At 46.2% G+C, this 60,948-nt stretch overlaps 1 protein-coding gene across 1 annotated transcript; it reads left to right on the forward strand.

The window, feature by feature from the left end:
* The first annotated feature begins 32,281 nt into the window (after positions 1 to 32,281).
* On the forward strand, positions 32,282 to 59,661 carry LOC121453641 (receptor expression-enhancing protein 5). The gene is made up of 5 exons (XM_041660543.1): positions 32,282 to 32,489; positions 33,143 to 33,236; positions 46,949 to 47,087; positions 56,282 to 56,450; positions 58,254 to 59,661. The coding sequence occupies exons 1-5, from the start codon at positions 32,372 to 32,374 to the stop codon at positions 58,301 to 58,303; spliced, it is 570 nt and encodes a 189-aa protein (XP_041516477.1). The 5' UTR covers positions 32,282 to 32,371; the 3' UTR covers positions 58,304 to 59,661.
* Positions 59,662 to 60,948: the final 1,287 nt, after the last annotated feature.

The following is a 60,948-nucleotide window of genomic DNA, read 5'->3' on the forward strand; positions in this document are numbered from 1 at the left end:
CGGTGTGCTCACAAGTCACTTAAATACCTCTACGTACGGAGACAAACGCTGGGCCGTATCTAGATGTGCAGCTGTGGGTTTGTTTGTGTGGCAGGAGGTGAGGCATGAGTAGGCGAAACTTTAGAAGTTTGTACTGTGTGTATCTGCATTATTGATTATGAAAATGGAGAAATTTAAAGTAGACATAATACAGGGGTCTCCAGAGGAACATAGCTGACAGAATGAAACCTATCTATAAAAAGGGATTTAGTAGAGTGACTTGCAAGCTATGGTCCAGCCCGTCCAACAATGTCTGTCTATGCCCAAGAATCAGCAGTGGTGCAGCCCAAAAGTCTGTGTGTCTCATTTGCTCTTCAGTATGGCCAGAATCCCAGGGATGTAGGCTCGAACGCCGGTGAAGCGAGAGCAGGGGCAGGCAGGCAAAGGGCAACTTCTCCTTTGGATAGGCGGCCACGAGAAGCTGCGCCAGACTTATGGCGGGTCTTTGGAGCCCAAATGATCCAATTAACTAAAAATCCCTCACAGGTGTGCCTAGCGGCTTGAGTTTTTAGTTAATTCTCGGCGTAGTCACAGTGGACAACCAAGAATAGCATCGCACGTCAGAAGCACCCTTTCTAGCAACTCTATGTGACCCATGCTGTGTAAGGGCACGCTGGAGAGCTCACACCTAAGGCCTCACACAATCTACCATTGAGCAGATGGGGTCCCGCTTGTTTTATGCTATGGTTGCATGACTGTACCACAGAACTTAACTGTCTTTGTAAAGGCTTGTTAGCCGGTTCCATGATGGATAGTGTTGTTAGGAGACGCTTTTATGTGTTCTTTGTAATTTTTCTTCAGCCCTGGGAATCATCGATTTCACGACTTGTTTTTCTCCGGTCAGCCCCAAATACTATCTTGTAGTTTTAATTAAAGGCTTTTCCTTATTGCAGGTGAGACAGGGCATTTCTCCCTGCCCCATGCCCTCCCCCTCAAAAAAGACAGTGGAAGTTAAGACAGGGGCATGAGAGGGGAAGGAGCCCTTCAGGTCAGAATCTAGTGCACCCCTTCTTGCTGACCGAGAATCAATGAAATTTAACACAGTTAAACAAGCCAACATTGTCTGCAGAGATCATGTATGTTTCCCTAAAGATATCTCAAATAATGTTATTAAAAAACAACAACAACATATGAACCAGGTGATTCACTCCTGTAATCCAGCACTTGGAACGGAGAGGCAGGGAGATCAGTAGTTTGTTCTTGGCTGCATAGCACATCCAAAGGCAGTCAGAGCTACATGAGACCTCATCGCCAGGGCAGAAAGATGATTGGGCAGATAGTTTAGCTCAAGTGTGGTGTTGAATCTCAATTGTTAACTTATAGTCTGGGGTGTAAGATCCTCGTTCGAGGAACTGACTACACCAATGGCCTGTGGGCATGTCTGTGGGGCATTTTCTTGATTGCTAATTGATGGAGCCCAGCCTACCCCACTGTGGGCAGTGCCACCTTAGGCAGGAATAAGGAAGTAAGCTGAACAGAGCCAGGAAGCAGCATTCCTCCGTGGTCTCTGCTTCAGTGTCTACCGCCAAGTTCCTGCCTTGATGTCCCTTGGGTGATGGATTGTGACCCGGGACTTGTAAGATGAAATCAACCCCTTCCCTTTTAATTTGTTTGTGATCACTGTCTTATCACAACAACAGAAACCAAATTAGGACATCCAGGGCTTACTGCGCAAGTATCAGGACCTGAGTTTGTGCCTCAGACCCCGAGGCAAAAACTCTGGTGAGATGGCACACACTCAGAATCCCAACTCTGAGAAAGTAGGTCCTGAGGCTCACCGGTCAGTCTGCCTAGCCCACTGTGAGCCCCAGGCCAACCGGAGACCATGCCTTGACCAACAAGAAAGATGGTTCCTGGGGAGCTGAACCTGAGTGAGGTTGCTCTCTGGCTTCCACATGCACTGGCACACATGTTTCATGCTCTCTCATACACACATGTGCACACACATGAACACAAGAGTGCAGACACACAAAACAACACAAAAACAACAAACGAACGCTGCTTACCTAAGCCCCGATGTTTGTGACCTGTGTCAGCAGCCATCCCTAAATCTGTGCCCGAGTAGTCTGCCTAATCCCTCCCTAAAATTGTCTAGTTTTAGAAACCATAGATAAATCAACTCAAAAAGGGGATTGAGAATGGTGCACAAACCTGGGTAACCCAGACACAGAAAGACAATTATCACATGCACTCACTCATAGGTGGTTTTTTAAACATAAAGCAAAGAAAACCACAATTCCCGAGAACAAGCAGGTGAGGTAGCACATGCTTGAATATCTGGGCACTTGGGAGGCTGAAGCAGGAAGGTATTGAGTTTGAGGCCACCTTGAGCTACACTTTGAGACTGTGCTGAAGAGGAGGGGGGAGAGGAGGAGGGAAAGAGAGGAAAGAAAGAAGAGGTAACCCGGAACTCTGAGATCTAGGGGCTGAAGCTGCACGGAAGTGTTCAAGGACAGCCCTGACGCGTCTTTCATTGATTCAAATCTCAACCACATGAAAAATACCCTCTGGAGAGGCTTCCTCCTTCCTCAGAGCCCTTTCAAAAGCCCCCAGTTCCTGGCCTCTCCCACAGCAAACATTCTTTGGTCAAGGTGATAGATGCATAGGTCAGGCTAGGACCTCTGGAAAGTCTGTGACAAACGGTGGCAGGCCCTTCCTCGTTAATTCACATCCTATGGCCAGCCATAGGTCATAGGGCAAAAGACACAAAATATATATCCCTGATGACCCTGGAGCCCCCAAACCAGCCCCCGAGTACCTATTTCTTGACTTCTCTTACACACAGAGCAAGACCTCTGTCTTGTCCAAGTCACTATATTTTTTGCTTGTTTATGAAGACAGTAGTCTTAACCAGCATAATCTGTTTTCTCTTCATGTGGAGATAGAGGTTATTCTCAGCCAAGGCTTAAGATAACTTGTTTGGTTTGTAAAACAAAATATTTTTAAAAAGTCCCCAAACTAGTACAAATAGATTAAGCATTAGAAGGTACACAGTTCTGCGGAATGTTACAGAAAAAGACTTAATGTTGGATTGTTTTCTGGATTTACAGCGAAAGGAATGTTTTTTCTTTTCTGCTAACAGTCAAAACAGCCTGCAGAAGCATGAAGCCAAACAGAGCAAAGTAAAAGAAGAAATAAAACAAACAAATTTCGTTTCTTTGTTTTGTTTTCTTGAGACAAGGTTTCTCTGTGTAGCTCTGGCTGTCCTGGAACTCACTCTAGATCAGGCTGGCCTCGAACTCACAGAGATCCATCTGCCTCTGCCTCTCTAGTGCTGAGATTTAAGGCGTGCACCACTATCACCCAGTCTTACTTCATTTCTTTTGCATGCTCATACTGAAAAGTGCGTGTGTGTTATGCGTGTGTGTGTGTGTGTGTGTGTGTGTGTGTGTGTGTGTGTGTGTATACATGCACGAGGAGGTCAGAGGACAGTCGGTTTGGGTGTGTCACCCTCCAGAATGGCATCCACTTTCTTTGAGACAGAGCCTCTCATGTCTGGAGTCACCAACTAAGCTAAACTGGCTTGGCAGCCAACCCCAGGGATCATCCTGTCTCAGTCCCCCTAGCTCAGGGATTAAAAGCATACACACCCCATGTCTGCTGTTCTTAAATGGGCTCTGGGGATTAAACTGAGGCCCCCATGTTTGCAAGGCAAGCGCTCTACTGAGTGAGCTATCTCCCCCAGCATAAGGAGCCAATTTGTGGTCATATTGTTCAGTCCCTGGGATTTAACTGAGGTCCGAACTGTATACAATCCTTGAATTTTTAGTTATTTCAAGGAACACATTTCCCTTTGCTGTCAGTCCTTGGCATTCTTCTCTGAGGGGCTAGCCTGATCTTACTGTGCAGTGAGCGCCAAGGGAGAGTGCTACAGAAGAATTTGAGGCTGGGTGGGGGTGCACACCTTTGGTCCCAGCACTCTGGAGGCAGAGGCAGGAGGATCTCTGAGTTCCAGGACAGTCAGGGATACACAGAGAAACTCTGTCTCAACCCTTCCCCCCTCAAATGAGGGTGTGTCACTGCTGTGGTTTGCCTTTCTGGAGTCTGCGTATTAGAAACTAGGTCCTCCCGGTGGTGGTGGTAGATGGTGTGGGACTTTTCGGAGTTAGGGCCCAGTGGGAGGTTCTTGACTAGCTGGGGACAGACTCTCAGAAGGGATTAAAGAATTTCTCAGCACTCCTTCACATTCTTCCAATTGTCACAAACCCCGAGCCTGCCCCACCCAATTCTGCCACTTCCTGTCTGGTGATGTGGCACCTGCTCCCTCCCTCACTCCAACTTGCTTTTTACATGTCTTCATTTTTATTTTTATTTTATTTTATTTTATTTTGGTTTTTCGAGACAGGGTTTCTCTGTGGTTTTGGAGCCTGTCCTGGAACTAGCTCTTGTAGACCAGGCTGGTCTCGAACTCACAGAGATCTGCCTGCCTCTGCCTCCCAAGTGCTGGGATTAAAGGCCTGCGCCACCACCGCCTGGCTGTCTTCATTTTTATTATTTATTATGTGTGCATGCACGCCATGGCATACATGTGGTCAGAGGTCAGCCCATGGGAGTTGGTCTTCTCCCTCCACTATGTGGGTTCCGGTGATGGAACCCAGGCTGTCAGTTTGGGGTACAAGCACCCACTGTGCTTTGCTGCTGGACCCATCTCTCTGACTTTTGCCACCCACCATGATCTGATGTATGAAAAATGGCCCTCACCAGAGCTAAGCTGATGCCAGCCTTATGTGGTACCCTTGCACTTCAAGATTACAAACCAAGTGATTCTTTTTTGTTTATATAGAGCTTGCATCGGTGTATTGTTATATTAACCAAAAGCTAGTTGTGTAATTTTTTTAAAAAGTTAGGACATCACTGTCAGGAGCAGAGCATCAATACACAGCTGAGGACAACCTCAGATGGAAACCAAAACTTGGACCATTTTTTTGGCACTGCATTAGACAAGGGTGACATTCAAGACTTGGAGAGCTCAGAAACACTCCGTTTACAGTAATAAAGTCAGCATATCATAGATGAGATGGGATATCCGCAGAGATCTGTTTCATAGATCCAAGCAGAAGGCGCTCAACTGACTAACCGCGAGTCAATAAGAAAAAGAAGTCAATAAGATACAGAGGTGACGTCCTGAAAGTGTCCTAAGATGCAGGATGTGGTGCGGCCCTGCATCCCACAGGCTGCAGACACTCTGAGCAGTCAGCCTGAGCATCCATCCTCTTGGCAATACTTCCATGCACTGACCTTTATACTTCAAATCGCTCAAGATAGCACCGTTTACACTCAATACTCTTCAAACAAACTGCAGATCACGATTTTATAGCTCGTGTTAGTATGGCTAAGCAATAAGAGAGTCCAGATCAAAGCTCCCATGGAGGGCAGAATGTCAAACTGCAGGCCAGGTACAAACACCAGGTCTAGATGGCAGAGTAGATTCAGAATTTAGGGAACAGCTATGGAACTAGAAGGGACAGTCTCAAAGCCAGAGACAGTAATAAAAGATCAAGTTGGGAATGAAGAAAAAGATTTGGACAACTAGTCAAACTGGGAAGGTCTATGGAAATCAGGAGGGAGCTGGCTGGCCGGCAGAGAGCCAGGTGGGTAGGAACAGGATCCACTTCTCTTGGTCCTAGTTATTTGCATGGTAGAATTCCTGTTGACTGGGGTCCAGGGACTTTCTTCGTTAATGTTGGCAATGCCCTAAAGCTCTTTTGTTCTCACTTTAAAGTGCAAATATCCACAAAGAAAGTGAATGCATTAAACTTTATCTCCCATCCAGCAGCCTAAGCAGCCCTTTCAGACGCAGAATCAAACACCATCTAGAATCAAACACCCTCTAGTTTACTACTTAAAAGAGCCTCATTGTTCAGAGGTGAACGACTTTCTAGAAGTAAATTTTCCTAACTTTGTATATGAAAAATTAATACAAATAAATGTAAGACTTACTCAGAATAAATAATGTAGGCAAAACATATGCATAGCCAAGCCACAATTATTACCGTGCAAAAATAGATGGCTATCATTTCAAACATTTGCTCGCAAATCCAGCATAGCCGTGGCATTACGGTTATATAAGCCATGAGGCTGTAGCTTCCCACATTCTATGAATCTTAAAGTGTTTGTTTAGCTTAGAATATAATTTCTTCATATATATTTTCTTGGGAAAGAGGAACCAATGATGACCAACAGGCAGGTTGCCAGGTCTGAAAAGAGCTGTTGGCTTGGCTTTGTTTCAGTACCTGCATTAGAATGTGTTCACAACATTTTCCGCGGAAGACGATTTGCAGTGCTTGAGCTTGGAGAACACGGCATGTACCTCTTCTTTAGAGAAAATACCCACTCAGCCAGACCCTATAATTAGAAAACAACACCCGAAGCTGTGCAAAAATACACTCAGGCTTTCTCAGATTCAAAGTTTCGTGTGAAAAGCTTCAGCCCACCCTCGATAGGTGCTGCGCTTGTAATGAATTTCTGGGTTATTGCTTACTTCCCCTCTCCTGCATCTGTCTCCTGACTTGCCTGTGACCTGTGCTCTTCCTTTTCCCTTTTAGCCCCATCCCCTCACTCCCAGAAATGTAAACTGGGAGAGATAGCCAGAATTAAGTATGTTTGGAAAAGTCATGTGGAAATCTACTATTTTATAAACTTCATATCTATTTATTATGTGTTATACATGTGTAAGTGGAGTTCCCCTACACAGGGACAAGGCTCTTCCCACAAGCCAAAGGCTGCCAAAGAAAAACCTCAGCACCAGATGTGCAATGTTTCCCCCAGCAAGGATTCCCAAACCAGCATGGGCTGTGGCCATTGCACTTGGTTGCCCAAGAACTTGATGAGAAGACCCTACTGCGGAGACACAACATACTTTCATGGTCACAGGACTTGAAAGAAAATCAAGCTAGCACTGACAGGGAGGCTTCCTCCCAGACGGTTGGTTTTCACAGTGCTGGAAGGTTCTATACAGGCTGCTAGGGGAGCAGCTAGCAACAGTCTTGATCCAGCTGTGAATCCTGCAAGGAACAATAAAGATTGACTTGGTAAGATATACCCATGGGTGCAGTCATGGCAAGAGGGTTACGGGGTTAGCCAGCTGCTCTCTACCAGGGGGAAATGCATGCCTGGTGCTAAAACTCTCATCGCTGACTTACTATTCCTTTGATTATTATCATCTTTGCACCCCCTCTTCCGTGGTATTCTCCGAGCCTTAGACGTGGGAGGTGCACTGTAGATCCACAAATTGTGGCTGGATACCAAGCAATCACTTGCTCTCTGTATTTTGACAGGTTGTGGTTTTCTGTGATGGTTTCTGTCTGTTGTAAAGAGGCGTTTCCTTGATGAGTAGTGAGAACTACACTTATCTGTAGATATAAGGATAAATATTTAGAATGTAGCTAGAAATTATGCTGGCTTAGCAAAGTGGCAACTGTAGACTCTCCTCTAAGATCCACTAAGTCACTAGCCCTAAGTGGTTGGCTAGGTTTCCAGTACCAGGCATGATTTTCCTCTCGGGGAGTAGGCCTTAAGTCCATTGTAGAGTGGTTGGTATGCCAAGGTATGAGTGTCATTACCGCGTCCTTAGGGTCATTGTGACATGCTAGCCATTGTAGTTCATAGGCACCTTAGGTGAGTAGAATTCCTGGTTGCTTTTCTCCCATAGAAGCTTGCATGGCATATTCCAGTGCTGTGAAAGCTGGTTCTCATGCGGGGGTGTGTTTTGCCTACGTGTATGTCGGTGCACCACATGTGTGCCTGGTGCCTACAGAGGCCAAAAAGAGGATGTAGGGTCCTCTGGAACTGGAGTTACAGATGATTGTGAGGTGCCATGTGGGTGCTGTGAATTGAACGTGGTCCCTTAGAAAAGCAACCAGTGCTTTTAACCACTGAGACATCTCTTCAGCTCCACTTTCACCTCTATTAACTAACAGACATATATACATGGAGATATCATCCTTTAAATGATATACAATAAACAGACATATATACATGGAGATATCATCCTTTAAAATTATCTACAATAAATAGACACGTATACAAGGAGATATCATCCTTTAGAAATATACAAATAAAAGGTTATAATGTCTTTGTCTTGCATTTGCCTTATAGAAACTTACAGGGGAAACCCAACTCAAATGAGTTCACTTATTCTTTGGGTAGATGACTGTGGTGGTTTGAATAAGAACAGCCCTTGTAGGCGCACGTATTTGAATGTTTAGTCATCAGGAAGTGGCACTATTTAGGGATTAAGGTATGGCCTTGTGGGAGGTTTCAAAAGCCCGTACCAGGCTCAGTCTTTCTCTCTCAGCCTAGGGATCCAGATGTAGCTCTCAGCTACTTGTCCCACAGCACACCTGCCTCTGTGCTCCCTGCTGTGCTCCCTGCTGTGCTCCCTGCCATGGCGATAATAGACTAAGCCCCGGAAGTTGTAAGCCAACCCCAATTGAATGCTTTCTTTTATAAGAGTTGTCTTGGTCATGGTGTCTCTTCACAGCAATAGAACAGTGATTAAAGTACTGATAGTCTGTGCTGCTTAATATTCTATTGGGTAGATAAATGTGCCTCAAATTATTGATGGACATGCAAATTGATCCCAGTTTTACGTTTTGTCCCCATAAAAAAGGTTGCAGTAACAATTCTTGTATGCCCGTTATTAGGTGCCAGTGTGCTTATTTCTGAGGACTAACAGGTGACTGAGGCAAAGGTTTATGTATTTTGAACTACAAGAGGCACTGAGAGAGGGGGCATTCCTCATGCTCTATATTGGATTCATAACTTCAAATGTCATAGGTGAGCATGTTCCCTTCTGCAGTCACCCATTACCGCCAGCTACAGGGGTTAATATTCTTTTCAACTGTTGAATTTGACAAAAGTGATTGCTGGGCTCTTCATCATTGTCAATTTATTTTTATAATTTTCTTTTATAATTTCACCTTGAATATGCACACAAGAAGTTCTGAGTTGGGAAGACTAGGAGGAGCAGGGTCTTATTGTGTAGCCCAGACTAGCGTGGGGGCTAGGTAGAGACAGATTTATTACTACACAACAGTAAATAAGAATACTGTAGCCAAGTCTGATCCTTGGAAGCCACGTGGTGGAAGGAGAAAAATGGATCCTACAAGCTCTCCTCTGCCCTCCCCAATGCAGTGTTTTGTTGTAGTAATAAGAGCGGTGGGCTGCGTCCCCGGCACCCGGCCGCCCCCATGGCTAGCTTTACCCGAAATAATTACATGGAAACTGTATTCTTTTAAACACCGCTTGGCCCATTTCTATCTAGCCTCTTCTAGGCTAGCTCTCGCACCTGGACTAGCCCATTTCTAATAATCTGCTGTAGCCCACGAGCTGGCTTACCAGGAATGATCTTAACCTGTGTCTGTCTGGAGTGTGAGAATCATGGCGACTCACTGACTCAGCTTCTTTCTCCCAGCCTTCTGTTCTGTTTACTCCACCCACCTAAGGGTGGGCCTATCAAATGGGCCTAGCAGTTTCTTTATTGCTTAACCAATGAAATCAACAGATTGATATATGACACTCCCACATCACTTCCCCTTTTTCTGTTTAAACAAAAAAGAAAGGCTTTAACTTTAACATAGTAAAATTACATATAACAAAAAGTTATCAAGCAAGAATAACAGTTACAATATTTATATCTATTTTATCTTTTATCACAACTAAGGAAAACTATAACTATCTATTCATTCTTCAACTCCATCAAAGACTCCAGAAGGATATAATACTACCTAACAAGAAATAAGAAAACTCTAGAAATGACAGAGACATCTCGCTGCCTTTACAGTCACCCAAAGTTCTTTTGTACCGTTGGGGCATCCATTTTCAGCCTTCAGGCCCAAAGTATCCAGCAGACATTTTCATCAAGCAGGAAATTCCAAAGACAGTTTAGTCATTTTCTGCTGTATCCTGCAGAATGTCTCGCAGACTCTTTCATGAGTCAGGAACCCCGAAAGACCATCTCACCTTTGGCAAGTTCAGCAGTCCTCTCTCTGTGGGTTCTCTTTGTCCAGTTTATGCAACAGTCCAGGCAAGAGCAGTTTCTTGCCCAAATGGCTATCAAACTCCATAAGGATCCTCTTCGATGCCCATCTTCTTCTTGAAGTAGATTGGTGCTGCCAGGAGCAGAGTGTCTCATTGTCATGAAAAGTCCTAAGTTATTAAAACATTTAAAATGCCATATTCTGCAGTCTTTGAAAGATATGAAGAATGCCTATCTGAAATATATCTATATATATCTAGAAAATCTAAGTAACATGACTACAAACTTTACTATCATCGATGATTATCCATTAGCAACCTCTATTTCCTAATTATACATTACATTTTAAAAATGAACTACACAATCACAACACCTTATTCAAGATCAGAAATACATATAACAAAATTGGCCTTAAAATCCACACCAATGCAAATTATTCATACCTATATCATTTCCCCTTTAAATGTAAAAGAACATTTATAAACAATATTTTGGGAACATGGGCGCAGTTTTTTCTCTCCAAACTGTTTCCTGCTGAATGGGGGCGTCATTAATTAAGTCTTTCATGGTATAACCTGTGTGCTAGTTTTATCTCAGTTGGCAGTTGAGCGAAGCAATTTTCTGAAGATGTTCACAACAACCTTTCAGGAGAGCGTGGTCTATCATACCAAATTGGAATAGAAGAAATCCACAGGGTCTGGTCCTCTGTGAAAACAAAAGAAGACCCTCTCCAAAGCATCATATTCTTAGACCCAAATTTTGAAATCGTAATACCTTCATATCCATTCTGGTTTAGCTCGGCAGCCCATGTAATGAAATGTCTCTCTGTACTTAGCTCCTTCACAGTCAAAAATTTTAAAGAAAACACAATGTACATAATCCAGACTCTCTGTGAATTTTTTATTTTTACGTGGCTTATTTTTCTTTATTTCTTTTAATCTATAACTATCTGTACTCTGTCTCTTTAAAGACTTTATTTTTTTTAAAAAAAACATTAACTTTATTCTCTATATTCTTTTTTTCTTCTCTCTCTCAAGCCTACATACATTCATCCAACAGTGTGGTCTTTTATGTCCGAATCTGTTTTATTGTGAATCTGTAACATTTTTTTTTTTACTATCCAGGAGCATTTCTTAAAATGTTAAGCAGTTCTTAAAAACTTAAGTTGCACCATGTACAGGTAATATGGTACCGCCTGTGTCCTGCCCAGTTGAAACCTTAACTGCGCTGTTATTATAGTAATTACGGCAGTTCCTGCCTGAGGTCAGCACAGTTCAGCATGGAGCAGCCGCTCCTGCCTCAGATCCATTTGGTGCCCCTGAGCTGCGCACAGTTCCAGGCACACAGCAAGTCCACATTGGAGCCTCACTCAGCGGTTTAATTCTGAGACTGAGCGTGCAGCACAGAAACTCTTTTTATCCAAGTTACAACCAAATCTGACACGCAGAGCACTGCGCAGTCTGAAAACACGTCTCTTCTGCCATGCTCTTCCGCCTGCCTAAGCCTGATTCTGTAGTCTGCCCAGGTCCAGGCGGGTTAGCGCTGAGCCATCAGCACTCTCAGAGCACTCTCCTTCCAATCCCAAGCAGGAACACAAACATCGAGTCCCATAAAAGCAGTTGAAATGCTTTAAAGCCAGAGTTTGCACTGGGACACAATCCCAAGAAACCGCACTTTAAAATGACGCAGCTTTTTTTTTTTTGTTGCTGTTGCCGAATCAGGAAATCTCTCTACAGCACGCCACCAACAAACAGCAAAAATCTGTGTTAAACTCTCTCTCCCTTATTTTTAAGCCTTCTCAGGTTTTTAAGTGGATTTAGTCCATCACGTCTGGGCGCCATCTGTTGAAATAAGGAGCAGCGGGCTGCGTCCCGGCACCCGGCCGCCCCCACGGCTATCTTTACCCGAAATGATTGCACGGAAACTGTATTCTTTTAAACACCGCTTGGCCCATTTCTATCTAGCCTCTTCTAGGCTAGCTCTCGCACCTGGACTAGCCCATTTCTAATAATCTGCTGTAGCCCATGAGCTGGCTTACCAGGAATGATCTTAACCTGCGTCTGTCTGGAGTGTGAGAATCATGGCGACTCACTGACTCAGCTTCTTTCTCCCAGCCTTCTGTTCTGTTTACTCCACCCACCTAAGGGTAGGCCTATCAAATGGGCCTAGCAGTTTCTTTATTGCTTAACCAATGAAATCAACAGATTGATATATGACACTCCCACATCAGTGTTTCACATACATTCTTGCCCCACAAATGTTTTGTTTTTCTAACTTAAACAATGGATCTTTTCCCAGTTGAGATATTGTCTACCTGTTAGGGCAAAGGAAAGACCTGTGCGGATCCTCAGCAATTTAGAGACTGCCTTGCTGGTGACACAGGCAGCCACTGCATCCGAATCCGAATCAAGGGATTCCTCGGAAGCGGTTCTTTCTCCTCCACCAATGTGTAGGTGACAGGCATTGAACTCTGGAGGCCAGGCACGGCAGAGGAATGACAACCTGAGCTCAATATGCAGAACCCACAAGACAGAAGGAAAGAACTGACTTCCACGAGCCGCCCTCTGATGTGCACACGAATGCACGGCATTGCATGGGCACCCCTGCACATGGATGCACACACAAACAAGTAAATGTCAAAGAAAAACTTTTAAATGTGTAATCTAAAATTTTTCTTGGTCATGGCTAATGCCGATGGACTATGTGCAAGGTGAGTAAACAGAGGTAGCCAACACAGACAGAAATGGAAAAAGACAGGAAAACAAAGGAAAACAGACATGAGAGAGGCAGAAGGAACAGGTGTCAAGACCAGCGTTCCAGTTCACAGGCCCCTGGAGCCCTGTGCACCCACCACCACGCCCCGGGATGCAGTCAGCAGGCTCGTTTTCACTATTGCACATTCGAGTGGGTTTGGGGATTTGCCCCTTATGAAACATGTGACTGAGGAGGGACAGGAAGAAGGACAGCATGATCTTTACTACATTTCAGCCCCGATTGTAAAACTGGGGCAAGGAAGGGTTGGAATATGGAGGTATGCCAGTGTAGTGTAGGGTGTGTATGTTTGTATGTGCAGGTGTCTGCACATAGATGTCCATACACATGTAGAGGCAGGAGGACAACCTTAGATGCCAGTCCTCTGGATCGGCTTGCCTGGAGCTCCCCAAGCATGCCAGGCTGGCCCTGGCGAGCCACCTGTTGGCACCTTTCACACTAAGCTCATAAGAATGTATCTGGCTTCTTCTAGTTTACAGTCTACCATGAAGGAAAACCAAAGCAGGAACCTGGAGGCAGATTCTGAAACACAGACCATGGAGGAATGAGGCTTACTGGTTTGTCCTCCATGGCTTGATTAGCCTACTTTCCTATATCACCCAGGACCTGCAGAGGGATGGCACTGCTCCGTGGCTGGGCTTTTGCTGGACTTTCTTTTTGGGACTGCCAGCTCCCAAATAATGGCATGGAGACTTTATTAATTATAAATCTTGGCCTTGGCTTAGGGTTGTCCACAACTTGCTTTTATGACTTAAATTAACCCATTCATATTAATCTACATTCTGCCACAATGTATATCTGCCTCCCTCTGCATCTAGCTGGCAAATCCACCTCTTTTTTTCCCAGAGTTCCTATCTCTGCCTAGAAGTCCCGCCTATTCTTTCCTGCCTAGCTATTGGCTGTTCAACTCTTTATTAAACCAATCAGAAGGTGCCTTTCAGGCAAGGTAAAACAGTAACAGATTTTCACACAGTGTGATCAAATATTCTACAATACTGGGCCCTGGATTAACCAACCATTAATCAAGAAAATATCCCACAGATTTGCCCATAGGCCAATCTGATGGAGGCATTGTCTCATTTAAGGTCCCCTCTCTCCGAAGCAAGCAAGTCAAAGTGTTTTCAAATCCAGTGATCGTGGGTAATGTAAGAGATCTTCTTCAGATCTAGAACAAGAACTCAGCCTGACGACGGTCTTACTTTTAAATTCCACTTCTGCTCAGAATAAATCCTCCTCATTCTTAAAACCTTCACAAGAGTCATAGACTATCTAACAAAAACTTCAGTCCTAGGCATTAGAAACCCCCTTCTGGCCGGGTGGTGGTGGCGCACGCCTTTAATCCCAGCACTCGGGAGGCAGAGGCAGGCGGATCTCTGTGAGTTTGAGGCCAGCCTGGTCTACAAGAGCTAGTTCCAGGACAGGAACCAAAAACTACGGAGAAACCCTGTCTCGAAAAATCAAAAAAAAAAAAAAAAAAAAGAAACCTCCTTCTGAGTTGCTGGTCAGGAGAGTTGAAGAGACTCCCCAAGCAATACAGACTATTGCTGTTGCCCTGGGCTGCCTCCCAGAAGCTGGAAGTAAGTTCCCAATTCAGAAAACAACCATGCACTTTGGACACAGGACTCAGAGGGGTCTGACCCAAAAGTCTCCTCCCTGAGGACCAGCTTTCCTAATACCAGAAGGTGCTGTGCGGACTGCCAGAGGAGGCGAGCCCTCAGTAGTCCAGCTGTCAATCACAGTGATTATCAGTCCTGCGTTACTGTGATAGGGGCATTTAGATCTTGGGGTTTACCAAAAGTGGCGCTTATATCTTGGGGGGGTTACCAACAGCTGTCTAATTGCACTTAAGGCCTAGTGAACAACAGGGAATTCGTCTCGGGTACTCTCTTTCCTAAACCAGTGTAATTATTCTTAAATGTATTAAAATATTTATCTCACTTTTACTCCCCGTGAGTCTTATCTTTAAAGCTAATATTTGTAAGGTCTTTGACACTAGAGGAGATCTTTCATATACCTCTTGAACAGCCTACAGTTGCGTTGCAGAGATGACCTTCAATAAAGTTGCGACAAGCTTGACTTCTGACTTGGCTGTAGTTACTCATTACAAAATGAAGGCCAACTCCCCTAAAACAAACAGGTGGTTACCAATTGTTAGACTTCCCAAGGGACATGGATTACTGCCTGTTGATAATGGCGGGAATTCTGAAGACCAATAACAGACACATCTGTGTGTGCCAGTCTTGGGCCCACAAGTCATTTTCTTAGACTTGCACAAATGTGCTTCTATCTTGCAAGTATGTTTACAGAATATGGTCACTCCATGAGCATGTATGTCTCACCCATCTGTATTTATTTTTTGAAATGTTAGTAGTAGCCTTTCTTTCTTTCTGGTCCATCATATTCTAAATGCTGTTGTATATTATTCTCATGTATCTTTTTATATTTTGGCCACATATTTATGTACCAATAATTTCATATATTACTACTGTGATTGTTTTAAAAATGGCAATGCTATCTTTTCTCTTTATCATTCTGTAATCTCTATATTCACAATAGAACATTTATTTTGATACCTAAGGTTTAATTTTAGCAAATTTATTTTCTTATTGATGCACATTTAAATAGCTTTCAGGTTTTCCAAGGTTCAAAACATGCTGCAAGAAATCTTGCTCATATCTGCTTATGCAACAGGAGCTCCTCTGTGGTGTGTAGCTACAAAGAACTTCTGGGTAAATATATCCTCAGTTGATAACGCCGACTAGCTCTCCAAAATGGCTATCATAACCAAGTGTGCGAGGGCTCTCATTTCTCCCACATCCTTGTTGGTTAATGCCGATTTTGTTAATGACGGTAGAGAGGCTTCAGTCCCACAGCCTGCACTGCCCACGTCTGACTCACAGGGGTGGACATCCTGTGTCCATTGGCTCGTCTCTGCTCAGTTATATTGGGGCCACCAAGCTTCCTACTTCATATATTCAGACAACTGAAGGAGATCTTCCTTGACTGAGTTTTGAGTTAACTCAGTAATTGTACCATTTTCTCTTGCTATCTTTAAACTGTGATTATTACTGTTGTTTTGTTTTATTGCAATATTCACAATTGTGCCAGACCCTTATGTGTGCTGGGCACAGGCTCTACCATTAAACTGCCTCCAAACGTTTGATTTTTTTTGAGACAGGGCCTTCATATGTAATATTTACTGGCTTCAAATTCAAAATTCTCCTGCCTCAGCTTCCTGACAGCTAGAATTACATGTTCATGTCATCATGCCCAGCCAAAATTATGATCCCTAATTACTATCTTTCCTAGTGATTGTAGGGATCATTCTTTTCAACATTAATTTTTTTTTTTTTTTTTACTTTCAGGGACAGCAAGATGGTTCATCAGGTAAAGGTGCTTGCTTGCTACATGGGCCTGATGGCTGGAGTTTAGTCCCTGGAACTCATGTCAAGGTAGGAGAAACAATTTTACAAACTTGTCCCATGACCTCCACGTGCGTGCCATGGTACAGGCAAGCATACATACACACCATCCATACACACATCGTATACACATAAAATAAAAAGCAAACTTTCTTAAAAGTTTATTTTTATGTTAAACAATGCTTCTTACTTTGTGTATGTGCACCATGTGTGTGCCTGGTATAAGACAGCCAGCTGATCCCCCGAAACTGGAGTTGTGGGTGGTTAATATCATGTGGGTGCTGGGAATTGAACCTGGGTCCTCTGAAAGGACCCAAATGTTCTTAACAGCTGAGCAATCTCTCCAGCTCTGCTTCTCCTTCTAAATTCCACTTCTCAAATGCTGTCAACAGACCTACATATTCTTCATTTTTATATTTGTATTTATATTTGGTATGTATTTATATTTGATTGGTTTGTTTTCAACTTTCTGGATGGTTTTATATGTGCCTCTGAGCCATAATTTTATTGTTTGCTTATGGCATGGGTACTCATGAAATAGATGGTTTTGATCTTTGAGTAAATTATCTATCCAGTTAATGCATAGTGATCTAGATCTAATGGGCTATGGCTTTACTATTCTTTTATTATTATAATTATTCTTTTTCTCTCTTCTTTAGGACATGACAGATGCTCCTCTGAGATCCATGCCTCCACTGGTGCTGCATATGTGACCAGGTCTCTGACAGTCCTGTACCCGACATACTTCCCTCTTCCTGAGTGTATCTGAAGCCCATCAGAGAGCTGCTGGTTACGCCAGGGTACATGTACCACTACTGCATCACCGGGTGACCGTGCCGTACAGGTCATTGCTGTGGTTCATGGGCATCTTAACTGGGTAGCACTGTGGGTTCCTTCCCTCTCTGAGAGACTCGCATGGATCCTTCTGGTACCATGAGAGCTCATCCTCGGGGGAGGGGGGCATTCAGGTCAGCTCCAGCTCACAGTCCTGTTTCCTGTGTCTGAAGCACAGCGTTTTCTACAATATATTCCCCTCATTTGTTGAATATACATTGTGTTTCTTTCCTGTCCTTCCTTTCTTTTAAAACAATAATTATGTGTTGTGTCATTTGTGTGAAGGCCAGAAGACAGCTTAAGGGAGTCAGTTTTCTCCTCCCACCCTGTAGGTCCTGAGGGTTGAACTCAGGTTGTCAGGCTTTGGAGACGAACACCCTCACCTACTCAGCCACCTTGCTAGCTTGAGGTATAATTTTTTAAAAGACAACTTAAGCTGCAGGTGTAGTGAGCCGGACAAGATCGCCATTACAAGATGGCGCCGACATCCTGTCTTGTTGGAAATAAACAACTCCATATTTGGCTAAGCCTTTGAGAGCTGCATGTCCTCCGCTTCCCGCATGCGCAGTGGATAAGGGTCCTTGAGCCTATCCCGATGCGGTCTGGTGTCAGCTGTTGGTGGCAGCCAATCACAGGGCGACCTGTGTGCCAATTCCCTATTTAAGCAGCTGTCTCAGTGCCCTCGGCCCCTCGTTTCCTGCCCCTCGTCTCCTGCCCCTCATTACCTGCCCCCTTCGCTTCATGCTCTCTCTCAACCAAGGGCACCCCAATAAAGCGTGATCTGAGAAGAATCCTCGTGTGGCGGTTGTTCTTTCTCGATGGTCGAGAAGTCCGCCGCATGCAGGGTTTAGAAATAAATTGTATGTGATGGAACTCTGAAGAGAACAAGTGATGGTTGACAGCAAAAGTCAAGATATGCTCACTTTCAAGGGGAAAGAATTGGAATGGGAGCACGGTGAGCAGAGGCCTGTGGGAGCACGATGAGCGGGGGGCCTGTGGGAGTATGGTGAGAGGAGGGCCTGTGGGAGCACAGCGAGTGGAGGGCCTGTGGGAGCACGGCAAGCAGGGGACCTGTGGGAGCAGGGTGAGCAGGGGTCTGTGGGAGCACAGAGAGCAGAGGGCCTGTGGGAGCACGGAGAGCAGAGGGCCTGTGGGAGCACGGAGAGCAGAGGGCCTGTGGGAGCACGGAGAGCAGAGGGCCTGTGGGAGCACGGAGAGCAGAGGGCCTGTGGGAGTACGGTGAGCAGAAGAAAATACCCAATTGAGTTCTAGTAGAGAATAAAACCAAGATCTAGTTCTCAGAATTTACATCCTACCGAGAGATAAACCAACAAGTGAACAATACAGCCTCGGTATCTTGGTTTTCCATGGCTATAAATAACTGAGTGCCACAGACTGGCTCAATACTAAGATGCTAGACGTACTGATACAGCCTGCAATCCTAGCACTTTGCGTGGAGGCAAGAGGACAAGTAGGTCAAGACTAGTCTCAGCTCCATAAGGAGTTTGGGGCCTGGACTTCATGAGACTTGTCTCATAACTAACTGTCTAAATACACAAATGAATTTTCTTAGCTCACAGTTCTGGAGGGTGGTGCTGGCTTCCAAGGAGGGTCTAGTCACCTCAGCAGCAAGAGAAGCAGGACAAGAGGGCATCCAGTAATCCACCAGAACCTGCATCCCTGATAACCTCCCAAAGATGCCCCCTCTCCGTACAGCCGCATGGGGACCAGCTTTCCTGCACACAGTTCTGGGAACATGCACACACTGCAACAGTCAGTGACAAAGACAAGGAAATAGAAAATATAGTTGGCCCCATGCCTCTAATTAAGCAATGCTCACTATAAAATCCACAAAATGTAATTATTTGATATCAATTGGTAACAATTTCTTTTGAATATGTTATTTTGACTTTAACTTTTTTAAAATATTGCTTTTATGTGTATAAATGTTTTTCTTGCATGTATGTATGTGCACCACATGCATGCCTGGTACCCACTGAGGTCAGAAGAAGGGGCCAGGTTCTGTGGAACTGGAGTTATGGATGGTTCTGAGCCTCCATGTAGGTGGCATTAAATTTGGGTCCTCTGGAAGAGCAGTCGGTGCTCTTAACCACTGAGCCCTTACTCCAAACTTCTTTATTGTATTTCTCTTTTAAATCTATTTATTATTTACCATGTATGGGTGTTTGTGCATCACGTATGTGCCTGGTGCCTCAGAGGCCCCGAAACTGAATTACAGATTGTGAATTGCTGTGTGGGTGCTAAGAATTGAACTCAGGTCCTCTGAAGAGCAGCCAGTGCTCTTAACCACTGTGCCATCTCTCGAGCCCCTGCCCTCGCTTCAAAAAGCTAGGCAGTGGTGGCACACACCTTTAATCCCAGCACTCGGGAGGCAGAGGCAGGCGGTTCTCTGTGAGTTCAAGGCCAACCTGATCTACAAGAGCTAGTTCTAGGACAGGCTCCAAAGCTACAGAGAAACCCTGTCTCGAAAAACCAAATCAAACCAAAATAAAACAAAAAACCCTTAACTATTCCCAATACTACAGTCCCTTAAGAGAACAAAGAAAAAGACAGAAACGGACAGAAACAAGTCACAAAAGCAAGGCTGTGTGTAGGGAAGAGAGAGGCCACTGGCATAAAGAAAACCACACCCATGTGCCTAAGTCCCTCACTGCAGTTACACAAGCTCCATGTGGATACAGGTGTGTATTCCTCCTCAGACACATAGTCCACAGCTGGAGACTGTCCCGCGTGTGGTCACTGTAGCTGCTACTTTGCCCCAAGCACCTTCTGTGTGTATAAATACCCTTGGCAGATGTGACAGGTGATGTACAGGTGAAGATTATTTTTTTTTCTGGAAACATATTTCCAGTTATATTGTGAAAATGTTATTTGTATGGATGTGGATGTGCGAATGCAGTGGCACAGGCGTGAAGTTCAGAGAGCTTGTTCTTGGCTTCCATCGTGCGGGTCCTGGGGACTGAACTCAGGTCATTCAGCTTGGCGGCAGATGCCTCCCCCACCCCCAGGTACTTTGCAAGCTGATTTGCAAAGAAAATGAAGGCTAGAGTAGAAGAATGTTTACTGGTCTGCGGAGAAGAATAAAGGGTGGGGGTGCCTGGGCAAGCACCCCACTTCAGCTGGGCGTGAGTCTGCAGCCAGTGGCCCTTGCTTGCAGCACCCAGAGCAAGGGCAGTGATGGCAACTGTTGCTGAAGGACACCATGGAGGTGTTCTCATTCTGTCCACCTTGGAAGGCTTATTTATAGCTCCGTGCTCCGACTGTAAAAGGAAATCAATGTAAAGATGGCCTAAAACGGGAGGTTGTGGTTCACATCTTCCTCTTCCGGCAGCTTCCGTCTGCCCTGCTGTTGCGGGATTTATTAGAAACAACTGAGCAAACCACAAAAACAAGTTCTAACTCATCTAGAAATTCCTTACGTACCCATAATTGACTCTGTATTTTTTTATTTCAATTTTATTGGATGTGTGCAGGTGTTTTGCCAGAAAGCCTGTCTGCCCACCACTTGTGTGCCCACTGTTCTCCCTTATACATTTGTAATTCCTGGTGCAGTTTAGCGCATTTTGTCAAATCTCCACCGTTGAGCCTGTGTTAACACTTATGGACCTATTTGTAGAGAATTAATGTTTCTCTAAATTTCCCTGGGTTTATTGTTTCTCAGCTAGGTTTTATAGTTTTCTTCAAACATATCTACTACATATTTTATCAGTTTGTGTTTATCTATTTTATGTTTTTATGGGCTGGGCTTTGGCAACATGCAGTGTTCAGGAGGCTGAGGCAGGAGAACTGTGGGTTCAAAGTCAGCCTGGGTCATATAGGGAGACACTATCTTTTAAAAATTAAATTATTTCTTGACGTTTTGATTAAAATAAAGTGTATTTTGTGTTTTGTTATCAATGGCTATAGAAAAGAAATTAATGTGTGTACATGTGTGTGCGTGTGTGTATACATTGGTATGAGGTCAGCGGACAACTTGGGTATCATCCTCAGGCATGGCATCCACCTTCTTTGAGACAGTTTCTCTTTACCCTGGAGATCACCAGACTCTCTTGACTGGCCAGCGAGCCCAGGGAGCCGCCCCTCTCCGCCTGTCCAGCACTTGGCTTATAAGTGTACACCATCAGCCCTGGGAACCAGGGGTCAAATTTAGGTCCTGATGCTCGCAAGGCAAGAACTTCACCAGTCCAGGGAGAAAAATGTATTTAACAGTGTGACTAATAATTTGCAAACCCTCAGTTGAATATGCAACAGAGTAAAGGTTGAAAGCCATGAAATCGTCTCTAACTATATTCTAGAAAATAATAAAAAAAATCTTCCCTAAGGCTTGAAAACTTTTGCTGTAATTATACTAAGACCAAAAATTAAAAAAAAAAATGTAATTGGGTTGGTTTGCCAAGTCTGATATCTACAAAGAAACTTTGTATTCAGGACACAAACTCAGGCCTGGCCTTCCCCTTGCCTGGTGCAGCCGGATGAGTTTGGTTCACTGCAAGGGAATGCCTCCACCAAGTCTTCACTGGCGCCCAGACTTCTTAGTTCCTTTGCTTCAAACCAGGGAGTCCCTTCTCTAAAATGCAAATTCTGCTGAAAAAAAAAAAAAACAGACTGCAGGGACAGGGAGTAGAGGCGCACGCCATTAGAACTAGTGCTCAGGAGGTAGGCGGATCTCCATGAGTTCCAGGACATTCTGATCAACACAGCAAGCTCCAGATTTGCCAGGGCTTCATAGTGAGACACTGTCAAACAAAACAAACAAATGTTTAAGCTATTGTCTTCTATAGGACAATGGGAATCGACCATCATTTTCTTCCCAGTTTACAGCTAACTAAAGAGTTTTTAGTAAATGAAATGGACAGAAGGTGGTGGAGTTGGAGACATGGCTTAGAGTTCAAGAGCAGAGGACCCAGGCTCAATTCCCAGCACCACTGTGTAACTCCAGCTCGAGGGGATTCGATGCCCTCTTCTGGCTTCCGTGGGCAGTGCATGCATGCAGTGCACAGACATACATGCAGACAAAACACCCATACACAGAAAATAAAATCTCAATTTGGGGAGGTGGGGTTAGAGACAGGGTTTCTCTGTGTAGTCTTAGCTGTCCTAGAACTTGTCCTGTAGACCTGGCTGTCCTTGAACTCACAGAGATCTGCCTTCTCTGCCTCCCAAGTACTGGAATTCAAGGTGTGCACTGCTACCATGGCTCCCAATTTTCTTTTTGAAGAGAGCAAAGGGCAAGATACTAGCACATGGGCTGTGTGAGTGTGTGTGGGTCTAGAAAGCCAAGAAAAGGGAGCGGAAAAGCTTCAGGAAGAAATCTGCATCCTTAGTACATCACAGCCCTTCCTCAGATGTGTGTCAAACAGCTCGTGGATAACAGATTTGCTCACTTTGTGGCTTTGTCTACAGCCTGGCCTGCCCAAAGCTGCACACCTCGAGTTATTTTGGGGTGGCCACTAAGCTGCTGCTCTGACTTCCTTTCCTCAGAGATACTCACAAGAGTGTGTGCCAGAATCTTCCTGCTAACAGATGTTAGGCCTGGGCCATAACAGCTGCTAACACATTTTGTACTAAAATAGAACAATCAAGTGTCTATTTATACAGTTTTGAGCATCTCCTTGTAAGATAAAAGAGTTTATTGCCATCAGGTGCTGGGTCAGGTCCCTGGTGAGCTCTCTCTCCTAGTCCTCAGGGGCCCGGTCAATTCACAAGGAAGTGTTGTAATAGGAGCGGCAGGCTGTGTTCCTGCCGCCCCAGCTCCTGGTCGCCTGGCTAGCTTATGCCCTGAAATAACAACACACAAATTGTATTCACTTAAACACTGCTTGGCCCATTATATCTAGCCTCTTCTCGGCTAACTCTCGCACCTGGACTATCCCATTTCTAATAATGTGTGTAGCACCCCAAGGTGTGCTTACTGGGAAGATTCTAGCCTACGTCCATCCTGGGTCGGAGCTTTATTGGGTCTGCCAGGGAGAGGGAAGCATGGCCTCTGAGCTCACTTCCTCTTCCTCCCAGCATTTTGTTCTGTTTACTCCACAAACCTATGTTCTAACCTATCAGGGCAAGGCAGTTTCTTTATTTAACCAATGACCTTCCTCCATCAAGGGAGGCCACCAGGGAAGTCCTGGGAGAGCGAGGAATGTGCCCGTGACCCCACACAGTGGGGGTAGGTTCCCCACTCTTGGTATTTATGAATTCATTAGATGCAGAAAAAACAGTAACTCAACCAAAGGTCTCTGCTTTCTCAACTCCCAGGGGCTTGGGGAAGGTGGAAGGGAAAGCTAGCGGAGCTGTAAAGCATCTGCTGCTGGCGGAGCTCAGCGTCACTGAGAGCAAATGGAACCTGACAGTAAGAAGAGCCGAAACGGGGCCCTGGGAGGGGACTCTGTTGGTAAATGTCTGTGGACCCCAGTGTGATCCCCAGAATTCAGGTGTAAAAACGGGTGTAGACAGTTCCTCAGGGCTTATTTGCTAGCCAGCCTAGCCAAGTTCAGCTCTGTCTTCATCACTGTTCTAGTGCTGTGGAGAGATGCTATGACCAAGGCAACTCTTATGAAAGAAAGCATTTAACTGGGTCCTCAAGCAGAGAGAGAGAGAGGGAGGGAGAGAGAGAGAGAGAGAGAGAGAGAGAGAGACTCTGAGACTTGGTATGGGTTTTTGAAACCTCAAAACCCACCCTTACTGACACACTTGCTTCAACAAGGCCACACCTAAGTCTTAGTCCTTTCAATCTTTTCAAACAGTGCCGCTCCCTAGAAACTAAACATTCAAATATATGAGCCTATGGGGGCCGTTCTTATTCAAACCTCTACAAGCTCCAAACCAATGAGAGACCTTGTCTCCAAAAAAGCAAAACAGACAAGCAAGGTAGAAGGCTCTGAGGACTGCCCCTCAAGGTTGCCCCTCTGGCCTCTACGTACACACATTTGCACACGTACACACACACATGAAACAGTTAAATTGGGGGATTTTATCGATAATAGTTTTCTTTCTTAGTGATGAGAAAATTTTTAATATTAAGTGACTGAAGTTTTTTTGAACCTTGCAGTGAGAGCTGCCAAGTGCTGCGGTGGCTATTGCTCATTATGAGCCCCAGAGCTTGGTTCCCACCGCCTGGACTCCCGGGTCTCTTCCGTGCCTGGCAGAAAGTAGGTCCTTAGTAAATAGCGGTTTAATGAGTGAGGAGCAATTGGTGCTCATTGCTTTCAACTACTTCACGTCTCTTCCCTGGCCAAAGTCAAGTACAACTCGTTAGCTTTTTGAAAACAACATAAAGCCTTTAGCAAGTATTTCCAAATAATTGGGTCCTTCAGGGGTGGAGGAGACTTTCTGGAATCAATTTTACAAGTGATAGACCCAGCCTTGCCTAGTCTTTGGTCTCACAATAAGTTGTCCTGAAAAATCCACCCGTGGGGTTGGGGATTTAGCTCAGCGGTAGAGCGCTTCCCTAGCAAGTGCAAGGCCCCGGGTTCGGTCCTCAGCTGCAGGGAGAAAAAAAGACAAAATAACAAAATAAGATAAAAAAAAACCCCAAAGCAAAACATAAAAAAACCAAAAATAAAACAAAACTCACCACGTTAACTGGCACACATAACCTTTTAGCTAGGCAGTGGTGGCACAAGCCTTTAATCCCAGCACTCAGGAGGCAGAGACATGACGGTCTCTGAGTTTGAGGCCAGCCTGGTATATAAAGCGAGTATTAGGACAGCCAGAACTACACAGAGAAACCCTGTCTCGAAAAACCTAAATTATATATATATATATATATATATATATATATATATATATATATATGTATATACCTATGTCCATTTGTCCTCTGGAGGTCATAGCCTGGACTGTCTACACCAAATAATAATTGATGCTTTTACTAGTTAGGGCCCAAGATGGCCTCTTAACTCCACTCAGCTCTGCGAGGCTAGAGCAGTCTCAGGCAAATGCAATCCCATTATATAAACTGCTGCTGGCCTTCAGTCCAAGGTGACTTTAAAAGTTCTTCTTTTAGAGTAGAACAAATTAGAAAATTGATTTAAGGTAACTAAATGATTTGTTTCGGGAAAGTATTACTCTGAGCCAAATGTGGGGCTCACACGTAACCCTAGCACTTAGGAGGGGAGATCAGGAAGACTGCTACAGGCTCAGGACCAGCCTGGGCTACACAGCGAGTTCTAGATCAGGCTAGAGAATGAGAGCATTGCTCAAAAAACTACAGGTTACCCTGAAACCCAGTCGATGTTGGCTTCTGTTTTATTTGATCAACATAATCGTGAGTCTTCTATTTAACGTAAGTCTTTTGAGCTGGGACTAATGATGCATGACTTTAATTCCAGCACTCAGAAGGCAGAGGCAAGTGGTCTGTGAGGTCAATCAAGATTAGCTTGGTCTACAAAGTGAGTTCTAGGATAGTTAGCACTACACAGTGAGATCCTGTCTCAAAAAAATCAAACAAGATAAGTCTTTTGCGACTCATTGAAAATGTTTGCATCTAAAATTCATAGCATTGCTTACTATAAATATGTAAAATAAAAGCCATGAACTTGATAACAAACAACTTAGATGTATGTCTTCCTATAAAGACATGAGTTGTAAGTAATCCCATCATAAAAAACCAACCAACCAACAAAAAAACCCAAAAACAAAAAAAGCAAACAAAAAAACCCCCAAAACCAAAAACAAACAAACAAACAAACCAGAAATGGACCCTATAGTAGGATGTTTTACTCTTTTGGCTTTTTGAGGGGCCCACCACCCAACTCCCAGAAAAATCGTACAGAGGTTTATTCTTAGTTATGGAATGCCTGGCCTTAGCTTGGCTTGTTTCTTGCCAGCTTTTCTTAACCTAAATTAACCCAACTACCTTTTGACTCTGGGCTTTTATCTTTCTCTACTCTGTATACCTTTCTTTGCTTTTTTCTCCGTGGCTTGCCATGTAGTTGGGTGGGAGGACCTCGTTCTTTCTCCTCCCAGAGTTCTCCTTCTGTTTATACTCTCTGCCTGTCAGCCCTGCCCATCCTTGCTCCTGCCTCACTATTGGCCCTTCAGCTCTTTCTTAGGCGCAACAGGCATTTGAGACAGGCACAGTAACACAGCTTCACAGAGTTAAACAAATGCAACGTAAACAAAAGTCACACAGCTGAAAATAATATTGCCCAACAGGACTCCGCTTAACAGCACAATGCTCTATTCATGTGTCTTGAGTCATTCTCATGTCTGATATACATGTGATGGAGATTGAGTATATTGTATTAAATATCAGTTCACTTACTACCGTATGCAATTCGATTTGCCATTATAACTATTGATGTCTTTAAGTACACACAATGTATAAGAATGATCAACAGGTTAGAGGGTCACTTGTAATTTTTATAATATTTTATGAAGGAATTTGTAATGAATACTATAGCTGCCATGGTTTAGAGACAGTAAACATACGTTAAACTAGGGGAAATGGCATGAAGGTTGGTTTGGGAAAAGGTCCGACACAAAATTACCCTTCAGGAGAGAGGGCCTTGTGACCACGAGATCCATGATCTGGCCTCGAGGTGGGAAAGCTTTCAAAAGAAGACAGTGTGGATGGCTTGCTTCCCTTTAACTCCTGAAATGAAACTTCACTAAGAATTAAAGCTAGGGCCGGAGAGATGGCTCAACAGTTAAGAGCACCTGGCTGCTCTTCCTGAGGACCAGGGTCCAATTCCCAGCACCCACATGGCAACTCACAACTGTCTGTATCTTCAATCCCAGGGGAATCCGAAGCCCTTCTTCTGGCCTCTGCTGTGCGTTACACACATGTGTTATACATACATGCAGTCAAAACACCCATACTCATATAAACAAGGAATAAAATGTTAAAGAGAGATAGAGAAACAAAGCAGTTATAGGTAAACAAGAGTAGGAGAGCTGGCGGTCACAGACAGGGTGACGGGAGTGGGCAGACCTGGGAGAGAGCCTTCAGGGAAATCCCCTGAACGAAGGAAAATATGCGGCTTTGATATTATTTCAGGTGATGGTAGGAAATTCCACACCGTGCGATTTAGTCTGGGGTAGCCGACTTGACGAGGAGTGTGGAGGAGCCAGCTTAACTGTGTAGGACAAAAATTAGAGTTTGTGAAGCCACAACACAGCATCACTTCTTAATTCTGTCACGTAGAGAGAGGGAGAAGGAACAAAGGAGAGAAAGAGAGAGAGAGAGAGAGAGAGAGAGAGAGAGAGAGCTAAAGGATCTGGCCACTTAGAGTGTCTTAAACTCACAAACCCACGATCTAACAGGATCATGATTTTTTGGACTTACACTTGATTTGAGACTAATAAGGCCTTGCTTTTTAGCAGGTTTTGTTGCTGTTTTTAATGGATGGGCTCACTCTGTTGGCCCAGGCTGGCCTAGAACAATATGGCTCACGTTAGCTTTAGCTTCATGACAATCCTCCTGCATCAGCTTCCCAAGTGCTAGAATTACAAGTTTGTCTAGTACATGTTTTCCGTTTGTTTGTTTATTTGTTTGCTTTATACAAATTAAAGAGTTGCTAGGTAAAAAAAATATGGGTGGGGGGAATAAAGTTTGTCCTAACAAAACTTATTCTAAAGACTCCCTGTTCTAGCTGGCAGAGAGACCATCAAAGGGAAACGGGGAAAGGCTGTGTGGTGAACTGGTGCTTGCAAAATGGAACTGCATGCCAGCTCTCATCACTGAGCAAACGCTATTTCTGCCTTTAAAAGAAGCCTGTCCTTGAGTCGCCTGGCAAGGTCGTGTGATGATTTACGGCTGAGAGCTGAAGGACCTGTGGGCCAAAACACCTCCCCAAAGGGCTGAAAGTCAGCGAGCAAAGAAGCAGGAAGTCTGGAGACAGCGCAGTGATAAGGAGCCACCCACACCAGTCAGTTCACTGCATGCCAGAGAGCAGCCCGACTTTAACTAATGAACGGCGTTAGGTTCCTTTCTTGCCCACGTCTGGCAAGCCTGGATGATTCATTTCCCTTGGGTACAGGTTAGTCCAAGGGGGTTAAATGGGAGCCCAGCAAGTTGAGCTTACTTCTTTCTAGATGGCTAGTCTTCGCTATCAACTGGAGTTCCTGCCTTGGTTTTGCTAGATAATAGACTGTAACCTATGGGATGAAGCAGGTTGCTCTCTTCCCCTGTTCTTCCAGAGAGAAGCTGGGCTCTTGGAGGGCATGAACTTTCCCAAGAGCACCCAGATAGTAAATGGAGCCAGGTTGTCAGTTCCAAAGTCTACACCACAAGCCTGTGCATGCCCTGGGCTGGTTCTTGATATGAATACATGGTCTCCACCAGCTGTCAGATCTCAACATGTTCCTTCTATCTGGAGAGCTGGAGGCTGCCTACGGTGCCTCATGTAAGGCCACTGTGTAGGCAGAATAGCGAACCTCTTCCCCAGAGGTCAATGTCCTAATAGTCAGAACCTATGAATATATTTCGTTATACAACTGTGAGCTTTCTGTTAGAAAAGTCAACCTACAGGGAGGAAAGCTGGGGCTGTAGAGATGACCCAGCAGTTGAGGACACTTGCGGCTCTTGCAGAGGACACCGGTTCTGTTCTCAGCACCCACACGGTAGCTCACAGCCATCTGTTAACTCCAGTTCCAGGGGATCCAATGCGCTCTTCTGGTCTCCTACAGGCATGAGGCACAGTTCACTGTGGTGCACATGCAGACAAAACACTCATACACATAAAATAAAAACAAATCCCTTTAAAAAGTGGAGGTAAAAAATAGATGGGCCACAGAGACGAGACAGAGGAAAGGGGAAGAGAGATTTGAAGTAGGAAAGGAATCCACCCCACTACTGCTAGCCTCGAAAAAGAGGAAGGAAACGGGCATTGCAGTCTTACAACTCCAGAAACTGAATTCTGTCACCCGCTCAAAGGAGCCAAGAAGCGGGTTTGCCTTGAGTCTCCAGGAGGGAACCAAGCCCTGAAAATGAGACCTTGATTTTAGCCCAGTAAGACGCAGGTCAGACCTCTGACACTAGCTCTAAGATAATGTATTTATGTTGCGTTAAGTAACCACATTTATGATAGGAGATAAAAATGCTGATCGACAGTTTCTTTGTCCACGTGAACTAAATTTCCCTGATGACTAGTCACGAAGAGAAGTGCATGAGACTAACTTCTGGTTTTCCTCGAGATCTGGGTGCCTCTGAGGTGCCGGAGTGGGTAAGGACGCTTGCTGTGCAAGCGGGAAACCCTCCATTCAAATTCTCAGTACCAACATTAAAAAACAAACAAAAACAACTGGGCATGGCCCCACAAGTGTTGTAACCCTAGTGCTGTGGGAGACACAGACAGGAAATTTTCCCAGGCTTGCAGGCCACCAGCCTCACTCCACTCCAGGTTTCCAGGTTAAGTGCGAGCCCCTGCCTCGAAGGAATAAGAGGCGAGTGACAGGAACTAAGACACCTGAGCTCTCCTCCAGCCTCGGCTCAGGCCTTGCAGCGCGTGTACACAGTAACACACACCACACACCCTGGGGGCATGGAGGGAGGCAGTCAAAACTGCAGGCCACCTGTACACTCTTAGGCAAATCCAGACTGTTCTCTGGCGGTGGGACACATAGCCCAGAGCCAGTGGACAGCTGCAGCCAAGAAATCTAAAGGCAGAGTTTGTCAAAACTAGACGGACCAGTCATGATCACAGAGCAACAACCTGCTGACGGCTTGTTTTTGCTGGATGACCCCGTGCAGGTGTAACTAGGAAGCGAAAGGACGCAGCAAAGGGCACTTTCACGCCTGTTGAACAAAAAAACCTATGGATTTGTAAGCAATAGCCATGACACATGGCAGCTCATCCAGAGTGAAAATACTTCAGCTGAGCTAGAGGCTAGTCTCATGCTGGTTTGTTCTTGACTTTCTATACTCAGCTTCCTGTTTGAGAGTGGGAAATTATAATAAAAAGCTTTGCCTTTATTTTCAATAGAAAATGTGTAAACTAAGATAAACGAGGAAAACAATTTTATTCAAATGTATTAAACGAAGCATGGCAATTTTTACTTTCAAAGATTTTACTTGTTATTTGTGGTAGGTATATGACTGAGGGGGTTAGACAGGCCATACACCTGTGTGGAGGTCAGAGGGCAACTTGATGGACTTGGCTCTCTCTTATGAAGGTTCCAGGGATCCAATTCTGGTTGTCAGGCCTAGTGGCAAGGTCTTTACCACGTGAGCCACCTTGCTAGCCTTGTCTTGTCTTTTGGAGATAGCCTCTTTTAGGCCAGGGCTCTGAGGTCTTCTCATCTACAAAAGGTTTGTGATGACCACATGAGCGAAGGGTCTCATGCTTCTCCAGTCTTACTACAATTATCTAAAGGCAAATATTAGGTAATATTTCTCTCATTCATTTTAGCCCTAAATGGGGACTAAGTATCCACACACACGAACCTACGGGGGACATTCCTTGTTCGAACCCCTGCATTACACACAGCAGGTGGGTGTGTGCAGGTTGTATGGAGGAGAGGGGTCAGCGTCTACTCTTGAGATCCCATGTCTCCCTCAGATCTTTTCCGGCTTAGTGTGAGGGCCAGCGTCTCTCCCTGGACCTGGAGCTCACCAATTCTGTTAGGCTGACTGGCCATCAAGCTCCAGCAAGTTACCTCCCCCGTGGTGGCATCCAGATGCTGTCACACGTGGCTCTTACCTCATGCCACCTGGCAAGCCCTTTACTGTTGAGCCATCTGCCTAGCATGAGGCAATTCTTTAGGAAACAAAAAGTCACTGGAGGAAGGACGGACACAGCACAGTGTGACACACTTTTTCAAATGTTTATTCTGAAAAACACTGACATTTCTTTGTTGTTAGATTTTTTAATTATTATTTGTATCTGGGTGTGCATGTGAGCACAGGTGTCCATGGAGTCCAGAAGGCCTGGAGCCCTTGGGACAAGAGGTATAAGGTGGCTGCTGGGAGCTGAACTTTATCCTCTGCAAGAGCAGTAGGTGCTCCTAAGCCCCGAGCCATTTCCCCAGTTCTACCTGCTTGCTTTTCAAAAGAGTCTAGCGTAGCTCAGGCTGCCCTCAAACTCCCTATAGTATTATATAGCTGAGGCTATCTTTGAATTTCTGATCCCCCTGCCTCATCTTCCAAGAGCTGGGATTGCAGTTATGCACAACCATGCCCGGCTTTAACCCGCATTTGGTGCCTCTGACTGCAATATTGTGAATTAATTGTAGGCTAATGGACAGCTATTGTAGGCGTGGATGCTATTACAATAATGCTATTAACATTATGGTTCAATTTCATTAATGATTAATTGGATATTGGTGGGGGCAGCAGACAGAGTTGATTGAAGACCCTCAGGGAAACTTGCAGATAAGGAAAATGGAGCGAGCAAGGTATCTACCTCACAGAAAACAGCATAGGAACTTAATCAATTTGGAAGTGGAGGTGTAGGACAAAGAACGTTTGGGGCCAGTTTGTGCACCGGACCTCGCATTATCTAATGAGAAATTGGATCCTACGCAGCCCCTAAAGGCCTTTGAGTCTTAAGCAATGAGGAAAACTTAGCAGGAGTAGGAGAAAGGGCCATTTCTGGAGTGTTCTGAAGGTATGTGGGTGAAAGACCACTAGAGCCTAGGGTTAGGTGGAGGAAGAGTTTGGGACGCCGCCCAACGCTGGAAGAACTAGAGAGAGGTCGTGAGGCTCACATTCAGAGTCTACCTCTTCTTCAGGATAACTGCGCTGTTAGGGAATTGAAGATAACCATTGCATTTCCCTTCCCTTAGACCTCCAGGTAACACTAGCCCACCAGGAGGCTCAACTGCAGAGCTTGGAAACGGTGTGCCCCAGAATAGGGCACGTGAGCTTCCTCTACGCGAGTTTTCAAAACTATGCTGGCCCAAGAGGGGAGCAGGCCTGCACCCTTTTCCATTTTTAGGTTAAAATGCCTTCGTAGGTTCAGCTCAGTAGTGTATCCTCCAGACTAGTCTTAATCCGTTGCAGACGTCAAGGTCGCCCGTCCCTTTGGGTCTTTTTTTGCACTGGTTGGATTTTAAAAAGTCAGGCGGGCACCAGGAACCTCCTGCTGTTTACTGGGTAGAGGGGGGACACCTCCCTGCCGAAGCGGAGGCCCGGTAGGGCGTGGCAGCTGCGGAGAGAGCATGGCGGGGGCGGGGTGGGAAGCGCGCCAGAAGGGCGGGGGGGAAGCGCGCCAGAAGGGCGGGGGCGAGCCAGGGCGCGCTCCCGGGATCCTCGTGCACGCGCCGCGGTGCCGCCCGCCCCCGCCCCGCCCCGCCCCGCCCCGGTCAGCTGGGTTCCGCGTCCAGGCGGCTGCGGAGCATCCCGGGCGGCGCGAACGGCCCAGCCATGTCTGCAGCCATGAGGGAGAGATTCGATCGGTTCCTGCACGAGAAGAACTGCGTGACCGACCTCCTGGCCAAGCTCGAGGCCAAGACCGGAGTGAACCGGAGCTTCATCGCGCTCGGTGGGCGATGGGTCCCCGGGAGCGGCGCGGGGCGCGGACGAAGGGCGGGCGGGAGGCCCCTGGCGCGTGGAGCGGGGCCTGGGAGCCGGGAGCTGCGGGACGCTGACGTGTCTCCTCTGCCGAGCCGGTGTCCAGCTGGGTGGAGGAGCCCGGCCTCACCTCCCGGACCCCTCGGCTGCCGGGTCTGGCGTGGACAATCCACGCCCGCGCACGGGATCCGGGTCAGGCCGAGCCGGGCTTCCCAGCCAATGCACCGCGCGGGCCAGCTGGGAGGAAAGGGAGGCAGGGGACTGACTGCCCTGTATACCCAGTCCTGGCGGGCGCTCCCTGGGGTGTTGAGGCCGGGGATTGCTCGGTATGCTCAGCCCAGGCGGGCACTGTCCTAAGAGTTGAGGCAGGGGAATGCTCTGTATACCCAGCCCAGAAGGGCTGTGCCCAGGGAGTAGAAGCAGAGGCCTCCCCAGGGTCCCCAACCCAAACAGCTGCCGGTGAATGGGCAGGCCGGACCTCCTTATGGTTGGTTTCTCTCTGGCAATCGAGGCAGGAGGAAAACGCCTAGAAAAGGCCTAACCTCGAAGTGTGGGTGTGGGCGGGGACTGTCTTTTTAGAATGTCCGCAGGATCACCCAACTGCTTCTCTCCTCTGCTCTCCAGGTGTCATCGGACTGGTGGCCTTGTATCTGGTGTTCGGTTATGGAGCCTCTCTGCTCTGCAACCTGATAGGTTTCGGATACCCAGCCTACATCTCGTAAGTGGCTCACCCTGCAACCAGCTCTCCCCTCCACTTTCAGGGCTTGTGGGCTGCTTGGCCCAGGTTCTTGAGACAAAGTCCCATAAGGTTAATGTACTGACTGCTTAAGGTTACACATTTGGGAGCCTTAACTTGTTCTCCCATCTCCTGTCAGCTAGCCAAAAGGTATTTTATTTATTTATTTATTTATTTATTTATGTCAGATTATACTGACAACTTGACCTTATCCAGGCAGCACAAACTGTGGTGGAGCTCAGTCCTCCGCTTCCTGGCAGACAGACTTCAACAAGTATTGGGAGTGAACTGCATCCCATTGATGACTTACGGTTATTTCCACCATATGTTTTTATAAACAGTAAAACCCAATTAAGAATGCTAGCACTTTCTTAATTCAGAGTTATAGTCGGGACAGGTGAAGACTTTCGGCTTTATTTATTTGGTCCCGGGTTTCACGCTGTAGCCCTGACGTGCCTAGAACTTGTGATACTTAGAGCAAAGACTGACCTCACCTCACCTTAACTGTTCTTTCTAGTGCTGGGATTACAGACGTGAATCACCGGTCTGGCTTAGCTTTTTGATTTTTAAAAAGGCTAATTAGTGATCCAGTGAGCTGGCTCAATGGTTTGTTGTTTGCCACCAAGTCTGACACCTTGAGTGGAGTCTGTGGCCACCCACATGGCAGGCAAGAGAGCTGACACCTGCACGTTGCCCTCTCACCTCCACGTGCCCGGTGCCGTTTGCTTGTTGCTTCCTACAACAGATGAGTAAAGGAAATGACAAAAATTTAAGGCTTTATTTTTTCTTTAATTTTTAAAATTTTTATTTTTTGTGTATGGGTGTTATGCCTATGTCTGGGCACCATATGTGTGCTTGGCACTGGAGGAGGCTGGAAAAAGGGCGTTGGAGTCCCTGGAATTGGAGTTTTGTACAGTTGTGAGTCACCATGTGGGTTCCGGGAATCAACCCTGGGCCCTCTGGAAGAGCAGCCTGTCCACTTAACTGCTGAGCCATCTCTCCAGCCCCAAGGCCAAATATCAAAAGCAAATTTGGAAATACCATAACAAACCTTGTAAAAGACATCATAATGTAGCTCCATGGTTATATAAATTATTCACGTAATTAGAAAATGAACCATAAGTTTAGCATTTAATGAGTATTCATTATTTTATAACTTAATGTTTATTTTTGAATTTATCATATCTCTCTTCAAATCAGAATTGCTCCTCTCTCCACAAATGAATTTTGTTTTATAGTGTAACAAAGCTGGTGGTTTCATCCATTTGGTTTCTGAATCCTCTCACCCATAGTGATAAAAATAAAGGTGAAAACATTTCACTCGGAGGCCAAGACACAGATAATATTATAGCACGTGACTCTCACTGGCCAGATTGGAACTTAACATATGCTGGAAGGGAGAAAATGTTTTATTGCTGTTTTGTTTTGTTTCATTTCTGAGGCAGTCTTAAATAGCCCAGGCTGGCCTCAACCTTGCTGTGTAGCGATGACGGTAAACGTCTGCTCCTCCTGCTTTCTGTCTGGCCAGTGCTACGATTATAGGCAGTGCCCCCACAGCTAGTTTTGCAAATTTGTTTTGAGAAGTTGGTTGTTCTGGATAAAGGCCAGCTACCGATGTGACGTGCTTGCTTGTGAAGTTGGAGACCCTCAGGCTCCAAGTTGAGGAGGGCGTTATCTGCTAAGGCATCATGTGAGTTTTGTGATGGTACCAAAGACCACTAAGGCAGACTAGGAAAATTGGTTCCCTGCAGTAAAGGTAGAGAAGCCCTTTTAGTGATATTTGATGTAAAATGCTCAGAACAGCCTTGTCCAAAATAGCTATGTGTGTGGTAACAAAGTTACCCTGCAGTGTCCTCTTTGACCTGACTCTTTCAGTTTGGGACTCTTTCTTTCTGTTTGGGTGTCTTAACTTGTAATTCTTTTAAAAAGGTAACATTCTGAGGCGTGTGTCTTAGAATTGTTTCTTTCCCTCTACCATGTAGGTTCTGGAGGTTGAACTGGGGCTGTAGGTTTGGCGGAAGCCTTTTGCCCGTTGAGTCACTGCTCCTTCCCCTAGAATATGGATTTTTTTAAAAAACATTGATGACATAATCACCTTCTTTTTCTCCATCAGTGTTACTTGACATAATTGTGCGATAAACATAGCTTCTTTGTTGGCATGAATAGATTATTATGTGAGCTGTAGAGAGTTCAGTCTGTTTCTTGGAACTGGAGAGCCTTCTCAGCAGTAAGGAGCACTAGCTGCTCCTGTAGAGGACCCAGGTTTGGTTTTCAGAGCCTGATGGGCAGCTCATAACTGGCTGTAACTCCAGTTCCAGGGGACTCATAGCTCTCTCCTGGCCTCCACGGGTACCAGGCACGGACATGTTGCATATACATACACATGCAGGCAAAATATTTAAACATACAAAATAAAATTAAAAAAAAATTTTTTTTAAAAGTCTGTTTCTAAACTGGGCACGATGGCACACACCTGTAATCCCAGCTCTTGGAAAGCAGAAGCAGCAGGATCTTAGTGAGTTCAAGGATATCCTGGTCTACATAGAGAGTTCCAAGCCATGCAGTGAGACTCTATCTCAAAAACCAAACCAAAACAAAAAAACACCTATTCTGGATGGAGCACGTAGGTCCACATACATGTACAAGTGCATATGACTAAGGGCGGGACAGAACTAGGTTGTGTGTTTCCTTGTCTAAAAGTAGTCTTAGGCTGGGCTATTTTCAGCCATATTCAATGTGATTTTTTTTTTTTCCTGAGACAGGGTTTCTCTGTGTAGTCCTGGCTGTCAAAGCGATTTTTAAGTTGCCATTTCTAGCCTTATTATTTCTTTGTTTATTCCTTCATTGTCTACATATTACTGGCTTTTTTTACTTACAAGATGTTCAGTGTTTCCGTTTGGTGCTAGATGTTCTAGCAGTAGAGCTGGTCATTTCTAAGTAGTAGGGGGTTAGATTTTCCAGGGTTAGAGTTTAGTCAACAAGTATATCTGCTGTATTTTCTTTATAGTTTTTATATTCTGAGGCAAAGTAAATTTTAGAGTTAGAAAAACACTAAAGATGTAATAAAGGACATTGAATGATTTCAGCAAAAAAAACAGAAAGTAATATTCAGTGATTATAGCACTGCTCCCACTGGTGTTTGTATGTATGGACTGGTGTTTGTATGTATGGACTGGTGTTTGTATGTATGGACTGGTGTTTGTATGTATGGACTGGTGTTTGTATGTATGGACTGGTGTTTGTATGTATGGACTGGTGTTTGTATGTATGGACTGGTGTTTGTATGTATGTATGGACTGGTGTTTGTATGTATGGACTGGTGTTTGTATATATGGACTGGTGTTTGTGTATGTATGGACTGGTGTTTGTTTGTATGTATGGACTGGTGTTTGTATGTATGTATGGACTGGTGTTTGTATGTATGGACTGGTGTTTGTATGTATGGACTGGTGTTTGTTTGTATGTATGGACTGGTGTTTGTATGTATGTATGGACTGGTGTTTGTATGTATGGACTGGTGTTTGTTTGTATATATGGACTGGTGTTTGTATGTATGTATGGACTGGTGTTTGTTTGTATGTATGGACTGGTGTTTGTTTGTATGTATGGACTGGTGTTTGTATGTATGTATGGACTGGTGTTTGTATGTATGTATGGACTGGTGTTTGTATGTATGTATGGACTGGTGTTTGTATGTATGGACTGGTGTTTGTATGTATGTATGGACTGGTGTTTGTATGTATGGACTGGTGTTTGTATGTATGGACTGGTGTTTGTATGTATGGACTGGTGTTTGTATGTATGTATGGACTGGTGTTTGTATGTATGTATGGACTGGTGTTTGTATGTATGGACTGGTGTTTGTTTGTATGTATGGACTGGTGTTTGTATGTATGTATGGACTGGTGTTTGTATGTATGTATGGACTGGTGTTTGTATGTATGGACTGGTGTTTGTATGTATGTATGGACTGGTGTTTGTATGTATGGACTGGTGTTTGTTTGTATGTATGGACTGGTGTTTGTTTGTATGTATGGACTGGTGTTTGTTTGTATGTATGGACTGGTGTTTGTATGTATGGACTGGTGTTTGTATGTATGTATGGACTGGTGTTTGTTTGTATGTATGGACTGGTGTTTGTATGTATGGACTGGTGTTTGTATGTATGTATGGACTGGTGTTTGTATGTATGGACTGGTGTTTGTATGTATGGACTGGTGTTTGTATGTATGGACTGGTGTTTGTTTGTATGTATGGACTGGTGTTTGTATGTATGTATGGACTGGTGTTTGTATGTATGGACTGGTGTTTGTTTGTATGTATGGACTGGTGTTTGTATGTATGGACTGGTGTTTGTATGTATGGACTGGCCTTTCTGTAGCTCCCCCAAGGTTCTGATCTATGCAGTCTGGGATACGGCCTCGGCCTGGGGGTCTGAAAGGTGTATCAATCCTTTATACTTTTTAGAGGGTTCTAGTGTGCAGAGTGTTGAGAGCCTCTGGTATAGAGGCAATGATGACCACCACACAAGTGCCGTTAAGTGTGAAGACTGGGCACGAGGGAGGGAAAAATAGCCTTCTGTTCCCGAGAATAGTCTAGAGACCCCCTCAGTGCTCTGCTCTGTGTAGGAGGGGCAAGGGAAAAGAAAAAGGGGATCTGTGCACAGTAAAAAGCATACAGACCCAAGTCAGTAAACGTTCAGGCAGCCAATATTAATTTAATTAAGTCTGTTCATTGTTTAGCCATGACTATTGTCATTGTACAGTTTTTCAAGAGAGAGAAGGTCTTTAACAAATGGTGGTTTTGAGTAGCACTCAGGTCATTGTTCCTGGGGTTGGGGAGATGGCTCAGTGGGTCAGAGTGCTTGCTGTGCAAGCATGGGTGCCCAGCACCCACGAAGAAAACTGGGTCTCTATGTGTGCATGTGCCTGTGTCCCCAGCATTTCAGGGTTGAGGGAGGTAGATCCCAGCAGCTCGTGGCCAAGCCGTCTAGCTGAAACAGCAGGCTTCTGGTTCACTAAGAGGCTTTGTCTCAAGGAAGTAGCATGGAGACGCAGAGGAAGACACCGGAAGTCTGTCTCTGGCCTCCACGTGGGCACACAGACAAACCCGCACACGTGTGCGCATGCATTGCCATATTAACCCGTGTTCACCCACCGCCACCACCACGGTTTCTGCTGGTCTCAGTCGCTTTGGGCTAATATAACCAGAGGTGATTTAGGAGTGAGGACATTTTTGTTCTGACTTCTGAAGGCTGAGAATTCCAAGACCAAGCTGCCAGCTGATTTGGTCATCTGATAGCTGTTATCTGCTTCGGAAATGGCACCAGCTTGTGGCATAGTCATGTGGCACAAGAGGCGAATGAGCTTCCTCGAGCCGCTCACATCGAGCAGAGCATTTAAACCTAATCATCTTCTAAAGGTCTCATCTCTTAGAACTGTCACATTGGGTATTAGGTTCCATCAAACCAGTTTGTGGGGTACCGAGCTTCAGGCCCCAGTGGTCACCTTCACCCAGTCACTCTCTGTTCCCCTTACCGGTCTCTTCGTTCCCCCAGACAGTTATTTTTCAAAACTGAGGTTCATCTGCTTAGCAGATGTCAACGTCAGCCACATGCCAGGTGCTGGTGCCCTTTAGATACGGCAGGGAACGAGAGAGACACACACTCCCATTTGCATGGACACTGCCGCGGGGAGCAGGCAAGAACTAGGTAAAGTAGTGGCCAAAAGGCGAGCTCTCAGAAGAAAAGAGGCAGGCAGCTGTGTGGTAGAGAGTCACAGGAAGGGCTCTTTGGAAGTTTATCTGCAATGCTATTTAGGATTTAGGAATGAGCTGGAGCCAGCCTGGCAGAGGCAGTGGAGGGAGCCACGGCCTGAGGCTGCAGCAGCCTGGCTGTGTGACAGGGAAGAGTGCTGAGGGAGATTCCAAAGGGGTGTAGGTCTGCCGAGGGCAAAGCTGGCGGTGAATGGCGTGCGCCTTCTGCTCCAGATGGTTGTATTTTTCCTGATTGCATCAGAGAGGGTGTGAATAACGGGTCACGTGATAGAAGCTCTCAGGTAAAGTGGAAATGGCTGCTGAGACCTCTGGAAGGGATAGGTGATCTGGCTAAAGGTCTGCCAGAAGTTATTTCCTTCTTTCCTCGCCTTTCAGCTTTGTTCTTGCTGTTTCCTCCCCTTGTGCCCATTAAAGGAAGGGGCACAGAGATTGCATCTAAAGGTCAGTATTGGGCCTAGAGATTGCAGGGTGTGGAAGTGAAATTTGGAAAAGCTCATTTGGCTGCCTGCCTTTTTCCATTACTCACCCCCTTGAGAACTTCATGGGTGAGGCTCAGGTGCATCTGGCCCCAGGTCAGGACTCAGCGAGTTGGGGGGAGGCTGGAAACAGTGATGAGGGGAGACAGGGCCTCCTCCCAGGCCTCCTTCCCTGGGGCCATTCTGCTTTTCTTTGTGCAGTTTCTTTGAGCTCCCTAACCTCTGTGCTTCTGGACACTTTGGCCACCTGGACAGGCAGTCTGAAAGCGAATTCCAGCCTGTTTTGTTTCCAGGAACTGTTGGCAGGTACACCTGCGTCTCCTCCCTCTGCCACAACAGACAACAATAGAACTTGTAAGGACGGACCCACATCTTCTCTCATAGGCCAATGTACACTTCATGCCCAACATGTCCACAACCTGTAGAAACATCCCTACTGTCTAATTTGAAATATTTTTGTCACCCCTGAAAGGAAATCATTAACAGTCATTCCCATGTCTCCCCGCTCAGTTCCTAGGAACCCTTAGCTAACGTGTTCCTGTGGGTCTGCCTTGAGCGTTTCATAGGCGGGTCATACACTTTGTGGCTTTTGTGACTCAGTGCAGCTCTGCCTTTAATGACAGCGCATACTCAAGAGGCCCTGAGACCAGCAGTGAGTGGCCTGCACCTTCCTACGCAAGCCCATGCCTGAGACCTGTGAGGACCTTTGGGCAGTGTTGCTGGTACCATGCTAGTTCAGCCAGGGGCTTGAGTCTGACCCTGCTTCTCTGTACAGGTGGAATCGTGAGGCAAAGTCTAATGACTTGATTTTCTATTTTTATTATTGCCCCGCAGTGAGGAGAAGTGGAGAGGGCTGGTCTTCTGTCCTACGCACAAAGCTTTTGGTCTAAAATTCTGCACAGGCATCTGTGTCTTTCTCCCCTTCGTTTCATACGTGCTTAGAAAACTCAGGCTGCTTCCTTCCTAGAGCTGCCGCGTTAGAGGTCAGATGTGCATCACCTTCCTTCAGTGTTTTGTATGTTTTAGTTTTCTTTTCTGTCGTGTAGGGGTTGAACATGGCCATGCTACTAAAGCCCGGTACCACTGAGCTAATGCAGATTCCTTTTAGTTTGAAATGGCATTCTCTGGTCAGGCACGGGGAACACACACCTGTAACCCCAGCACTTAGAAAGTGAGGGTGGAATATCAGGAGTTCAAGGTTATGCTGAGGCCAGCCTGAGACCCTGCGCACCCCAGAGAAAAATAAAGGAGTTGAGGAAGGAGAAATGATAGCCCAGGGATGGGCACAAACACACATGGAGGGAGAGAGGGAGAGAAGGAGAGAGATTTATTATTTTAAATTGTGAGTCCATGTGGGGAGACGTGAACATCCGTGGGTACCCGAAGAGGCCAGAGGCGTTGGGCCACCCGAAGCTGGAGTTACAGGCAGTTGTGAGCCATCCCAGGGTGCTGGAAATTGGACTCTGGTCCTCTGCAAGAGCAGTAAGAGCTCTTAACTGCAGAGCCATCTCTTCAGCCCTGAGAGTTTTATCTTCACAGAGCTGCTGGACATTTGTGTAGCGTTTTATTTAGCTGAAAATTACATATATCTCTGTCTAAGGCCTTCACAGTACAGTTCATTTAATGTTTATATCAATCCTGTTATGTAAATACTATGGTAATTCCCACCTTTACAGACAGGGGGCAGAAGTGACAGTAACTGGCTCAAGACTTTGCAGTCTGTAGTGCACCACGCCCATCTGCGCTCCATACATTACCATACAGTTCGTGAACTGGGCCAGGGGCTGGAGATTGAAACGCACAAAAGACTCACAGAGATACGGGTCATCCTTGAATTCCCCAAGAATGCCCCTTTTAGTGTGTTCAGGGGCAGCTTATATAGGGATCCTTAGCTGATAGCCACGCCCCAGCCAAACCCACCAGAAACCACTCTCCTGCCATCAGGGTCTCATGCTTAGAGCAGCTGCAGGCTGTCTCAGAGCAGAGGAAAACAAGTTGTTTACAAGCAATTCAGGATCAGGGGTTCACAGCTCCCAACAGCAGTTCATGGGTGGGAACTGGTGTGTGACCCCATGGAGCGTGGCTCCCTAATCTGGATCTTAGTTAGATGCTTCCCGTGTGGCCTTTCATGTGGCCTGTGGATTCATGCAGTGACCTTATGCAGTGAAGGAAACTGAGCTCTGGTGTTAGCTTTTGTATGAAATCAGCTCTGAACACACTATGCAGAATGTCCTCTATCTCTCAGGTAAGGTGCCTCCAGCCCCATATACCTACACATGGAGGCATTTTCTGTGTTTCGTGAACGTGCTAGAGTACTCTCGGTTACCTGTCATGTAGCTTTAATTTATCAAGGCTCTGGAGACGCTGCCAGGGCCTCACTCTATGCGTACACTCTACTGTTGACGACATCCCAGCGCCTGGCTTTTGACACCAGTCTCAATAAGCAACTCTGTCCGGTCTGGAACTCATTACCCCTCTGCCTCCGTTCTCCTGTCCTGGAATTTTAGATATGTACCATCCCCCTTGGCTGAACTTAAACTTTATGACACCATACTTGACAGAGATACTTAGCTCCACAGCCTTTGGTTTTATTGACAGTGGTTGTCCTGGTGTGATTTACCTGTGGACGTATTTACACAGTGTGCTTGTCATTAGTAAGTTGGCTCTTGGATCCTTTAAGAAAATATTAGAGTAAAGGAGGGCAGATACGACGGCTCAGCAGATAAAGGCGCCTGCCACCGAGTCTGGTGACCAGAGCTCAGTCTCTGCAGCCCACATGGTGGGAGGAGAGAACAGGCTCTCTGTGTTCCGACCCTCACATGTGCACCGTAGTAAACAACACCACACCCCACAAGCAAATAAGTAGTAAGAATTTTAAAAATAAAGATTAAAGGAACAAGTTCTATTTTTCATTGTTTTTGTATAGTTAACTGGGAAAATAGTTTCTCCACAGTTAAGAAACCCACTAAACACTACCCATCTCGTTTATGTTCTTTTGTTTGGTTTGTGGCACATGGTATAAATAGTAAATAAGTGAATTAATTTGATTGACTCATTCTGCTATCAGCCTTTCTTGCTCTCTTGGTCATATCTCTTGTTTTGAAAACACATATTCTTCACTGAAAACAAAGCAGCAAACAGCAGCAAAAGGAGACCTAGGCAGTGGTAGCATGTGTTTTAGTACCAGCACTTGGGATACCTTGGAGGCAGGCAGATCTCTCTGAGCTAGAGGCCATCCTGGTCTACAAAGCAAGTTTCAAGACAGGCAGGACAAGGACAAAGGCTATTTAGAGAGACCCTGTGCCTCCCTACCCCCAAAACGGTGAAGCTTGTGGCCACCATAGTTCTTTATCTTCTTGTTTTTCTAGGAAGAAGGAGAACATTTCCCTTATTTACATAGGAGCAAAATAGTTCATATACTTTAAAATATCTTTTTTTTTTAAAGAAAACTATTCTTATTTTATGTGTATTGGTATTTTGCTCGCATGTATGTATGTATGCAATGTGTGTGCTTGGTGTCCACAGAAACCAGAAGAGGGTGCCAGGTCCCCAAAACTGTCTTGAGTGGTCACGTAGGTGCTAGGATCAAACCTGAATCCTCTGTAGTAGCAGCCAATGCTCTTAACCACTGAGCCACTGTCAGCCTCCTAAAATGCCTTCGTATGTGAAGCACTGGTGATGGGAAAACTGTGTTGCTGTGTCAGGAATGCTCGTGTCTGCGGTGACCAGAAGCGTGACAGACATTGTGATCCGTATTCTTTGTATTCAAGTGTCTGAGGATTGACCTTGAACTCCAAAGTGTGTTCTGTGGAGCCTAGCACTACCTCCCTCCGCAGGTGCCGGTTTCCTTGCTTCTCTGAGCATTACAGCCTCGTCCTGTTTATGCTTAGCAGATGTACCTGTCAGTTTGCTAATGCAGTCGACTGGTTCAGATCCTAAGGATGGGCGTGATTGACCGCAATGGTAAAGTCTGTGCTTTGGAGATAGACTTACTCATTTTACTGAATTGTAACTGAACTATGTAACGGTGTGTGAGACAACAGAGGCTAACGTGGAGCTGATGATCACCAGCTGTGCTACCCTTTGGCAAACAGCCCAATTTAAAGGAAATTATTTGTATTCGGTGAGGGTGTGGAGAGGGCAAATGAACACATGTGGAGGTCAGAGGACATGTCTGTCGTCTGTTTACCCCTTCGACTTTTTAAAAGTTAATCTTTCATGTTTTAAGTTATATGTGTGCACAAGCTTGTGTCCATATGAGAGTATCTGTGGGTGGTGTGTGTGAACGCAGGTGTCTGAGCACTCTGGAGGTGTGAACCACCTGAGTGCAGCCCCTCTGCGAGGGCAGTAAAGACTTTTGGCCGCTGAGCCAGCTCTGCAGCCCTCCCCTCTTCCACCTTGTTTTGTGGCACTTTCTCTTGTTCCCGGCAGGTGCTGGATGCAGTGGCTAGCGGTCTGATAGTGCATTGCACCTATGCAACTGAGTTAGTTGGCTGGCTTCACCAGCCGAGCCATCTTGCTGGCCTCCGGCTTTCACTGATACAACTCCCTGTTCCTGTGTGTAGAGACTGTAATGGCTGAATTCAGGGTCGTTCTTTTTATAGCTTACAGGGGAAAACTGATTTTGTCATACTTTGGATTTCCCAACTTTACTTCATGAAACTTTGAGACAAGCTACGAATTACAAGTGTTTCCAAATACTATTTTCTCCCTTTCCTTTTCCCCATACTCATTTTTGTTATTTCTTGTCGTTTTCCCCTGTGCTTAAACCATATGCTAAAAACCACCGTTATTCACAGTTGGAAAGAGTGGGGATGTTTTATTCTTCAGTATGGTGAGTCTGTGTGGCTTGTGGTTCTTTCTGCCTTGGTTCAGAGGAACAGGTCGCCCCCAGGCAGAGTCTAACTAACTTGGAGTGACAAGGTTTGGATTTTAAATCCACTTTCTTCCCTTCTTTTTCTGGGTGGGGACTGATCATTTCTTTGCTACTGGGGAAGACTTACTTTGACTGGACCCGACTCAGTAGAAGCTCTCAGCGAGGACGGCCTGCATCGTGGTAATCTGTTCCTGCTGGCATTCTTTGGCACCCTTCATTCTCATGGCCAGAAGTTAAGCATGCTCTGCAGGCTCTCGTTTTTCTTAGGGCACTGCTTCTTCAGAGCAGTACGTCCGTGTTTGTGTTACAGGACACGTGGAGTAGGAAGACTGATTCCTGCGTGCCTTAGTCCCGGGCTCCCAGCAGATTGTTGGACGACACTTTCTTTAGAGAGATGGGAAAGCTCTCAGGTTCTGCTGGCTTTTGGGGCCTACTGAGCCCCAGTAGAATCTGTCAGCTCAGGAATCTCCCCTCGCCCTTGGTGATAACCAAGTTCACTTTGGCACCCACAGTGTATCCTTACAGACTTGGCTTCCTCTCTCCAGTTCCTGGTTGGGAGCAGGATGCCAGGATGCCAGCAGCTTCCACAGCCATGGCTTCTCAGACCTTTGCCCTCACCTACCTGAGCGAGTTTCTGACAGCCAGAAGGAAGAAACTTGGTCTTGATGCAGACCATCGTCTGGAGGAGCAACAGAAAGAGCTTAAATCCATTTGTTTCCTTAGTTTTTGTTTCCGTTGACTTTTGTTCTGAGTCCCCTGCTATCCTGACTGAGTGTAGTTAATATTTGGCAGCTCATTAAGTAGAAAGTTCAGAGGAGTCCATTTCATCTGATAGGCTTTGTGCCTCTTCTGTTTCTCTGTGTGTATAATATCGAAGGCTTTTAATCCCTACAGCACAGGTCGTGTCGTTGTTAGAGAAGACTGTTTGTAAGGAAATCTATTAGTAGTTCCTCAAGAGAGAAGTTAAGTGAGTGTGTTCACTTTAGTGTTTGTTCTAGTGAAGCTCCAGAGAGCATGGCCTCCTAGGAGGCAGTGGTACTGTGTGGAGCTCAGAGCTTTCCGCATGGAGTCTCCTCTGCCCCATTCCTCATGCTCATCTCAGAGGCTTAAGGAAGTAAAAGTCTGTCACTCCAGTGTCTGGACTGACTTTGTACTCTGAATCTTTCTGGGTACCTGTACTGTCAGCACACGTAACACATCTTTTATTTGTTTGCTGTCTTGTTTTCACACAAAATTAGAATGTTTTATACTCAGCAGTGTATGTTGGACATCTTTGCTGTCCTTTTTAAAAGCTTCTGAATATTTAAGATGTGTTTAACAGGCCATTCCCCCTTTAAAATGTGTTGTGTGGAGATTCTATAATCTTTCAATTGAATTGAAATGCATTTTGATACGACTCCGTCATCTTTGGTGTATGTGTTGGGGGGTGGCACTTCTGTAGTGGTCTGAGGACAATATCAGGTGTCAGTCCTTGCCTTCCTCCTTGTTTGTGGCAGGGTCTCCTGTTTGCCATGGTGTCCACCAGGCTAGGTGGCTGGTGGGCTACTGAGGGTGGGTGTTTGTCTCCCATCTGCTAGAGCAGTGTGGGGTCAGACGCACATTACCAAATCCGCTGTGCATGGTGCTGGGGATCTGGACGCAGGCCCCGCTCGCGCTTTACCCACGGAGCCATCTTCTCAGCCTCTTATTATCTTTGGGAACAATAGTCTGGCTTGAAACAGATTCTCGTGCCCTCACCTTCCAAGTGCCGGTGTGGCAGGTGTGTGGCGTCACACCCAGCTCCTGTGCAGCTGAGGGCACGCGGCTGCCCTCTGCCTTCCAGAGGCTGAACAATAGATCTCAAGAAGGAACTAGACCTAGCTCCTCTGGGTGGGCGTAGATGGTTGTCTTCTAGGTTTGTGGTTTCCAGCAGACTGGAACACCAACTCAGAACACCATCCTGTCATGTCTGGTGGAACCCTCCCTTGCCCAAGTAAGCAGGCAGGAGGATAGCATGGTCTTCCGGGGATTTTGACTTTGAGACCGTGACCTTTTCTCTACTCTTTTTGCACTGTGACCAGTTTTCTAGTACAGGATAAGATCTCAGTGGTACCTTCCAAAGCCGAGGGTGCAGTCCGCCCATTGTACATGCACTAACTGGTAAAGATTACCTGTCCACTGTGCTCCAGACGTTGTGCTAGGTCTGTCCAGTCTGGTGGATTGGTCTCGTAGTTAAGAAAATGGCTTGCTCTTCGGAGGTGGTCCTGGGTGTAAACCCAGCTGTGCTACTTGTAGCAGTGCTGTTTCTCTTCTCTACGCTACAGTTTCTTTCTTTAAAAGACAAAACAAAAAAAGGTATCCCATGGGTTATTATCAAGGTTTTATATATTTTTTTATTGTTTTTGACAGGGTCTTGTCATGTAGCCCTGGCTGGCCTGGAACTCAGAGAGATCTCCCTGCCTCTGCCTCCCGAGAGCTGGAGTTGGTTTGCCGCAGTTCATGCATTTGCCTGATGTTGGAGAGCGGGCTGTGGGGCAATAATGGATCTCACTAATTGACAGTGTGTTTTCTTTTGTGCTGCTTTTCAGGATGAAAGCCATCGAGAGTCCCAACAAAGATGATGACACCCAGTGGCTGACGTACTGGGTGGTATACGGTGTGTTCAGCATTGCCGAGTTCTTCTCTGACCTCTTCCTGTCCTGGTTCCCCTTCTACTACATGCTGAAGGTACCCTGGCTGTCTCTAAACGGCTGTCCCTCCACATCTGTGCCTCCCTGGCCCTCTCTCTCTCAGACTCCATTTCAGGGCCCTTACACCTGGAATAGTAGGAGCAGGGGCTTAGATGTTGGATCCCAGTGGCTCTTGTCCCCCATTACAGCCAAGGAGGCAGGATTCATGTCTCCCCACTTAAGGCCTTGGAAGAGCTAGGCAGTTTGTGTCCAAAGCTGTGTTTGGTGATTGCAGAAGAGGAAGAAAGCGCTGTGACGTGTACCACCCAAAGAAAGAAGCGTCAACATGTTTTTAGTGTTCCTGGTGCTGAATAGGAGTCACGATTTGGGGGGAAAACATGTAATTCTCATAATAAACTTGGGGAAGAAAATGTCCAGTTGGTTGGGAAAGTCATCTTGGTAACTTCGGCTGCTGTGGTAGTCATCTCAGCCCTGCCAAACCTATTTGGCACAGGACTAACCCAGGCTGCCAACATTTGGGGGAAAGGACAGGAAACGGAGACTCATAACTGGATTTCCATAGGCTTCTGGCTTGCCCAAAGGTGAATGAGAGGGAGAAGGTTGTCGACTTCGTGGATACGGTGGTGGTTTTCCACTGGATGGCAAGCTGTCCTCGATGGATCCCCGGGTGTCGTCCAGTCAGTGGGTGTAATGTTCCCAGAGCGCAGACTTTGTAGGCTGGAGAAGGTGGTGTGTCCAGTTCTGAGGACTCCAGGCTAGCCTCTTTCCCGTTTCATTGTAGGCATTTTACTGCTCAGCATACATGACATAGTTTAAAGGTTCAAGTCGTTCTGAGAGACTTTGAAAAAAAATCTGCATTTTGCTTAAGAAACAACCATTGTCGGAGCTGGAGAGCTGGCTGAGGGGGCGAGAGCACTTGCAGAAGATCCAGCCTCCATTCCCAGCACGCACAGAGCTGCTCACAACAGCCTATAATTCCAGGGGACCTGATGCCTCTTGTGGCCTCCATGGGGACCGGGCACACATAAGCTGAACTCTCATACATAAAATAACATTGGCACATAGTTACAGCCGCTCTGCAGTTAATGCATGTGTTGGGATTTTTATTTCAGCTCTCATAATTTTCAAGCCTATTTTTGCTAGGCTCTTACTTTGATTTTATTTGACTGCGTGAGTGTGTGTGAGTGTGCACTTGTGAGGTCAGAGGGCATGGTCAGCAGCCGCGCTCTGGCCGCTAGGCTTGCACGGCCGTCTCACTTCTTTGAGCTGGAAACGGTCTGTTGTGAATTTTGCATCATTCCCTTGTGGGTTTGCTCCTGACAGAGTCTGTGATTGATTATGTTGTTTTTCCTTAGAAACAGTGTACTCATCAAGTATCTTATTATTTTGGTCTGAAAACCAATTTTCCTCCAAGGGATTCATAAACTCTGTCCAGCCGTGGAATAAAGGCCACACCCATTTATGCTGGAGTTGGGGTGGGCCAGTCAGAGCTAGCCTGGGGAGACTGAGGCAGCCGAGGAAACAGCAAATGAATGACTCCCCCTCCAGCTGCCCCTCTGCACCCTCAAAGATGCCTGGGAGTTGTCTCTGGCAGAGCCTGAGGAGTGGGGAAATCCTGACTTTTGATTGGTGAGTGCCCCCACTCCCTGTTTTCCTCAGAGCCTCACAGAGATAGCCTCCTGTGCTAAAATCTGAAAATGTAGGAAGGAGGGTTTTTGTTTTGTTTTGTTTTGCTTTGCTTTTTAAACTTCAAAGTTCGGAAACAAGAAGAAATGCAAAAATCACAGAAAAAGATTTGATAAATTTGACTAAATAATCATTTTAAGAACTGAGTTTCTATGAGAACAGGTGTAAAGCTGTCAGAATTCTGACAGACCAGGAGGATCTACTTACAACATTTGTATCAAATGAGGAACTGATCATAAAATATGTTAGACTTTCTGTAAATGAAGAAAGAACCAGTCAGAACTTCTATATAGATATTTAATTAAAAAGAAAAGGTGACTGTGAGTGTCCTGGAAGCCTCCCCGTGACGTGGGACATGGGCGCTCTTAGTTAAAACACTGGATGAAGCAACCTGGAGAGGAAAGGTTTTATTTCCCCTACAGCTGCCAGTCAGTCCATCTGGAGGGAGGTCAGGCAGGAGCCTGGAGGCCGCAGCTGAAGCAGAGACGTGGAGAAGAGGGGCTGGTTCCTGGCTTGCTCAGCTTGCTTTCTTAGACAAGCTGGGCCCGCCCGCATCCATTAGTTATCAGAATGCCCCACAGACTTATCCAGAGATCAATCTGGTGGGGGTATCTTCTCAGTTAAGATTCCCTCTTCTGAAGAGATAAGAACACTGACTGTTCTTGCAGAGGACCTGGGTTCAATTCCCAGCACCGATGTGCCAGGTCATAACCGTTTATAACTCCAGGCCTCCACCAGCACCAGACACACACATGGTGCATAGACATGCATACAGGCAAACACTCAGACATGTAAAAATAAAAAATAATTAAAATGAAAAGATTCCCTCTTCCCAGGTTTGTGTAGTTGACAAAAACCAACCAACACATGGAGTTAAAATTAAATATTTTGTTCACTAGATTGACAAGATTTTTTGTTTTGACAACTCTCTTGTGGCTTCGCTGTGAGAAAACACTGGTGTGTGCCCCCAAGCCTGGCTTGGCAGACAGTAGAAATTGAAAATACCTGGTGAGGATGAGTGTACAGGAGGAATTGGACATGTAACGTACTGCAGCGAGCAGTGCTGTCATTAGAACAGACATTTGAGAGTTTCTGTTGAATTGAAAATGACGCTGTCATAATGATGCCCCAGGGAAATGTTCACAGCACATGATGGTTGCAGAAGGATGCTTTTTCTTTTGTTGTGGAAGAACATGATAACATCTCCTTTTGGTGTGTGTGTGTCTGTGTGTGTGTGTGTCCATGTTCACATATATGGGCACAGTGCGTGGAGGACAGAGTTGGTGCCGGTGTTTTCCTCCATTGCTTTCTATCTCATTCACTGAGGCAGAGGCTCTTGACCCCATAGCGCATCCCTTCTGCTAGTCTGGCTAGCCAGCTTGCTCTGCCTCCACCTGCCAGGCACAGGGCTTATAGCCCACCCCACTCCCACATCAATGCTTTATGTACTGCACCGTCTCTCCCCGGACCCAGCACTTCTCATTTTAACTTTCTGTCCTTGTTGACTTGACCGTCTAGAGTGACCAAAGAGGTGGGTTTCAGTTGGTTAGCCTGTGGGCATGCCTTTGGGGGATATTTTTTCTTTTTCTCTTTCTTTCTTTCTTGCTTTCTTTTTTCTCCTTCCTTCCTTCCTTTTCTTTTTTTTTTTTTTTGGTGTTTTTGAGACAGGGTTTCTCTGTGTATCTCTGGCAGTCCTGGAACTCACTCTGCAGACCAGGGTGGTCTTGAACGCACAGAGATCCACCTGCCTCTACCTCCCTGAGTGCTGGGATTAAAGACCTGTGCCACCACCTCCTGGCTGGGGGATTATTTTGATTGCTAATTGCTGTCAGAGAGCCCAGCCGACCTGTGGGTGGTACCCTTCCCTGGGTAGGTGGTGCTGAGCTGTTTTAGAAGCTGAGCTTGAGCCTGAGTGAGCCGGCAAGCGCTCCCCCTGGTGTCTGCTTCAGTTGCCGCATGAGTTTCTGCCTTGCCCTCTCCCTGTGATGCACCTGTCAGCTTACACATACCCTTTGGCTCCCTGAGTTGCTTTTCCTCAGAGGACCAGAAATGAAAATAGGATACTTTAGTAGGACCTGAAAGCAGGCAGATCTTACCCCTTCCCTGCTCTTTTTCATTTTATTTATGACTCAGGAAGAGCAATCTTTTTTTTTTAACTTTTTCCAAAAGACAGGGTTTCCCTTGTGTTGTTCAGGTGACCTCAAATTATTGTGCACAGTTTGAAAATTTTATTTAATTATTTATTTATTGAACAATTGATTTTAAATTTAGCCTGTCACCTTTCTGTGGCTGTATTGAAAGGTTTTCCAAAATCTTCCTTCCTTAATCATACAAATTTACATAAAGCCATTGTTTGCACATTTTTATTATATTTTAAGCATTATTTTCCCTGCTTCATTCTCTTCTACTTTCATATCATCAGAACATAAATGGTGGACTTAAGTTTCTGACAAGTTCATTGTAGCGTAGTAGGAAAAGTTGATACATAAAATCCGTCTCTCTCCCTCTCCCCTCCCCTGCCTTCTCCTTCTCTCTATCTCCTCTCCTGCCTTCCCCTTCCTTCTCCTTCCTTCTCCTTCCCTCTTCCTCCTCTTCTTCCTCCCCACCCCACCCCTCCCTGTTGCTGCAATTGAACCCTGGGCCTGGTGCATTTTAGACAAGTACTGTATGTGAGATGCATCTCCAGCCCTTGAAATATATTTTCTCTGGCATTAGCTTTAAGTTCTTGCCAGGATGGTCCTTGACTGTCAGTGTGTATCCTGCTTTTGGATGAATGGCGTTGCAGCCAGCCAGACTTGTCTGACTTGTGTGTGGATTCATTGTGGCAGTGCTGATGTCACAGCAGTCCAGCAAGAGCAATCTATGCTCTTCGTCTGAACTGTGGGTAAGAGTGGGCTTGTGTGGGTCCTCTGGGGGAATTAGCAGCCGGCACTCAGAGGAGAGATCATGTCTGTGTGAAAATAGTTACATAAATTAAGGTGGAGTTTAGAAAGCTGATGGCTGAGTATTGCCTGGAGAGTTGAACAGTAATTAACCTAATTTTTAATATGAGAACTGGAAATGCCGAGAATGTAGGTAGAGAGTGGTAATTATTTTACAGTAACTAGAGGGCACCAGGAAATACCAAGTGGATAACTGGTTGTATATTCTACGGAGTGATCGCATGGAAGACAGAACTGGAGATATTTGACTCTGGTCCCATCTGTTAGCCTTGCCTTAATTCATGCAGAAAAGAGAATCTGCCTGGCTGATTTCCCACAAGTGGTGTCTCTGTGGGTGGACGGCATTTCAGAGCTCCACTAATAGTGAGAACTTTGGCGCCTGCTCTCCTGCCAGCTGAGAAAAACATCACGGAGCTGGAGAGATGGCTCAGCAGCTAAGAGCACTGGCTGCTCCTCCAGAGGACCCAGGTTCAATTCCCAGCACCACATGGTGCCCCTCAACCACAAGGTGGTTCCATAACTCCAGTTCCCGAGGGAGCTGACCTCTGTGGGCACTGGATGCACATATGTCACGATACATATTCGCAGGCAAAGCATTTGTACACATGAAGTAAATGAATAAATGTAAGGAAAAACATTTTAAAAGATCATGATTTTCCTAAAACCCTACAGAACAGAAAAAGGACTCAAACATGCTGAGTTGCCTAAACTCATGAGACAGACCTCTTGTGAGTCTTAATTAATCTGCTGAATCATTTGGACTTCACCTTGATGCCTTCTTTTGAAGTGACTGTTTCTCCATGAATAATTTATTCTTGAAAATTAAATGATAATAAAAATCCATAGTCCATCTTTTGGGAATATGGGCATACATTTCTAGAATACTTAATGTTTGGGCATCAGAATCTTTGGAGAACCTTGAGAAAATCAGGATGATTGTTAAGTCCTGACTGGAGTATTCTGTAAGGGTCATCTCAGCCAGCGGCCTTGAAGCTGCTCTGGATGCTGGACTACCTGGGCCATCCATTTTGAGTGGTGTCTGGCCCCTTGTTCTGAAAATACATAAACTTTTAAAGGTAACATACATATCTATATTAATATAAGTATAGACTGTGTGTTGTACACAAGTCAGCCAAAGATGATTTTTTTTTTTTGTTTTGTTTTTCGAGACAGGGTTTCTCTGTGGTTTTGGAGCCTGTCCTGGAACTAGCTCTTGTAGACCAGGCTGGTCTCGAACTCACACAGATCCGCCTGCCTCTGCCTCCCGAGTGCTGGGATTAAAGGCGTGCGCCACCACCGCCCGGCCCAAAGATGATTTTTTGTTTTATGTTTGAGCAGGTAAAATAATACATCACGTATCTTGTAGTTCTTCTAGGTTTATTTCTTTATGTTTGGAGCCAGGATTTTCAGGGGGTCTCCCTTGATCAAACCTGATCATCTTTAACTTAGAATGAATTCACAGCCTTTCGTTTTCTGTGGAAATAAAAGCATAACGTTTTCCACACAGTAACATATCTTTTGACTTCCATTTTGAAGTCAAGACATTTTTAAAATATATAGGTTGGTTTAATCCAGCAGTTTTCATAACCCAGTGTGTCTTAGCGGTTGCTATTTCTCCCTCAGCAGTCAAAAGATCCAAAGACAACACAATAACATACAGTATTCAGGTTCTGTATATTTTTTATCTTTTTGTGGCTTTTATATTACTTTATTCCTTTTTAAGGACTTTATTATTATTTTTTAAACCTATGACTATATATATTTTTTCTCTTTTCTTTCTGAAGCATACACACACACACACACACAAACACACACACACACACACACACATATATACATACTATAACCTGTTCAGAGACTTTTTTCTGTCTGGGTCTGTTTATACCGAGCATCTGTATTGATTTTTGATCGCATAAGGCAAATCTTAAACTCCTTTGTTAATCAATGACATGGATCAGCTTAGCACAGGGCATTGGAGGCTGCCCCCCCCCCCCCACTGGTTTCTTGAGAGCTTAGCTTCATGGTGGAGGTATCAGCAGGAGCCACGTTTACCATCCCAGCTCTGGGAAGCTGTTGGGTCCACACTTCCACCAAGTAGCTCACTGCCTTCTTGCTTATAAACCCACTTACGTGTTCAGTAGCAGGGCCTCTTCAAAGAGCCTTGCCTGTGTTTGCTGCTAGCAGTAAGCCAGGAAGCCATCTCTTAAAGCAGCCTTGCCTCTACTTGCCACTAGCAAAGAGAACCTACTGAGAAAAGGCAACTGAGAAGCCACACTTAACTCAACTTTTGTGTGTTTAGAATCCTTTTTAAAGTTTATTTTTAAATTTCATTTTACATTCCAACCACAGTTCTCCCTCCCTCCCTCTCACCCCTCCTCCTGCTTCCCCTTACCTCCCCCATAGCCTGCCCCCCCCCATTCACTCCTCCCTGTGAGTAAGGGCTCCCTTGGGGAGTCAACAAAGTCTGGCCCATTTAAGTTCTGGCAGGACCAAGCCCCCCTCCCCCTGCATTCAGGCTTAGCATGGCATCCCACCATAGGGAGTGGGCTCCAACAAGCTAGCTCATGCACCAGGAATAGATCCTAGTCAGAATCCTTTTTAAAAAAAAAAAAAAAGCTTTATCAGGTTTTATGTGGATCTACATTGCCCCACGTTGGGTAGACAGACTTTTCTTTCCTGCCTACCAGTTCTCAAATAACCAACATGGAGACTCATTATTAATTATAAATGCCCAGCCAATAGCTCAGACTTATTACTAAATAGCTCTTATAACTTAAATTAACCCATTTTGCTTAATCTATGTCTTGCCACTTAGCTTGTGGCTTTACCTCTCCTTCAGCAGGTCTTGCTTCCTCTGCATCTCCTGGTGACTCTTCTGACTCCGCCCTTCTTCCCAGAATTCTCTCAGTCTGGCTCTCCCACCCAGTCTCTCTTGCCCAGCTATTGGCCAGTCAGCTTCTTTAGTAAACCAGTCACAGTGACATATATTCACAGTGGAAAAGGATATTCCACACTGACCTCAAACTTGTATGTTAGAAGTGGTCCTCAGATTGCTGCTGAGTGTGTGTGCATCTGTGTGTAGGGTGTGTGCTCACCTGCATGTGTTCACACACACAGACACACACACACGCACGCACGCACGCACACCAGCCTTATGTGGTGCTGGGGATCTACACTCAGGCCCTCACACTGTGCAGCAAGCCCTCTTGCCTCCGTGTACTGGTTTTTATTAGCAGGTACTCATGTTAGGAGAAAGGATTTCAGCTGATAAGATGGTGCAGTGGCTTACAGTGCTGTGCAAGCCTGACAGCCTGAACTTGACTCACAGACCCACCGTAGAGGGAGGGAACTGATTCCTGAATGCTGACCTTTGCCCTCCACAGTGCACTGCACTCACACACATGCACCGTGTTTCAAATCGTATGCAATATACAAATTTTAAAGCATGATGGGTTTTATTATGACCTACTCATACATCCCTTTTTTCCAGTAATTCTATCGCCCATTCTTATTTGTTTCATTTTTCTATTTATTTCTTTTAGACATGGTCTCACATATCCCAGGAAGTTAGCATTAACTTCCCTGTGTAGCTGAGGATGCCTTGAACATCTCATTCTCTGGCTCTGCCCATGTGGAGTGCTGGAATTATGGACTGATACCACCATGCCTAGGTTTTGCAGTGCTAGGAATTGAACCAAGGTTTTGACTGTGCCAGGCTTGCACTGTAGCACCTGAGCTGTATCCCCAGCCCCTTGTTTTCCTCTTCCTTCTCTTTTGAGACAGTCTCTTTGTGTTTCTCATGCTGCTTCATTAGTGGTTGTGGTTTTTCTCCGTCTAAGAAAAGCCTCCAGTTAGCCCTCAGAAAATCTGGAGATGCAGTGGAGATGTCAGAGTGGTGGGACCGTGAGTGTGGTCCCAGAGTGCCCAGGTCCCCGTGAATGTGGTCCCAGAGTGCCCAGGTCCCCGTGAGTGTGGTCCAGGGTGCCCAGGTCCCCGTGAGTGTGGTCCAGGGTGCCCAGGTCCCCGTGAGTGTGGTCCCAGAGTGCCCAGGTCCCCGTGAGTGTGGTCCCAGAGTGCCCAGGTCCCCGTGAGTATGGTCCAGGGTGCCCAGGTCCCCGTGAGTGTGGTCCCAGAGTGCCCAGGTCCCCGTGAGTGTGGTCCAGGGTGCCCAGGTCCCCGTGAGTGTGGTCCAGGGTGCCCAGGTCCCCGTGAGTGTGGTCCCAGAGTGCCCAGGTCCCCGTGAGTGTGGTCCAGGGTGCCCAGGTCCCCGTGAGTGTGGTCCAGGGTGCCCAGGTCCCCGTGAGTGTGGTCCCAGAGTGCCCAGGTCCCCGTGAGTATGGTCCCAGAGTGCCCAGGTCCCCGTGAGTATGGTCCAGGGTGCCCAGGTCCCCGTGAGTGTGGTCCCAGAGTGCCCAGGTCCCCGTGAGTGTGGTCCCAGAGTGCCCAGGTCCCCGTGAGTGTGGTCCCAGCGTGCCCAGGTCCCCGTGAGTGTGGTCCCAGCGTGCCCAGGTCCCCGTGAGTGTGGTCCCAGCGTGCCCAGGTCCCCGTGAGTGTGGTCCCAGAGTGCCCAGGTCCCCTCTCACCAGTGCTCTGCTCCCCACAGTGTGGCTTCCTGTTGTGGTGCATGGCCCCGAGCCCGTCTAACGGGGCCGAGCTGCTCTACCGGCGCATCATCCGTCCTGTCTTCCTGAAGCACGAGTCCCAGGTAGACAACGTGGTGAAGGACGTGAAAGACAAAGCCAAAGAGACCGCAGATGCCATCACTAAAGAAGGTGAGGCTTAGGGACAACTTGGTGCAGTGTGGAAATGTGCTGCCCCAGACTCACACAGCAGACTTTTGGCCACCTTGTCCTCTCTGATTCCTCTGCTTCCTCAGTGACACATGTAGCTTCAGTCACCACATTAGAAAAATGGCTCGGCCCCTGCAGGCAGATGTTTTAGAGTCTCGTCTACAGTTAGCTATATCTGTGCAATCAGTTCAGGTTGACCTGTTTAGTGTGCCGTTCTTATCATTTCTGCTGCTGGGTGTGGCCATACATGGCTGGTCCTCAGCATCTGGGAGGCGGAAGCTAGGTGAGCAGCTTTTTAAACTAGAGAAAGCAGGGAACCATCACCAAGTGGCTGTGCTAATTTGGTTTTCTGTTGCAATGATAAAACCTTGGGTCAGAAACCAGCACTCGGGAGGCAGAGGCAGGCGGATCTCTGTGAGTTCGAGACCAGCCTGGTCTACAAGAGCTAGTTCCAGGACAGGCTCCAAAACCACAGAGAAACCCTGTCTCGAAAAACCACAAAAAAAAAAAAAAAAAAAAAAAAAAAAAAAAAGAAACCAGCTTGGGAAAGGAAAGGTCTGTTTTATCTGAACAGGTTACAATCCATCGCTGAGGGATGCCCAGGCAGGAGCTGGCTGCAGAAGTCAGGGAGCAGTGCTGCCTGCTGGCCTGCTTCCAGGCTGTGTGGAGCGCTACCTTTCTTTATGACAGTGGGTGGGGCTCTCTTGGATCAATTAGGAATCAAGAAGGTACCCAGAGACATGTCCACAGGTTAATCTGCTAGAGGCTGTTCCACAGCCAGGTTCCTTCTTCCCAGGTGTGTCAAGTTGAAAATTAGGATCAGCTGTCACAAAGGCTGTCCTGAGTCAGACCTGAAATGGTAGCATAGGGAACCCGAGGGTAGATTGTTTGTCTAGGAACTGCTTGTGAAAAAGTAGCACAGGGAACCTGAGGTAGATTGTCTAGGAACTGCTTGTGAAAAAGCTTGGATGGAGGTGGAAGCAATGAAGAAAACATGGAAAGATAGCAAGATCAGGGTCAGAGAGGCTGGCAGGGGCAGATGGGGGCCGCCCACGGGGCCATGGGCGGGGCATTGGCTTAGGCTGTGTGTGAGAGGGGCTGCTGGAGGAGGCTGAGCGGAAGGGCAGGGCCGTCTGTGCCCGCTGCATTAAGAGTGGACGGAAGGGGTTGGGAACTTAGCTCAGGAGTAGAGTTTGCCTAGCAAGGGCAAGGCTCTGCGTGGGTCAGTCCTCAGCTCTGGGGTGGGGTGGGGCACTGAAGGAAGGAAATCAGCCCTGTAGTTAAGGTGTCCTGACCTGGCCGGAGATGACAGCTTCATGATTCCTTGCTGTCATGAGGAGACTCTGGCTCCATCAAAAACGGCTGCCTTCTGTGGAGTCTCACTGGAGCTTCCAGAAGACTCTGCCCACCTCCACCTCACCCGCCACATCCTGTCCTGGGGGCAGTAGTGGCACAGTCAGCAAGTCTAGGTGTTTCCAGTGCTGGTGTGGGCCCTCTCTCCTCCTGTGATCACCATGACAGTCTCTCCTGCTTCTCATCGCTGAAGGAGACAGGACAGGTGATGATGTCATACGAGCATTGAGGCTGGATGACCTTCAAGAAGTCTGCTTAAGTCTTGAGGACTTGTGCTCTAAAGAGGCACTCTGTCCATTTCCTGGAAGCCCTCTTAGCCTTGGTCACGAGCCTCCTTGTGTGCCCATCCTAGTCTCCCGCATTCTCTAGTAGCCAGGGATGCGTGGAACTCACACCGGAAAAGCCTGTGATACGATTCTCTTTCTCCCACAGTTAAGAAAGCTACGGTGAATCTACTGGGTGACGAGAAGAAGAGCACCTGAGCCCTGGCTGATGGCCCCACCCGCTGTCACTCCCAGCGCTCTGCGGCACACTGGGGACAGTGGCATAGGCGATGACTATGTTGCCTTGGAAACTTTTTGATGTATTAAAAATGGAATGTGTTGTAAGCTGTTTTGCTTTTATTGTCATACATGTAGGGAGCATTTTCATTTACATCTAACACAGTGGACAATATCTAAACATTTTTAAGTATTTTGCTGAGTAGGAAGACATGCCACTGTACTCCAGGAACTACAAACAGACTGGAATCGATGTCCGTAAGCTTTGCTCTGCAGGGCTCACCTGCATGCGTTTTCTGGTACTGACAACTAGGAAATTACTGATTCTGCTTTGTGTGGTGTATGGTTTTATATAGCTCTGTGTTTTTAGTGTATTTGTGTATATATATTTGTGCATATATACAGGGGAATGTTATTGCTTGGCTAGAACATGCTTAGTGCTTGAGAGGGAGAGGCCCTGTAACCTGTGAGGCACCTGCTCTCATGTGTGAGCGTCCAGGTCACGCTGCAGCCGAGTAACACGCGGACGAGCACAGTAAGGCGTGATGCAGCAAGGAAGGTGGCCGTGATTGTTCCGGACAGTCTGTCGAGCAGGTGCCGCACTAGGGAAATACTTGCACACAGTGATCAACTCCGGTTCCCTGCAGAAATGGTGATACCATCTCACCTGCTGTACATTTGTCCGGTTTTGATGCTGAAATGTCAACCATTCCTGTTTCACCTTCAAAACTGGGCAGCAAGTGTCTTAGTCTCTCCTCTCCATATTCTGTTAAAACCAACTCAAGGTACCTCCCAGACATGCCCACTTCTGCTGCAGAAACCCTGTTACTGCTTCCCGCAGCGCAAGTGATGTCCATGGGAGAAGGTCCGAGTTGACTTCTGCTTGCCCGTCTTTCCCAAATAGAATAACAGCATGACTCGGAGAACCGAGAATGGCGTGAGCTTGTGTCTGGCTGGAGGCAAAGCATTTGTTTGCATCTGAATGATATTCAAAGGCATGTAAAGTTACGGAATTCCTACTAAATATTCCAGACAGTTAGTGCAGCGGTTATTTCCCGCCTCAGTCATTCAGATGAGCATCGCTGCTGTTCTGGGGAAAGAGCCCCCTGTCCACACCTGCAGAACGTGATTATAGCCTGTCCTCCTGGTGTGCTCCACCAGACAGACTTGCGTGTGCCGTCCCTTCCTCTGTGTTCCCAGACTCCCTGTTGCCTGAAGCTTGAGAGTCCTGACCTGTGTGGACTGTTCTTTCCTGTGCGTGTATAGCTGTGACAAAGTAAGAATTAGAGAAGAATTACGACAATACACTCTAATAAAGATTATGTTTATCTGGTCTCAAAGTATCTTAAAGACGTTTTTATTATACTCGTGTGTGTGTGTGTGTGTGTGTGAGAGATGTGTGGTGCAGGCGTACAAGCCACAGTGCACTTGTGGAGGTCAGAGAACAGTTTACAGACGTTGTCTCTCTCCTTCAACCAAGTGGTGGGGCCGGCTCAGGCTGTCAGGGCTGGCGGCCAACGCCCTTACATACAGAGCCCTCTCTGACCTCAGGACGTCTTGCGGTGCCACGCTGTTTCAGAGTGACCATCCTCCCGTAACTAACTAGCCACAGTCTGTGTTCGTTCACCATATTTACTTGAAATTTTGCTAAAATCTGGGTTAGGAAAAAAAAAACTCCCACAAAATAAAGTAAAATCTAATAGTTGAATGAAAATTGAATTTTATTAACCCCACGCCTCGATTTGTACTTCTGTAGAGGCTGGTGTGTGAAAGGTAGGCTCCTAAAGACAGCAGTTCACCCGGTCACATCTACCCGTGATTAGTGTAGATTGGGAGACAACAACTCACTGCAGTTTGCACCCACAGGACGTCACTCACTGCAGTCTGCCCCACGGGACGTCACTCGGGACGTCACTCACTGCAGTCTGCCCCACGGGACGTCACTCACTGCAGTCTGCCCCACGGGACGTCACTCACTGCAGTCTGCCCCATGGGACATCACAGGACATTCATACAAGTAAATAAAATATGAAACAATGAAAAGTCTTTCCTGGAGCTGGCAGGATAGCTCAGTGGGTAGAAGTACTTGCTGTCAACCCTGACAACCTGAGTTTGATCTCCAGGACCCACACGGTGGAAGGAGAGCATTGGTTCTTGCAAGTCATTCTTTCCATACACGTCCCACGTGCTCATACACGCGCACACACACACAAGTCATTCTTTCCATACACATGTCCCACGTGCTCATACACACACACACACACACGTCATTCTTTCCATACACATGTCCCACGTGCTCATACACGCACACACACACACACGTCATTCTTTCCATATATATGTCCCACGTGCTCATACACGCACATACACACACACACACAATAATAAAAACATTCTTTTAGTTTTTCTGCTGGGTGTAGCTCAGTTGGTAGAATGCTGGGCTAGTGTGCATTAGGCCTGGGCTCGGTCCCCAGTACCACGTACACCAGACTGGTGGCACTCGGGCCTGTAATCCTAATCCTGTAGAAGAGGAAGAAGGGGGCGGGCGGGGTCAGTTCAAGGTTACCTTTAGCCTCAGCTTGTTTCTGGCCCACGTGGGCTTCCTGAGTCCTTGTACCCAACAGTTA

The sequence above is a fragment of the Microtus oregoni genome, unplaced genomic scaffold (assembly GCF_018167655.1).
Source record: "Microtus oregoni isolate MIOR12 unplaced genomic scaffold, Mior012 000011F_ref0000422, whole genome shotgun sequence".
Classification (NCBI taxonomy): domain Eukaryota; kingdom Metazoa; phylum Chordata; class Mammalia; order Rodentia; family Cricetidae; genus Microtus; species Microtus oregoni.

What these genes read in the sequence shown, in the direction of transcription:
- LOC121453641 (XM_041660543.1), top strand. Translation starts at nt 32,372, where the DNA reads ATGTCTGCAGCCATGAGGGAGAGATTCGATCGGTTCCTGCACGAGAAG. An exon ending in CCTTCTACTACATGCTGAAG is followed by an intron (nt 47,088 to 56,281) that starts GTACCCTGGCTG and finishes TGCTCCCCACAG; the next exon opens with TGTGGCTTCCTGTTGTGGTG. An exon ending in AGATGCCATCACTAAAGAAG is followed by an intron (nt 56,451 to 58,253) that starts GTGAGGCTTAGG and finishes TTTCTCCCACAG; the next exon opens with TTAAGAAAGCTACGGTGAAT.